The 65,914-nt window shown below is 35.3% G+C and overlaps 2 protein-coding genes and 1 long non-coding RNA gene across 6 annotated transcripts in view; 2 read left to right on the top strand and 1 right to left on the bottom strand.

Annotated features, from left to right (window-relative positions):
• Nucleotides 1–10,830: 10,830 nt before the first annotated feature.
• LOC128244823 (uncharacterized) lies at nt 10,831–25,876 on the bottom strand. 3 transcript variants are annotated; one of them, XR_008262995.1, is made up of 6 exons: nt 25,382–25,876; nt 16,741–16,876; nt 16,391–16,494; nt 15,262–15,339; nt 14,258–14,364; nt 10,831–12,937 (listed from the first exon to the last, which is right to left on the bottom strand). It is a non-coding gene; the product is annotated as an uncharacterized LOC128244823 (long non-coding RNA). The 3 variants fall into 3 exon arrangements; XR_008262996.1 differs by having other exon boundaries at nt 25,621–25,876; XR_008262997.1 differs by lacking the exon at nt 25,382–25,876 and adding an exon at nt 17,623–17,717.
• Nucleotides 25,877–48,122: 22,246 nt separating this feature from the next.
• On the top strand, nt 48,123–58,824 carry LOC128245098 (uncharacterized). Of its 2 annotated transcripts, none has more exons than XM_052963316.1 (2): nt 48,123–48,225; nt 52,696–58,824. In XM_052963316.1, the coding sequence occupies exon 2, from the start codon at nt 52,700–52,702 to the stop codon at nt 53,606–53,608; it is 909 nt and encodes a 302-aa protein (XP_052819276.1). In that variant the 5' UTR covers nt 48,123–48,225; nt 52,696–52,699; the 3' UTR covers nt 53,609–58,824. The 2 variants fall into 2 exon arrangements, with proteins under 2 accessions (XP_052819276.1, XP_052819277.1); XM_052963317.1 differs by lacking the exon at nt 48,123–48,225 and adding an exon at nt 49,913–50,691.
• Nucleotides 58,825–65,066: 6,242 nt separating this feature from the next.
• The window catches only part of LOC128245097 (oxidative stress-induced growth inhibitor 2-like), a 20,268-nt gene continuing 19,420 nt past the window's right edge, over nt 65,067–65,914 (top strand). The window contains exon 1 of the mRNA XM_052963314.1: nt 65,067–65,146. The gene's annotated coding sequence lies outside the window, so the exon portion shown is untranslated. The remainder of the gene's footprint in view (nt 65,147–65,914) is intronic.

Genomic DNA, 65,914 nt, shown 5'->3' with positions numbered 1-65,914 from the left:
AAGGCGAGGAAAGGGTGAAAGGCACTTTTAATGTCATGAAAGGAATAGGAATTGTACTGATTGCCTTAGTATGTGTCATACCGGGTATTGTGATGATAAGTGTGTCTGTCTCACATCACCCCCTAGACTATGAAATCAAACCCATAGATCTCAACCATACATCGTGTCTGTATGTAAAACAATACCACCTTCAGGAGAATGTGTACGGAACCCTATGTAACCAAAACGGACTGATATTTCTGGACATTCGACGCTTTTTGAACGGAACTGCCACACCTATAGGAATTCAATTGGAATTACAACAATGGCTCGCACTAAAACAGTTGACTCCACTCATCGACGAAGCCATATCCGAAGCGCGTACCTATTGGAAAACGCTGAAATCGTATAAGGGGCGCTAGGTTGACACTACTGATAATCACCATGGAAAGTCACTACCTGTTTCTGTCTAGTCAAGATTCTAAAGAACAATACCCGGCTAATACTGGTACCGATTTTACTATAGAATTACCTAAAGTGTATAACTTGGAAGGACGCTGGGAATGTGCCTTGGTAGAAATTGACCCTGGCGTCAATGCAAACACATTGTACGTATGTACCGATCTTTGTCAAGAATCTTATGTAGAAAACACAATGGCTCCCATATTGCGACGATTAAGTAATATTAAAAAAGGAAAGAAACAGTTTGAATATTCTGTACCCTTCTATGTAGAGGTTAAGAAAACACAAGTCGATCGAATTCGAATCTTTATAAGGGGAGGAATAGACACGAACAATACTATCACGCGTTGTGTTCTTCATTTACGACGATGGATGTAAACAAGTGGACACAGCATTTCAAAAGTATGGCTGAAGGAAAGCTTAGACCTAATTATAAGGGACAGTACATTGTGGGAAAGGAACAGTCTGGTGGTACTGTAAGAGAACCTACAATACAATTTGTCACACCCATTGCCCAAGCGGTAGAATTAGCCAAGTCGGAACTTAAAGAAGTTTATAAGGGCAGGTCAGAAAAAACTCAAGACACGAATATCAAGACAGGAACTAAACGTCCTGTAAAGTCGAAGATAAAAAATACTAAAAAACGTTCCAAGATACACTTTAAAGATCAACTGTCCTAATGGAAAACATTCACGGTGACAATTTAGCTTTATTTCAAAACCCTGAGGTCCACGTGGGGTCACAAAAAACGGAATGGCTTATCTATAGACCTATAAATCAACTGACTGAAGGTGCCGCTATCGAATTCAATGTGCCGGGGACATCCACGAGCTATATAGATTTGGCTAATACCTTGCTACATGTAAACTTTAACATTGTTAAGGCCAATGGTGAGGTCTTAGAAGTAAACGAGAAAGTGGGCGTGACCAACAACATTTTACATTCTATGTTTTCCCAAATCGATCTTCATATTCAACAACACCCTACCAGCAAAGTGGGTAATAATTATGCTTACAAGGCTTACTTGGATACGTTATTGGGTACGCCGACCAAACACGACTTAGATTGTATAGGATTCATCAAAGACGATAATGATTGGCCCGATGACACTGATCCTTCGGGAGGAAATACAGGATTGTATATGAGGTCGGTTTGGACGGTACAAAGTAAAACGGTTGATGTCATAGGTCATCTACAGGTAGACATGTGTCAACAAGACCGTCTTCTCTTAAATGGAGCACCAGTCAACGTCAAATTATGGCAGAGTAAGGACCCCTTTCGTTTAGCCGCTGCCTCGGACACCGAAGCTTACAAATTAGTAATTCGTGACGCTGCTTTAAAAGTGGCAATGGTAAAAGTTGACCCTGAATTGATTATCGGGCAAGCCAAAACACTTAAGAACTCAGAGGCTCTATATCCCTATACCAGATCCATCGTCAAGACCTTTGCGGTGCCGAGTGGACAATACTCCTTTATTACCGATGACCTATTTCAGGGTGAGGTTCCAAAACAATTGATTGTAGGATTAGTGTCTTCCACGGCCATACACGGAAAGTACACAAAGAATCCATTTAACTTTCAACACTTTAACTGTAACTATGTGGGGTTCTTTGTTGATGGACAGTCAACCCCTTCTTCGCCGTTACAACCCAATTATAACAGCGATACCTACGTAGACGCTTTTAAGAGACTGTATAGCGATAGGATTCAACGTGTTACTCACTTGACTAGAAGAGATTTCAAGTCAGGAAGCTGCTTATATGTGTTTAACCCCGAGGGGGATTTGAATGATCGATCGTCTCAGAGAGCTCATACACGTTTAGAACTTAAATTTTCCGAAGGTCTACCTGAAACGTGTACAGTCATTGTCTACGCCAAGTTTCCAGCACTCTTGAAAATTGATGCCAGTCGAAACGTTACGTTGGAATCATGAACTCGTCAGAGATAAATTATCGCTTAAGACACGTGAACCAGTTTGGCGGTGTGAGACCGGCTGACAAACTTCCAAGTAAGATCAAGAGGAGACCAAGAGCGTATATTGTGAACACGGACAAAAGTCATCAACCAGGTCGACATTGGGTCGCCTTCTACTTTCCCTCGAGAGGACCTGCTGAGTTTTTTGATTCCATGGGACGCCCTCCTGATTTTTATCACAAACGTTTTAAAAACGTATTACTAAACAATTATATCTACAATGATAAACGTCTTCAACAGTACGGAACAAGGACCTGTGGACATTTTTGTTTGTATTATGTCATTCTTAGATGTCGTGGATGGAGTATGAGACGGATTGTTAATACGTTTGACTTTGTGAACTTGAACTATAATGAACGAATTGTAAATAATATATGCTAATGTGTTTTAAAATAAAATTGTAAAACTTTTATTGGTTTGTTTTCTTTTTCACAACAAGAAGAATAGGTTTTATATTTTATTGACCCCGCTCAACACAGTACGCCAGGGATTAGGGTAGTCCCCCGAACGCACTTTACAATAATGGTAGTTCAATAAGAACAGGTATACAAACATTGTACATTTGTTTCTCAGTTTTAATCCCCGTCATCAAGACGGAACCACTATGGAAGCATGTAAAATGTACAGAGTCTTTGACAAACATGACAGCTGGAAACCGTTCAGGTTCGTAACTTCCACTATAGTAGTTCACAATCTGTGTTAAATTTAACGAGCCTTCCAGTTTGAACGAGGCAGATATGGTGGTGACTTTAATATGTGTTAACTTAACACACCAGCCCGCCTTTTGTAAAAGTCGAGCATAACGTCTAAGACGCCGCTTAGCTTCTTGAAGTGTTGAGACTTTTCCATTGACTATCATTTTTCCGTTGGGGAATAACATACAATGGCCACCGACTTTCTTGTGTTTCCACTGAACTCCGGAAAATAATCTTGGATTGTAGACCATATTACAATTACGTAATGTAAGGTCTTTTAAATCGATGTTACACTGTAAGTCGGCACATACAACAACGTTGTTAATCATCCTCCTTCAGATCTCGTTTTATCGCAAAAATAATGATCAAAGAGGAGTACAAATTGTTCCGCTGCTTCTCTAGCTTCCCGTCGTCTTTCATGTAATGTTAGCCACCAGCCCACTTCATCTACTAAACGGCATACCATCCACAAGAGTCCGAACATAATGAGCGTGTGGTCGTCCAAATCAGTGTTTATATCCAGTGTGTTACAATTGTTCAACAGCATACGTCTTCCGCACTACTACTCGGGCTTGTGTTTGTCTGTCTCACAAACATATTTGGTGTTATTTTACTTTTAAAGCGAAAACCACACTGACCAAGCAAACTCCGTTTCGGAACACCCACCATCTTCAAATATTGACAGTCTGGAGACCATTTTTCATGTTCGTTTAAAGCGTTGTCGCTTTTATCCCAGTCTTTCAATTTAATGCCACATCGAAAACAAATCACCCGATCCGAAAGTCCGGTATAATAAAACCCGGCTTTAGCCAATTCGTACTTGTCAGGAACCATCTGTGGCGGATAGGTGTCAAAGGTTCGTAATCTATTCTCGTAATATTCCATTCCAAAAACTCCGGCTAGCGATGAATCTGATGAGTTCATGTTTTCAAAGTGAAGATCGACTCCAAAATGAGACTGTTAAGCGAGACACACTCCTATATACAAGGAATTTTAAGTCACGTGATGTCTATTAATAGAGTATGAAAGTAAATTCTGTTTTTAGACAGACATGTTCTAACGTGTCCATTTATCTGTCACGTGATGTCTATTTTTGGTGAATGAGTTTATTTCTATTTATAGACAGACACGTTCAAACCTGTCCATGTATCTGTTACTCAGGACTAATGGTTGTGAAAATCACAAGGATTACACTCGGAACATTTCAAAGCCCCCAACTGGTTCATGTGGTCACTCTGTAGGTAACAGGGGACCACCCCGTCTAGTTCTGGTAGCGTCCGGCCTACTTCAGGAATCAGTTCCTTTAAACGCTGGTACTCTCCAGGTCTCAAACAAAGACCTTTCTTGGTAGGGACCACTTCGTTCTCGGGTTTCCAAAACTGTCTGATGTCCACACATACGCTTCCCGCTCCTATACATATGTACACATTTCCTCCTAGATGAGTTTTATAGCCGTCGTTGTTTCGAAGTCCCTGATCCACATACTCTATAGCATCGACCAAATTCTTCCATCGCATCAAGGTGAGACTGATCCCCTTCTTTGTCGGTTGGCCATTCTCCCACTCTCGAAGATCAACCCTGAGCTCCCCTTTCCACTCTTTTACTTCAATGTATCGACAGTTTCCCAATTGAAATTTCATTTTGTCGTACAAGAGGCAACACTTTTGTGACTGTTGAAACATTGTGTTTTATACACAGCAACCCACTCCCATTGGTCTAATATTTTATTTCTGATTGGTTGTCTGTATATAGAATTAAGTCATCTTCTATTTATAGTTTGTTCAAACTTGTACTCCACCACCGTCACAGGTAAAAATATATTTGATAGTTATGGATCCCTATAGAGGGACCTTATCCCTAAAAAGGGTAAATGCCTGCGAGAGGCTTGCTTTGTCTACTTTATTGGATACGCTGAAACAACAAAATCCTTTTTCTTATTGCAAATCACCCTGACTTTGTTTGTAAGGGTTTTGGCATACCCTAAAACGCCAATGTTAGACTTCATGTCTTTTTCTAAAACGAATTTATTTGATGTTAGTTTTACTCTATCTGGATCATTGAAACATTGTCGAATACAAAACATCATGATGTCCTTATTCAAAAAGACAGAGGCGTCGGTATTCTTCACCAAATGTTTTTGAGTAACGTGAGCTGATATGCACCCTTTCATGATGAAGAGCAGCAAAAATAATATAGCAAACTATTTAATGAAAAGACTAACTGACCATTGCATTTTCATTGGTTCCCGCCAAATATGAGGATGTTATCAAGATCACCGTCGTGTTACAACTCACATGATTAACATTAATACTTGGGCGACCCCTACTTTATTGATACATTAAATCAGTCCCCGTAAAGATTCTTCATTCATTGCTGCTATTCAATATCATCCGCTCAAAAGAGTTGGACTGGCGTGACCCCTACTTTATTGTGGACTGGCGTGACCCCTACTATTGACTACGCAGGGCTATTTATAACTGATGATGTCATTATGCAAATTTGACTACGGAGGACCATCTATACTACTATTAAGATAAAAATGCACTATTTCGGACTATAAATTGGGGGAGTCTAACCCCCACCCCGGTCCAACATTTTAAGCCATTCAATTTCTGTTCTGAGGGAGGGACGGATGTGGAAAGATTAAGCCCATGAGTTTCACGTACCCCTTCTTAAGTCAATTCCAGGATCTGCCACTGATATCTGTAATCAGATTTGTTGTTTCATAATGTTATTGTTCCTTTAAACAGTTTAAACCTTTTATGTCATCAACATAAACAGACGCATGTTCAGTAAAAAATGCTCTGTATACAACGTTCTCGTACTCCAGAGCGATGATGCTATGCATTATATTTATCACCATCTGACTGACTGAGTAACTGCCAAAACTTTTCCGTTAAAGAGACTCTCTCATGTTTTGGCACCAAACATATTTTTTCTCGTAATGCATCTGAAAACACTTACATGTATATTTATTTTACTCCTTGGTACTGAAATTGCAGAAATAATAGTAACCAGGTTGATTTTCTTACTTCAATTGCATTTTTAAAAAACGATTGAAGTATTAAAAATTAATCTTGTTCAAGTTGGGAGCAAGCACATAGGGGTGCAGATAACACATAGAATAAAAAACGGATCTCTTATCCACTCGCCCACAGGGACTCATACTAAGGTGTTGAATATTTTAACCTTAATGGAAGTTATTGGTTTATCACGTGATTATGTCAATCAACTGATTGTGCAACAGCCTTTTGTTGAATCGGGTTAGTAACGCATTTCCAAATATTGGACTTCAAAGACTATATGTTAGCACATATCAACATTTATTGAAGGGTTTCAGCCATCAATAGCTTAGCTTTAACACTTCGTTTGATACGCCATACTTTATTTCGTAATAACAATCTATAAAATCCAAGTAAAAGATGCATTTTTTAAAACCCTTAACGCTTCGCTTATATTCACTCAAAAACTCATGTTCGAAAGATTAAAAAAAGTATGTCATAATCATATCCTCTTTAGCGGCTGAGGAAGCCGGTCCAAACCATTCACATACTTTCCGAGTTTCTTAATACGAGGGTATAGCCAGAAGTTCGTGGAATTCCTTAATACAATCAACACATTTTAATATTTTTCAACGAACGTCAGTTCGCTATAAAATCTATTTCAGCTGTAAATGACATAGAAAACTTCAAACTGATACATAAAATATAAAGGAAACTACAGCTTTTTCATTAACATGAGATCAGTATAGCCCGCGCAGTTCGAACGTCAGAATCTGACGTCAACGTCATAACTTATCAAAGTAAGAGCCGTTCGCCGCAATACAACGTCGAAGTCTCTCTACCCACTGCCGCTAAATGTCACTGAACCACTCTGACTTGTAAAAATACAGGCGTGTCTGAGCTTCACTCTGTAGTGCCTGAAAGTCATTGAAGCGTTTACCTTTAGTTCACATTTAAGTTTCGGAAATAGGGCAAAATCGCATGGTGGTAGGTCTGGCGAAAAAGGGGGTGGGGGGGGGGAAGGATCTCCGCTTCAAGCTGGATTGTCGCGGTAGTCGGTGCCTCCTCCGATCTATGCGCTGATGCATTTTCCTGGTGAAGAATCCACCCATCATGCAACGCCAGTGGTCTCTTAAATGCCATCGCCCTCTACAAGTCACGCCTCAAAACCTTAAAACATTTGTCGCGTTTTGCGTACTTCATCAAATATAATTAAAACTAACACTTATTCAATCCCATATTTTTAATCATAAACTTTTTAAAACATTGTTTTATGCAGATTTTATCAAGTCCTAAATATTGATAAAAATGAATTTTGTTATATAAATCTTTACCTTTTAGTAGGAAGCACCCGTCACAGATTGGCTCTGCGGAACTGCATGGAGTAGGATAACACCGTGCACATCAAAGAAGAAAATGAACATATACTTTCCTATCGAGCAGGATGGTCGTGCCTTCTTCGGAGGCGGGGAACTGGTAGTCTTCCATTGACTGCTTTGCTGTTTTGTCTCAGGGTCGAAATAAAACAGTCAGGTTTCATCGCAAGTGACTATTTTCTCAAGAAAACGGTTTCCTTCCTTTTAGTACCGAGCTAAGGATCGGCGTGATTCCCGTACTCTTTTGCTCATCTCATCTTCTGTCAGCAGCCGTGGAACCCAACGCGCACTCACTCGACTCATTTTCAAACTGTCTTTCATTATCCTCCGTACCGACCCATAACTCATGTCCAACATCTTGCATATTTCATAAAGAGTGACTCGACGATCAGCGTCAACGATGTTTTTCACGTCACGTCAAATGTGCAAACCTTCGCGCCGTTTTATTGGTTGAGTGGTCAACAAAACAAGATATTGTCATGGGTTATTTTAGCAACTGCGGAGGGATGCGCGACCACCTGTTTCCATAGTGATCACTACGTTGTCGTTATAACATGCTTTACGATGAATCTCGCATTCTTAATTTCAAATTACCTGATTATTATTGTATGAAAGTTTAAAAGATATGCTGCATATTGTTTTCATTTTATCAAGCTTTTCCACGAACTTCTGGCTATGCCCTTGTATATAAATCTCTTATAAATTTGCCAAATAAAATTCAACATGGGTAAACAATTATAAAAAAATAACGTATTTTATGTATTGTAACATATTTATAAAAAATAGTCACTTGAATCAAATGAACATTTTCAATGTACTTTCTTTCTCGCGGAAAGTGGACATTTCATCTTACTCCAACAAGTGTGGGGTATGGTTGATTCTCTTCGTGACTGAAATCAACTTTTTTAAACACTTGGTGCATTTCAAATGTAGTCCGTATAAACATCCCCTTCAGATTCTTTGACGATTGCATTTCCATGGGAGATCACTGCGTAGGATAAACATACAAGTGTTGTTTAGCCACACTGTGGTTTCAATTATGTCAGGGGCGTAGCTACCCCTCTATTCATGAGGATTCATAAATGTGCTGGGGGTTCGGGGCAAACTTGAAAATTTTGAAAACCATGGTGCAATCTAGTGCATTCTGGGCGTTCCGATATGCATTATTTAGTACTGGAAAATAACCAGTTTTAGATTCATGTAGTCAAGTTCGCATACTGCAACTTTGGTTGATTTTTTTGTCAGAATCATGTGGATTCAGCCGCGTATTCACGTATAGGCGGCTACACGCCTGTATGTTGTGCATATGAATGTGTCACCATGTGACTTTCTCTTTCAAATTCTGTTAAAAAAATTATTGTTCTTTTTTTTGGTTACATATTATTTTTCTATGATATTTACTTTCATAATTTCCTAAAGAGACTTTTGTCAGTCATTCTAATTGCAATTGAGTGTTTTGACATTTCTGATAAGATTTTCCTGCTTCCTCTTCTTAATTATTATCAGTTAATTATCTCAGATCATAATCACAAACTTTACTCTTTGAGACTTTGACACTTCTCAATTAGCTCAGACTTAATATAATTGTAAATTTTATTTTTGACAATAATTATTTTTGAGTGACACTTTCTAAAATCTTCGATCATTATCTTTTTATCACTTAATTCTGATTGGTAACTTCTACTCTTTAAGTTAGTATATAAGTATGTACATTTTTCATTTAAGGAGAAGGAGAAATATATACATTAGATATTTATATTATTATTGATATTATATTTAGATATTAGATATTATATACTTTTTAACGGATCAAATGAGACATTTGTTTTATAAATCGTATATACTTCCTATGTTTGACTATTGTTGTAGTGTTTGGGGGAAAAGCAAGCAAACGCATACGAAACGAATAACCATGCTTCAAAAAAGAGCTGCTAAAATTATTCTCTTTAAGCCTATTAGAACGCCATCGCATGAATTATTTAAACAATTAGAATGGCTTCAATTTGAATACCGTTGCAAATATCAAACGGCTGTTATGGTATATAAATCTATTAACAATCTTACACCGAGTTATATAAGAGACATTATAAAGTTATCAAACAATACAAGATATGGATTACGATCTTCTACGCGACAAGACATTGCCCACATTCGACATAAAACTCAATACAAGAAACACTCGTTTGCATGCTACAGCGGGACAGTTTGGAACTCTTTACCAGAACGAATACGTAAATCGAACACGGAAAATACATTTAAAGCCTGCTGCAAGAAGTTCTTTTTACATCATCAATTGCAAAAACCGTTGTAAGAATTGTACGCATAATTCCATGACTATTGTTTTTTTACATTATATATATCTCGATTAAGGTGTTAAATACATGTGTGACTGTCCTACTTACTCAGTTAATAAATTTTAATGATACGATTTGTTAACCTTTAGGTACAAATTGATGTATTGTTCGGCATTGATCTTATAATTAATGTATTATATTCATGTTTCTTTATGTTTTCGTATAACATTTTAATACGTACCCTTTTGAAATAACATAAATTTATGCTTACGTTTTCATACTAAGCATTTATGTGTGTGTGCGTGTGTATGTTCTTTCAGAAGGCCACATTGTAAATAAGTCGTGTGTTATGTTTGTTTATAATATGATGCCTATGTCTTAATGTGTTACCTTCTTTAAATAAAGTTATTATTATTATTATTATTATTATTATTATTATAGATATACATATAGACTAGGAACTTTGTACTTCTTCTTTTACTAAGGAAATATCTTTGAACTACTTTTTTTGTGACTATATAATTAATTCACTTACTTTCATAACTTAATATATCACATGGACTATTGAATGTTTCTTGTTAAATAAGTCTTTGGATTTATCTTTGTTAACTATTCAACTCAAATGTGGAATTAATAAAGAACCAACTTTTAAACATCTTAATTGGACTTGAGTTGTTAATCAAAGTGAACCATTAAACGTGATCTGAACTTAAACGGTAACTCGCAGTTGTGCCAGCTAATTCCCCAAATTAATGGCCAATTGCACGTGACCCTTAGACAGTGTGGCTCGGGCTCGGTGACCACCCCTACTATACCGGAGTGTATATACTGGCCCGTTCCCGACGCTGCACGACTTAACTGGGGTGCACGGTGCCAAATGTATAATTTGGTTTAAATGATGCATCCTTAATATAACACCTCCTTGCTGCTACATCAATAGAAACTTCATGGGATGTTAATAGTAAAAGAACTAGCACTGACGTTCCCATTTTTGTCTGGGTCATTTAAATAATAGAAAACAATTTACAAGATAAACAAATTTGTTTTGACTTCTTTAATGAATTATATAAAAACATTGTACAAAGATATCATGACACTTTTAAACAATAAGTATGGTTGTTAATTAAACAGTATGCAAGCTTTAAAGATTTAGGCAAACCATTGGAATTTTACAGCGGTCTTAAAAGGTGTATTTAAAGCTGCAATCTCACCGATTGATCGTTTTGACTACCGGTACTCTTTTATTGTTTGTCTATAAATGGACAATTTTTTTGCATAAATGTCTAGACCCAATTTTAAGTGATATAAGAATGCTGAAAAAAGATCAGATAGCAGTTTATCATATTTATGTTAAAAAAATGATGTTTTATGGCTAAAAGCATTACGAACAATTTAATGTAAATGAAATTTTCAGCACTTTTACATTTCTGATGGGTTCTATTGTGAATTATCTAATATGACTAAATTAAAGGAATGATAACCAAATCAGCAGATTTTGAGACAATTTTGTGTCTTAACTGACAATCTGTAAGAGTGCAGCTTTAAGTGTTGATCTAAAGCTTCATATACACATTGTTATATTGTCAATAACTGTTTAAAAGGTCTCATGTACTAAATAAGATAATAATTTTCATACAATATCTAAAATTGATCAAAATAAATAAAGTACCATTATACCTATTTCTTAAAAGTGCCTTTTCTCATCTGACAATACCATTCAAAGCCATCATTTCAACTATGAATTTATTTTTAACTTTCAACTTTTCTATAGCATATGCAACAAAATATACCAAAAATACAAGCCATGAACAATATGATTGTTCAACTTGCATTATCTTTGGCCTTTTGAAACGACCATTTTCCAGTTTTGTCTATTTGTAAGTTATGCCCTGAGGAATAAAGTATGACTGTATGAATCATAAAAAGCAATAAAAACACTAAAAATATGCCCCAACCCCTGTAATTTCTAATACAGTAGTAAAATCAAGAAATTAAACATTTAGAGCTGCACTCCCACAGATATACCGTTTTCACAACTTTTTTTGTTTTTGAATGAGCAATTTTTTGCGTAATTATCTGCAAACCAATGATAAAAGATTGCTGACAAAAGATCAGATCACAGATTTCATATTTCCGTTCAAAAATTAATGTTACTAACGGTTTAAGAAAAGTGCATAAAACATCAATGTTTTAACTTAAATAGAAAAATCTGCCATTTAATTTTTCGCAAAAATTGGATGGTTCCAATCCAAGACATAAAATGAGAAAAGTTGTCAAAACGTCCAAAATGTGAGAGTGCAGCTTTATCGTTTGAAAGTAACTCTGTTTGCCTCGTGCCCCTGAACAGGGTTTAATTATATTATATGCCCAGTGGGTTTGTCCCTGTATATTTGATTGTATGATTGCAGTAATGGATAATGGTCTAATTATCTTCTGACAATTTTTCACCAATTTTAAAGAAACAGAAAACACATATTAAGCTCATATAACGCTGTACAATTTAATCTCATTCATTAGGATGAGAAAAATTCCCTAAAAATATTAATTGTGGAAACATATCTCATTTAAATACATACAGGAAATGGCGACATCATTTACCCTTTAGTATGAAAAATGCAGTTTCCTGATATTTGAATAGCGGTTCTTTATTTAAGCATCTCAATTCATTCAACATACACATAGTATGTATTAAGTTTCAAAGGAAACCAAATCATCGTAACGATGGTTTTCAAAGCAAATATTCACACTCTTGACAAACTTCTTTTCCTAGTTTCAACTTTTGAGACTTTTTGATGAGCCTGCACCTTCCCCCTCTTATGCTGTGGCTTCAAGCAATAAAGCTACCAGCTCAAGTTGCACAACTGGTGAACAAGACTGCTGATAGTCGACAAACTGCACACCTGATGCCATGATAAATCATGTCCATCGACTTCCAGAATGAAGAAATGACGCAGCACAGAATTGATTTCAATTGGACCTCTCTGTACTTTCATCCCCTTGTTGTAGTCAAAGACTATATCTAAGTGTGCAGTGCGGGATCTTGAGAAGCTTTCTGCTCCTCTGATGAAGTAAGTTTGGCAGAGTGTGAAACTCCTGTCTACTCATATGCCTGGACACATGTGATCTATGTCTTCTTGTGTGTGCCCAACCATCACCTGAAATTGTTTTAGAGGAAGTTAGTGCTTGATTACAAGTCAATGTGACAAAACAAGGTCTTTCATTTATGCCACCAAGAACTAGTATTCCAAGTTTCATAACTCGTATGTTAACTCAAAGCAATTGAGCAGAAACTGTTTGGTAATTAATTTTAAGTCACTGCTTCCACTTATACTATCAGTAATATTGAACGTGAACCGACTGACCCAAATGCTATTCTAAATAATTTTTATGTGCAGAAACCTTAATCCTATTGACACAAAAGTAATCCAATATTATGTCTTCACAAACCATTCTACAACAATATTTTGTCAATTTAACTCAAAGATTGATTATTGTTTTTTTGTCAGACAAACACAGAGATGGCCCTATATCGCTCACCTGATTTGAGAAAGGATTCTAACTTAGTTATTGTTTGGACACTAACTGGACACTTTTGGTCTGACTTTATAATGCTGCTGGTGAAAATATTAAAAGTCCCTAAATAATGGGCTTACAAAAACATGAAATAAAATGTATTTGTTTAAAAATTACAAAGGGCCATAACTCTTACAATATTTAAGTTTGTATTGAGCAGAATAAAAGGCTTTGCCTAAAATACAAACTTAAAACTATATTTACAAGTAAAACAAAACGAGAGCACCGCGAAACGGAGCATTATACGCCCGAAGAAGATTCGGCTCGAGGTCCTTTTAATGTAGTGATGATTTGTATAAAGTTATTTGAAAATCGCTTTATTAGTTACCAAGTTATGGCCCGGACACGGTATTGCTAACGGACGAGTAACAAAGATGTGGCCCGGACACAGAATTGCTAACGCCCCCCCATGGTGATTCTAGTCTTTCAGGTATGGACCTGGAAATTGCGCGCGACACATCCTTTTAATGTAGTGATGATTTGTATAAAGTTATTTGAAAATTGCTTTATTAGTTACCAAGTTATGGCCCGGACACGGAATTGCTAACGGACGGACAGACGGACGGACAGACAGACAGACGGACAGACGATGGAGGCCATAACATAATACGACCCTTCGGGCGTATAAAAATCTACAAATATGTTTTTTGTATCTGGTTTTTGAGAGAGAATGATCGGAAGAAAACATCACACATTTACAATCATATTAAAAAATAATTTAGTTTTTTTTTAAAATTATATTCTATTTCAAAAACACTGCAAAAGACAAGACACTTACGTTTCAATTTCTTGATTTCAATTTCTTGATTTAATACATTGATGATTATCAATTCTTATGAAGCGAGATGGATCTTACACTCTGACCAGTGCAACGTGCATGTTCTTAGTTGCTCAGTTATTACCTTTCTTAAAATTCTCCTCTTGATCTGAGCCACGCCAAAATGATGGGAGATGCTTTTGTTGTATTTTCCATCGGAATGTATAGCACCTCTGTGTTTCTGTTTGTCTCCTGAAATAGTAAAAGTTTATTAATAATAATCACAATAATAATAATCAGTGACTTTTACTGAAATTATTTTCACCGATTGTGCCTTGCACATTGGGGAACAAAGTTGACTTCTGAGGAGAAGATTTTTCCATATAGACATATATCAAAAAGTAACTCCGCACCCTGGAGCAATGATTTTTATGAATCAATATCCGGTGAAGAAAATTCATACAGGGTATTGAAACATTTTTTTGCTTCAAATGAAGACTTTTAAAAAAGATAACTTAACTAGCTCTTCATCATATTAAATAAAAATTAGCAGTCTATGCCGCACACGGAGCCCCGCATTTGATCTTTTACCATAGTTTGATTGAGAGTTAAGTTTCACATCGACAAGTCTTTACAGGTCTATTAAAGCTGCACTCTCACAGATTGAACGTTTTGAAAAAGGTTATAATTTTTATCTTGGAATGAACCAATGTATGCAAAATGCATGGAAACCTGTGATATAAGACGGCTGACAAAAAATGTCTTTGAATTCCCGTCAAACATGTCCGAACCAAATTCAAACTTTGGATAATCACTGTGATTCACGATGAAATTCAGCACTTCTTGCCCAGTATATATACGTTTACTTTAAGCGGAAGGCAAATTAAAACAAACACATTTGTCCGAAAATTAATCAAGCTTTAAATGGTAGTAGAATTGTCATTTGTTCATGTAATTTACAAAAATCAGGAAAGGAAATAAATGTTCTCATGTTGCCAATTTAGTCTCGATCATCTAGACGCTTGTATCCAGATCTATATCGTTCATTGACTCTAATTAGAGCGGCTTCATGATTGAGACTAGCCGGTTCTTTGATAATTGTTACGATCGAACAGTGGTTGAAAATGTAAAGTGAGACCAGTTTTTTACCTGTTATTGAACAAACTGTTATGTTGGCAGGACTGTCCTCCTCAGCAATGCAAAGAACAGCAATGACTGGCTGGCACTCTGTAAAATGGCGATTAAAACATTATGTCCAATTAAAACTGTCCCATTCTAAACAATCCATCAGCAATATATATAAATGAGCTGCGCCATGTGGAAATGTGTCTTGGGAAGTTGACATCATTCCATGTAATGATGTCATAAAGATGAGCAGAAGACATTACTTACTATGCAGTAAAAGTTCTTACTTTAACAGTAAAGATATCTTTTTTTGAGGAAATTAATCAAAGTGAGCTCTTTTATGTCATGTTTCTACAGTACCGTAGGTCTTGTACACATCTATGTTACATATATAAATAATAAACAGGAATAAAATAAGGAGTTGTGTACACACTAATTCCTCCTTATGTACTGTGTAACTCAAGAAAAACAATTCATAATTCTAGTAAAAACAATCCATAATTCTAGTAAATCTCTAGAATTCCCTTACTTTTCTCGCTGTACAAAAATGAATGAGGAGTTGCAAACAAGCAGGGCCATAAAACTTTTGCCATTTAAACTGTACCACAACAGCAATTTAAAGACAGTGATACTCATTGATGGAATAGGCACTTAGACAGCTACATTTTCTGAGAAATGGAGATCAGACTAAATTCTCCAGAGATAATTTATAGCTTTATTTGAAATAAAGAACATGTTACAGTGTTTATGTTAAACTTGTTACTTATCCCTGATATAACAATCATTACCTTCAAAATGGTGATAAAATAAAAACAAATATACCTTATTAAACACTGTTTACTATCACATCTGTACCCCCCCCCCCCCTCCCCCCTTCTTACATACCTAAGCGGCTCTTACCAAAGTAAAGAATGAAAGGTCCACAAGGCCAATTATAAACCATGAACCATGAGAATCCTGTTTACTAATTTGATTTTAAATCACCCAAAAGGCTTTCTACACATAATGGTTCCTTAATTTAAATCTAGCCTCCAAAGTTGTGATTTCATTGAAAGACTTGAGATACCTTATTTAAAAAAATGACGAAAGGAAAGCTTAAACACAGAAGTCTGGACGGGTATACGAGCCTGGAAATAAATACACAAAAGCTCACCATGCTGCTAAGGATTCTTATATAATTCCCGGCCCAAGTTCAGCTGGAGATGTTGATTCCACACGGCTGGATAACCGGCCCAGTGCACCCAAGCTTGGCAGTATCTGCAAGAGGAGGGTGTATATCTGGGAAAACGCATTTATAATCAATTTGCGAAAGTTCTTATCCGCCATAAGTAGTGAACATGTATGTGGCTTATAGATTATCTGAAATGAAGTTTAATAAAGGAGACAAGGTTCGGTCTGGGATCTAAACCTGGATTTTGATGCTGAAATTGTAAGTTTTGTTCAAATGAAGTATAAACTTAAAGTGAGTACAGAGATATCTTGAAGCCCAGATTTATCACTTACCTGAAGTTTGTAGGGCTACAATTTGCTGTAAACTGCAGGAACTGTCCCCATGAGCCTTTTGTCTGTTAGGGGAATGGTTACTTAGGTAATTGGTGGTACCACTCTGCATTTCTTATCCACACACAACACAGTGTATCTGAAAATGACAGAGAATGGCCATGCACTTATGAAAGCTATGCTAGAAATACGCCGTTATGAGTGTATCAGATGACATTTCCACACAGAAATTGTGAGGCCACCAATACAGCAGTACTGACATCAATGACGAAAACATATATATTTGTCATGGAGCTGTGCTGGTTCTGTGGCGTCAAAACCACTGCAACTTGGCAATTCACTAGAAACATCTTTTCAGAAAAAAGAAACAACCAATACTGGGTAGCCTTTGTCACCCAGTGAACACCCAGAGCATCTTGTTACTTTGAGCATCTATTTACTTAGAAGTACAATGTAGCGTCATTAAGATCTCAAATTAACAAAAAAGTGTATCCGAAAGCTTTAAATACTGAACGAAGTGTAACTTTGAGGCGGGCTGCGAGCAAATACTTTCAAGGGCAGAAATCTCCCAGAAGTTTGAAAAAGATTATGCAAAGCTCTAGCTTGATGATTTTGGCCCAATTTCAAATTGTTACTCAGTAACACGACGGCGTAAATTTAATCAAACATCAATATAGTTACACAGGAAAATAAGAAATAGCTTTAAACTCTCTCACATTCATGGCAGAGTGTCTGGTGACGGTTAAACATTCAGCCTGGTGGCTGGGGTAACATATCTAAATCCCTAAATGGATATTCTGATCCCAGCCAACAGATCAGCGAAACACGAATTGTATTGCGTGTCCAGGGGGGGGGGGGTCCCAAGGATATCTTGACGCAACTTACCATAGCCGCCTTGCGTTTTTGTTCACAAAGCCGGCACACACAGTTCATTCTCAGTTTGCATGTTGTGTACTGAAAAGTTCCAGCTTTTCATGACACTGCAATAAACCTATCCATGAATTAAAACAAATTAACAAATAACTACCAGGTAATTATGGAAACATAAATGTCATTTTTTACTTAAATTACTGATAAATACAACTTATATTGCAGTCAAACTGGATAAAATATCAGGAAAATGTGTCCTGTTCCAAAAAGTGTGTTTTGAAGTTGCAGACAATAGACCAAAGACCAAGAATTTAAGTGTTCAGACAGGGGCAGGCAAATCTTAAAAAAAATATCAAAATTTTAAAACTTAAATAAAACTAAAATTATACAAACCTTATATAAATCATGTGTTAACTTGAAAATACATACAAGAATACAATGTACACATAATCAAATGCTACCTCAGAGAATCATTTTTTTCAAGAACTACTTAAAGGGGTACTGTAACCCGCAAGCCTTTCGTTGTGGGCCGACACCTTTAAACCTCTTTCCCGCACATTAATTAAACACGTCTTATGTTTTGTCAGTGCCGGTTTTGATGACCAGTATAAATCCAAAAGCAGTTTTTCTGCCAAAATTTACCCAAATGATTTGGATGAATGCTTAACAAGAAAGTGCAGTGTACACAATCAAATAAAGTATTTAGTGTTCCAGCAATAATGAGCAATCTGAAATCTGACCCCTTACATTCCTTAAATATTCACAAAGTGTTAAGTTCATGTGTTTGTTATCTTTTTATGATTCAAATGGTAAAAAAATGGTGCAAATGTGAGAAGCCCTGAAGAGGAAAACTGATATTTTAATAGAAATAGTGATGAAATCACTGACATTATGTTTACTTAGCAACTAAAGCAACAGACCAACCAGACCTACCAGTATGCTAATCTATATTTAACTGCTAAATTTTAAAAACCCAAAACATACAGATAAGATCTGTGGCGCAGTTGTTTACATTGTGTGATTTAAATGCATATATTTTTGTTGGTGATTAGTTTAAATCCAACTGAAGCAATCTCTTATCAATGTAAACCTTAGTTCATCCAACAAATTAAATATTTGAATGTTAGAGGATTTGTTTTCAGAAGATCAGCAATAATGTTTTTTCTTTAATTGTCTCAATGAAAAATGTAATGTTCAAGTTTATAGGCGCTGTTTTATCTGAGAATTTCCCTGGGTGTGAACCGCTTACTGTGTCCAAGTTATCCAAGCTGGATCTAAGACATTACTACAATATGGGCAATTTGCTCTGCCATTTTTATAGATAATACCCGGTAGTGTATTCCAAAGGTATTCTTTTGGTACATTGAACTCACAACAATATTTGAACTCCTGACGTCCAGCACCGCTGTCAGATTATCTAATCCAACCACTATGCCATTGCATGCTCTTTACTGAACGAAAGATAAATGAATACTCACAATTTTGAACAGTATTTTTTTGGTCACAGATAGCAACCTTTTAATCCCACTTAATCCTGTCTTCCCTATTTGGCAAACGGAGAATTTTTAGAAAATTTGTTATCTGATGATCCTGTAAATTTTGTGTGGATTGACTAAATACTGTTCGAATTTAGCAAATCAAAACTAACATTTTGGGTTTATTCAGTGTAGACCCTAAAATATCAATTTTGATTTATAAGTATGTAGGTTTGTTTAAAAGCTCAGTACAGTTTACTTTACTTGTTAAGTTATCCAATTTCTGTAAAAAAATATTACTAAACTTGACTATAAAATACTGTAGGGGGGCGTGTCGTAAAGTTAAGAAAAAATCCAAATAATGCAACAGTCAATTGCAGCATGGGCCCCCAAGGTCCTGCTAATAGCGGGGACTTTGACTTTCGGTCCAGCCAATCCCAGGTAAAATTCCCGCTCTGCACAGACAAACAGCTGGTAAAAGCCCTGTCAAATGAATTATGATCATTTCGTAACCGCTCATTGTTGGTCATTTCGTAACCATTGTGTTAGTCAATTCGTAACCGTTAAGAAATCGAATGGTCATATCTTAACCGTTGACTCCTATAATTATGAGGAATTAATTTAATACCATTTGAATTTACAAAATAAGTTTACTGTAAGTATAAAACATAAAAATAACAACATAAACAAAGTTAAATCTAGTAGTTGTATTCCTTCTTTATTCCTAATAGTGTAGTGCGATTTGCCAATAAACTCTGAAACTATGACAAATAGAAACATTCACACTAGCTATTTTTTTATGTTGCGAAGGAAATATTATAAGCAGGCTGAATATTAAATGTAATAATTTTTTAATTCATAGATGTTCTACCATTGAGAGGAATTGTGACCTTAAGCCAATATTTTTTAAATATATAGACCATATTACTTTAGAATTTCTTTTTCATTAAATTGCATAGAAGTATTGTAAAATGTAGTGAGTTTGCCGAATGAGATTATGCGCTTTTTATATGCTTATTGTATTAAGAATGTGCCGATATGTTTAATTTTGTATCTTGTTATTGGAAATTAATACCATAAGGCCAAATAAAAAATAGGTGTGTTTCAGGTAACACTGCTAAAAAAAATAGGGTAGGTAGGTCGGAATATTTTTTTTATTTTTTTATTTATTTTTTTTGATATTATATTGATTTCAGTAACTGTTGACTCAGAAAGTAACAAAAATAAAAGTCATCAATTTTCAGGTTTATCAGTAGTTTTTAAACATGTTACATGCTTCAAAGGAAACATTCTTTATTTGTCTGGTTAAATACTTTTGACAATGATGGTTGGATTTCAACTAAGTTATGGTACACCACTCTGCTATTATTTGAGACTTTCCAGGAACGGTTTTACTTTTCTTTATGCACCCGTTTGCTTTCAATCACCCTCTGTAGAATACTAACCTCCTTGAAACATAATTACATGAAGAGTGGGACGGCAAATTTACCATATAAGCCATTAGCCAAGGAAACCTCAATGCTGTCAAGAGGACCTGGGGGTTCAGGTTTGAAGAACAAGTAACATGCAGGTTTTATTGCCAAAATTGCACACTTAAGTCTGACATATCAATCCGAAAGTCAGTATCTGACACATTTGTATCTGACAAGAAAATATAGTTCAAGAATTGAAACATACCTGCCACACAAGCACAAACGTAATTCACCTTAAGAGTTCGGACATTCTATAAATTCGGACATCCATTATTATTTTCAAAAATAATTTATTTTAGGTACCTAATTTTCGGACACCCAAAGGACATCGACTGAACTTTTACAGTTACTAAGTCTCACAGACAAAAATTATTGATCTTTATCGTTACAATGCCTGGCTAGATTACCTAACCGTATACATCACTGTGATAAGTTAGTTGGTTACTACCCATCCTAAACGATTTATTGCCTGGTGAAAAGGATGTGTGATATATTCAATGGAGGATTAAAGAAACAACAAGGGCAATGCAGAGATTAAGAAAACACAGACATGACATGTTTGTAAAACGATCCGCCAATTAACTTTGAAACTTGTATCACACTTTTAATATAGACTTTATGAAGCAATAATCGTACAGTAATACTCATTGAAACATCAATCATGCCAAGAAATACCAGCCAATTTTTCCACTTTTCATTTCTACACAAGAGCCAATTTCAGCTACACATTAACCCCTAATTGACCGAGAATCTGACCATGTGTTTAATCATGTTTTCATATCTAGGGAGTTGCTGTAGTTTGGGTCAAGATTTGGAAGAATGTATTTAATTTTGCCCAGAAAGACGTGAAGAAGTATCAAGTGTTAACTACAATTAATTAAAATTACAGAGTACTTAATTTAGTAAAACTTATTATTTACTTATTCTTAAACAAAAATATGATGTTTTTAATGAGTAACATTATCGTTTTAGACATACATGTGTATGACAGATGTTAATGAAAATGGTATGCTTAACCAACCGTTTTATTTGGAATGAAAATGTAATCTATATTACATTATATATGAATCTGGCCGTCTCGTAGGTCAAATTATATTTAAGGGTATGCTTTACTAAGCGTATGGATATTGATTTTAAAATGTCAGATTTATTGGGTTCACATTTTTTAACAAAAACACACACTCTTATTGTTCATTTTTAAAGCTTTGTTGTTTTTATTTCACTGTATAAAATATTGAGTTCGTAAGTATACGTATACACCATGGAAAATGGGAAATATAAACGAAACTTGAAAAAATATATCACATTGGCGAAACTGAATCTCCGAATGTTAAATTTACTCCAATTTTGTTCATATTATCATGAACACATGAGGCGGTTTAAAATGCATTTTCGTATAACTGATTGGGATTTGTTTTTGCAATGTTTCAATCTAAAAAAATTGCTTAGTTTTGTGTTCATCTGGCAGTGTCTTCATACCGTGACCTGTGAAAGAACATGTTTTGACCGACATAAACTCACAACAATGGTCGCTGTCCTTGAGTGACTCCTTTTCTGTAAAATATTGACCCACCCCCACCCCAAATAATAACATGACTCAGAACGTTACTGTAAACAGGTATTTAACCCCACCGAACAGAACCGACTATGTTGGTCATTTAATATGTGTGCTCTTAAGTCTTAGTAATACAGGTGGTAATGCTGCAGCTATTGTTGTTGATACTGCCACTACTGCTTCTGCTATTGCCAATGTCAACACCACCGTCAGCACCACCACAACCACCACCACCACCACCACCACCACCGATGATGATGATGATGATGATGATGATGATGATAATGATGATGATAATGATGATGATGATACCCCTAAACTACTGCCGCTCCTGCTGAATTGTTGTTGTTGTTGTTGCCACTTCTACAACAACAGCTACTACTATTCCTTCTACTAACTATCATATAACTTCTACTGATGCTGCTAATCTTGCGTTAATCAATTATATGTTGCTGTGAATGAAGGAACTAAGCTTTTTGTATCAATGCGAAGACCCTTCATTTATCTATTTATAATGAGCGCAAAGTACAATGAACCCTTAAAGGGACTGTACACCAGATTCGCACCAAAAAAGTTTTCTTCTGTAACGAATCTCAGGACAATTATCTAATGGACTGTGTTACGCTTTATCATAATTGTAAAAAAAAGTACCAAAATGTAAAAAAAAAACTGTGTCGGAGACCGGGTTCTTCAGTTAGTAAGTTTCAATGCATTGTACTCATCGATGCCAAGTTTATGTCAGTTTTCGAAAATTTTCTCTTTTTTTCCGCTATTTTATCATACGGAGTATAGCCCCTTTAAGCAGATTTTCGACATCCACAGATAAACAACTCCCCGGTATCATTTTATTAAATATACATGAGTCATAACATTTTGAGCCGGAAGTTGATAAGTTTGACTGAAAGTGAAAGTTTGTGATTCTATTTGTTTCAAAAAACTTCCTCACGCCGGCCAAATCCTAAGAGCCTCTTATAGAACAATACCGTACTCAAGTTGTTAAATTAAACGACTTGATTACGGTATTGTTCTATAAGAGGCTATTAGGATTTGGCCGGCGTGAGGAAAATATTTAGCTGTCGGGGAACTAAGAAATATAGTTAGTACATTTGTACTTGATGTTTTCAATCTTTTAAACATAATTAAACATAATAACAAGAGTGTGGTTTAGATAGTTAAATATTGTTATCAAGGAGATTGTTCATAAACAATATCAAAGATGTAATGCTTAGCTTAGTTAATTAATAATTATACTTTTTATAGTTAAGAAAATCATGTCCATACTTAATAATAAACTATTATTGAATTTTTATTTTTATTTTTGACAAGTGTCGTAATCAACAAAATGAGATGAAGCGTTAAATCTAAGAACCATGCACTATAGAAAGATTTTTCCGAAAAATGACCAAAATTATTGCTCCCCTGAATTTCATGCTGGTCTTAATGGCCATTAAATGAAATGAATTAGCTGTACAGCAGATAACTGATAAAAAATTCATGGAGAACCAAGTCAGTCCTTTAACCCTTAGCACAAAACCACTGAATGGAACATAAAGCATATGCTGCTAAAATCCAGGTATATGCTGGCATACAGGGGTTTCCTTCTTAATTGAAAATTGGATAGGATTTCTTGGCATGAAAACAATAAAGTCAACACATTCAATGATACAGGTAACTATTAAATGTGATGAATTAAAGTTATAAATGCAATACTCAAGTTACAATAAAAAAACACCAGACACATTAATCCTGCATAACAATATCCATGCTCTCCATGAGATCCTCGTGGGTATAACTGAGTTATGTGACGTCACACAATGGGACTGTTTGATCTGAAGCCGATAAAAGGTGTTTATTCATTTCAATGCATGTATAAAATGGTGTTGAATGGGATTTTAACCATCTTGATGAAGGAGCTACAGTGACTTATAGGCGTAATAACCATTGATAACTACGGATAAAAAAATAAGTGGTAAAATGCAGACATGAAGAAAAAAGGCAGGTTTACCATACATGTAAATAAAATGTAAAAATGGTTATTTTCTATGAATTCGTAGAGCGAAAAATTAATTATTTTAAGGTGTCCGAACTCTAAGGTGAAGTACGGTAAATACATTAAAAAAATCCAACTCTAATATTGTCAACCTTACGTACATACATTTCGTAACAAATGCTTTTCGTACCCAAATCACATTTTTTTCAGGGAAAAATAGGTTAGGGTCGGCGGGAAAAAATAGGGTCGGTCGGGTAACCTGAAACAGACCTATTTTTTTATTTGGCCTAACAAATAATTTAAGGTTGTTTTTTGTCGGTTTCGGATATAAAGTATGCAGAATATGAATCAATTGAGAAAAAAACAGAACAAAATTTTGTTCATTTTAAACAATTCAAACAAATATAGTCAATGAAATAGGTCAAGAATGATCATTTATGTAAACGTAATTTTACTCAAAAATACATCGCGATCAGTCTTTAATTATTGTTTATAAGTAAGCAAAATGTAAGAAAATAATTAACATATTTTGGTAGTATAACAAATCATTTCTACTTTAGCATGATATATATATATCTAATAACTATTGAGTAACATAAATTATTGGCTTGTTACTAGTGAGAATTCGAGTAATGTCTCCCAATTGGTGTCTTGGTTGCTGTGCCATATACATCCAGGTTCGAACAATACACTTAACGAGGTGCTAAGTGTACTATTTATCACCTTGTTAAATGGTGGTTATTATATGAGCAATTGATTACTTGACGGTTACGAATTGACTAACAGAATGGTTACGAAATAACCAAGATCAGCAGTTACGAAATGGTAAGGTTACGAAATGACCAGATCCCCGTCAAATGCCCCTGGGGACATCCTAGGTTAGGCCCAATCCCTGTTATCAGCGCAAAAACAATAACACCGCATTCACTCAGCACTGCCGGTCCACCTGGAAGGTAAAAACATGGCCCATTTCCCCTGCTATCCCCGGTATAAACAAGACCTGGGCGCCATTGTTACAATTGACTGGTGCATAACTGTGGCAGAATAAGGGAAATATTTTATTGTTGCATTTATTATCAAATATGAGAATTTAAGACACATGCAAAAAGCCACAATACGAATTGGTGATAGTGTTCGTTCTGTTCTGCTATTCAAAGGTGATGAGAATGACTAATGACATGACATTGACAAACAAAATGTAAGGCATTTGTATCCTTTCGTCTTTTATTTATTAAAATCTGAGATGTTATGGGAGCAAATCACTTTTTAGATTGGAACATACCAAATAATAATAAGCGACGATGTACAGTAGTGGTAAACCAAGTTTGCTAGAAATCAATCGAGTTTCTCCAAAATACAAGCAAAAATTACACCGGATGTTGATACTAGTGATTTAGTTTCGGATGAACAAAATCCGGATAAATCATTTGCTTTTCATCCAAAGGGTGGACGATTTATACAACTGTACAAAAGTCATAAAAATAAACGAAAAAACGTTGAATATGTATTTTAAACACTTACCAAGTTACCATTCTCTTTCTGTAAGAGATGAACGCCATACTGCATAATTGCACGGAGATGGTACCACGGAGATACCCGAAAATTTCCGTTATATTCCGGAAAGTTAAATTTCTGTATACTTGAAAATTTGGATGCTGATGGTACACGAAATATCGAATTTCCTCATTTCTGTTTTTTATGGAATGAAACTTCGGGATAATATACAATAAGCTTTAAATAAAGTAAAACAAATAAAAAATGCTTAGTATATAGCTATTTTTGACCAAAATTATGATTTTTTCCCTGGTCGCCTTAATAGCTATTTTTATGGATACACAAATATACTAACACAAAAGTTTAAGAATATTTTTTTAATATTAAAAGAGAATAATATTTAAAACAATGAAATGATCTCGTAAATAAACATTCAAGCTTATCAACTTACTGTCAATAGACATTTTTATTGACATTTGATACATCAAATCTGGACTGAAAATATTAAGGAGACCAATTTTTGTCGCCTTAACCCAGCGGTCCCCATAATGCCTAGATTAATATATATATGGTCACCTTAATATCTGTAGTAGATATATATATATATATATATATATATATATATATATATATATATATATATATATATATATATATATTATATATATATATATATATAAATATATGCCTTTTTACTCAACGCTGTAGCTATAGTTCGTTTATTAAGAATTGTCATTAGTACAAAGAGTGACAGGTGTGTTCTTTCTTGGTTCTTGTTCCCTTTACAGCCCCTAGTCGCCATATGGGAATGACGCCATGTTTGGACCGGAAGTCGTGTGAACGGTCATGTGACGGCAAGCATGATTGCCCGGATTTGAGTGACGAAATTTTCTGTCGTAAGAAAAGTTCTTAAGATAAAACCAGTTTGATTTTGCTAGTCGATCGAGAGCGCTGCTCATCATTTATCGAAGCTAGAGTTGTTTGCCTTTATACAATTTACTCATTGCCTATGGTAAAGTGTGTAGGAGAGAGTAAGGAAATATGTGAAACCTTTAGCATTAATTGCCAAGGAAAGTCTTTGCAAAGAAATTGTCCTTAACTCAATGAAGCCAGTAGGGAGACGGATAAAACATCACATGGACAAAACCCCCACGTTATAAAAAGATGCTCTCAAAATGGCAGTGAAAAAAACTACATCAGATATCGTATGTTCATTCTTACGGTATATTTCTTGGAATACATCCTAAAAACAGTCGACCGTTTTTCTTATATTAGATTCAAAGCTACATGCCCTTTGTGGTGGTGGTGGGAGCATTCATCACTTCCAGTGAACAGTTTTAATATTCTAGCACACCGGATAGGCATTTCCGGTGAATTCAGCCGTGCTGGAAAACTCCATCTGGCATCCCCCATGCCAGATGAGTCACGCGCTGTGGCGTAATATTTTCCTTTTATAATACACTTTATGTAATCATATTTATGAGATTTAAATAGATGAGTTTCATTAACATTAACTTTACAAAAATGTACTTTCAAAAACAAAACAAATAACCCTTAAAAGACGTGATATTAAAGGAACTTATTGACGTATGCAGTGAATACAAATTACTGCGCGTCATGACGTCAGTAAACATCATCGCACGCGCGTTTTGATTATATGTACAAAAATGCGCTTTTTATGTATTTCTTCACAAAAATGTAATTTAATTTGTGCTAGAAAAAATATCTATCATGTGTGTCCGTTCCGGATAGAAAAATCCGACCCTCGGGCAAGCCTCGTTACCTGGCAACGCAGGTGCCCTCGGGTCGGATTTTTCTATCCGGAACGGGAACACATGACAGATATTATTAATATGTCATTTGCTTTAGGAAAACAGGGTTCAATAATATATCTAAGTCGTAAACCTTGCCTTGCTTAAGGGTGTTCCGGTACACACGTAAAGTTGCGGGCAGAATCTATGGAATACATGTCCCTATGAAATGTTTTATTGAAACACAATTTATGCCCAAACGAAGTTACTGCCTTAAGCTGAAGCTGGACCCAGCTTGTTAACTGTACCTTACGTTCATGAGTTAAACCCTCGACTTCAGCTGACAGCTGCGCATGTGGACCAGGAATGTACCAATGTATGGATGGAAAGAAATGTATCCCTGTCTGTAATGGGGAAAATGACTGCCCTGATTTTGACGACGAAATGGAATGTTGTAAGATAAATATCTCTGATAACTAGTATGTATTATGTTGATGGATTTGTTATCTTGCCTGAAATCAAACCGTTATTGATATAAATTTGTGTTTGTTCCATATATGACGTGTTCAGGTGTTCAGAAATTTAGAACCCTTTTTAAGATTGTTTCAATTTTACCTTGCCTTAATGTGCCTTTATTGTTCGTCTGGTTTTCAGGAGTTGACATATAGTGATATTAACATTCAAGCTCTTCTCATTAAACTTATATTTATCTAAATTTGCATTTAAGTTGAATTTAAACAAACGAGCTCTGAGAAATTAGTGAAAGGTCCTTAAACTTAAACATTGAGTTGTTTACAATTTGACTTGTTCATAGCTGCTGAATGCAGGTGCGGGGAGGGATTCTACATGTGTGAAGAAGAGAAGAAGTGCATCCCTGTCGACAAAGTCTGTAATAATGAATCTGATTGCATGATAGGCGACGACGAGGCCAAGTGCCGTAAGTTGCTCATTTAAAAGGGTGCTGGTGCAGTATTCAAGAATAATCTTCGATTGGTCTTAATTTAAGTAGAAAAATTCGAGTGTTTCAAACACCAAGTGATCTTGATGGTCCAATCAAAACAGCCAGATTTCAGTTTTATCATTAAGTTAAATCTAAGATGTGTTTTGAATATGGCAAATGTATCTCGACCATTTCTGATAGCCAAAGAGTAACCTTGCTGCGACCAATTGCCGGTGTAACGTTGTAAAGTGACCCCCATAGAATAATGACCCCCCGGTCATTATTTTATATAAAATAATGACCATTTTCTATAAAATACTGACTCCCCTTATAAAATAATGACCCCCGATTTTATCTGTAAAATATTGACCCCCCCCACTTAGCCTGTTACTAACATATCTATATCAATTCAAGTCACTGTCGTGTTTCTATGGCTTTTATATTTGTTGTTGTTGTTTTTGTTCTGGAGCCGCTGCATGTTACTGCTGCAGAAGCTGCTGTGTCTACATCTATTGAAATGAAATATAAATTGCTTCCATTTGAATTTCATTTAAATATCATCAATGTAATACAATATACATAAGTCGCTTTAACGTAGCTGTATATGATTCAACTTCAAAGACAACATTGTTCTACTTCATGACGTTAGATAGCCTTTGTTCATACCGTGGAGCATTGCTTAAAAACGAATGTGTTAAAAATGCAGGCTTTGAGGAGCTATTAAGCAGTCACTGTTCGTGCCATGACTTACATCAAAGTCCATGATGTCATGAGCGGTGTTTTTATGTTTTTGCAGACTGCATCATTCTAAAAATAGTTCCTTTGATTTACCTCAGAAAAGCCGCTCGTTCAACATCAAAGAAAACGACAGCGACACCGAAAGCAGTTCTACGTAAAACGCGTGTATATATAAAGGTCTGTGGTAAGCAGTCAGTCCAACCTTGCAGCATGGACGAGAAAGATTACACAGATGTTGTAGAGTTTGTAAAAAATGGGAAGTATCCCGTTTCTGTAAAAGACAAGAACAAAAAGAGGAATTTTCGTAGAAAGTGCAAACCTTTTATTTTTGAGACGGGTTGTATTATAAGAAAACCAGCTCATCAAAACGTTTGCAAGTTGTTAAGAAAGGAAGACAGATGACATCATCAGAGCATGCATGCATCAGATCACGGAGGACATTTGGGAGTTTCAAAAAACGTAAGTTTGATATAATGATTTCATTATCATGACCAAAAAGGAACTTGTGATTCCTGTGAGCCTGTGTAGATATGACATTTAAGATTATTTAAATTAGTACGAAAGCTGAATAACAAAAGCGTCAAAACGTGACTGAACTCGTAATAACGAGATAAATATCTCGTAAAAACGACTAAGTATCTCGTTATAACGAGACAACTATCTTGTTATTAGACTTGACGGATTATGACGGACACGGACATGAGAGCGAACAACCGACAGGCAGGGGATACTCTCAAAGTTATTCATGCTTTAAAACAGTCATGTATGTATAAATAAGGCGTATCAGATGAGTCGTTTTACAAACAACATTAAGCTCTAGATCTTTGTATCAGTTATGATTAATTTTCGATTATAATAACTGTAAATATTGTGAGAACAGTCCGAACGCAATATTTTGGTTTTCGCTGACAAAACCATTATACTGAAAAAGGTAAAGAATATATAACGGTACTTGATTTAAAAGTTATAATATAGGTGAACAGGTCTTTGGATCATTCCATTATTAGATAAAACTGAAATAAAGTGTTTGTCTATATATTGTCCGCTTTTCATGCCAATAGTAAATGATACTGGTTTATTTGATATGCAGTGTGCAATATTAAAGTATAGTCCGTTTAAAAAGCTGATTATGAGATACGAGTTTATTGTCAATAAATAGGGGGTGTAATGATCGGATGACTCCAGGTAAATGTTATTGTTTTGATAAGTATTTTATTACTTGATGCATTAGCATATTCACTTTAATTTAATTGTCTCTAAAATGCTCTGTACTTAATGAAATTACATATTAATTTCTCATATAGAGTCGCTGGCCCCAGTGGTATCGTCAGATCTATGACGATAGCGGTTGTGGGTTCGAACCTCAAGTGAGGAATTTTTTATGCCCCCCCCCCCACAAAGTGGGAGGCATATAGTGATTGCACTGTCTGTCCGTTCGTCCGTTCGTTCGTTCGTCCGTCCGTCCGTCCCGTTTCGTGTCTTCGTCATAACTTAACTGTTGAATGGATTCGAATCAAACTTCACAGAATTGTAAAGCACCATGAGAAGGTGTGTCGCGTCAACTCTCAGTTCCCCAGGTCCAAGGTCAAGGTCACACTAAAGGTCAAGTTCAAATCTTTCGTGTCTTGGCCATAACTTCTTTACTATGAATGGATTTGAATCAAAACTTCACAGAATTGTAAAGCACCATGAGACGGTGTCGCATCCAACTCTCGGGTCCCCCAGGTCCAAGGTCAAGGTCACACTTAAAGGTCAAAGTTCAATTTTTTCGTGTCTCAGCCATAACTTCTTTACTATTGAATGGATTGAATCAAACTTCACAGAATGCAAATTTTGAGTTCAAACATTTCAAGGTCAAGGTCATCCTTCAAGGTCGGTCAATTAAGGTCAATGTGCTAGGGGGGCATTTGTCTCTTACAGTGACAGCTCTTGTTATTTCATTTTTGGAAAGAATTACATAGTTTGTATTTAGTAATGTTATGTAAAAATCTAAATCACGAGAACCTCACTTATCTCGATTTTGCATGTATAATTCAAATAAGGTCCGAGTACACATAATAAGTAGACAGTATCCTCCAAGTAAACTATAAGAATGCCAGGAAAGTATTTGAATTCCGCCGAAAAGGAAAAGGTTGTATCTGTGCACTTATGAGGATCGAACCCATGATCATAACATGTGTAGTGTTCCGCATTCTTCCATTATACCACTACGCCACAGTCATTGAAAGTTGCTTATGTAAACTCAAAACTAATTCTAATAATTCTATCGTCATTTAGAACATTTAGAACAACATGTATTGGATTTCAACTTGTCTCAGGTGCATCCATGGCTAGCTTTATTTTTAGTAATGATACTACAGTGAAACTTGTAATAGGTGACTTTCCGTGAGACCTTAACAAAAAGGTCACGTATGACTGGGAGTCTTTTAATTCAGGTCCACTAACGTCAAGTGTTTCAATTTATTATTTGTTCTTGTAAATCCTGATGCCTGTCTTTTTCTTGGATTATGGTATTTAAATTGATATAAGATATTCCCTATTTAGAATATGTATACGTATTTGCATTATTATTTGTCTAATTCCTTTTTACTTGTTTTGCAAGCCATTTTGTCTGCCGTGATATCATATTACTGCACATCGGTTGAGTTTTCAAATCCCGCGTTTATTCATCGGGTAATGGATAGGTTTATATGAGATTATATTTCCATCATATTTTATTATTGTTTGGTAATACTAAAAGGAGCAGGGATTTTGAAATTTCGAAATTTTAATTAGGTTGGTAGCTCCAATTCGATTTTCTCACAAGAAAAGTTGTTCGTACGGATTATATAAAATGAACTCGTGCATCCACAGATCGTCCAATTTTGGACATATTAGAAGTTATGGTTAAATTGACTTAACTCAGATAATAAAAGAGAAAAATAAACATTTTTGCCATAGCACACAGTAAAGTTAACACGCTGGTAAGAAATCCAAGATCCGAAGCGCTATATGTTAATGACTGAAAAATGCATGAAATTCGTTTAATTAAGCCATATTATCATCACGGGGTGCAAACATTACGGTCGTTTGTGGCGTCAGACAGGGAGTCTTTTAATTCAGTCAGTGACTTTATATAGATTTTTTTACGTCAGGCGGTCGTAAACAGGGTCGTATACGGCAGGAAGTTGTCTAAATCAGTGAGTCGCTAAGGCAAGGTTGACTGTATTTTGGTAACTTATCTGGACTAATAGTTATGTTTGCTTTGTTTCAGATGGGAAAAGATTTCGACTAGGTTTTACTGGAAAGGATGTTTCGAAGATGTACACACGTTTATACAGAACTGCGACAACTGTCAAAGAAAGGTGAACCTGAAGAAAGCAAAGAAGCCACTGCGACCTATCACAGTTCCCGCCGAGGCTTTCAAGCAAGTGGGCATGGACCTTATAGGTCCTCTAGAAACCTCTTATCAGGGTAAGTTTTGTCTGTCGGTTTGTTGGGCTGCTTTGGTAGACCCTGGTGACTTTGACTCGTAGACAATATATGTCGGGGCATTGTGGTGCCGCATAGCGGTGTTGCTGCATAAAGATGGTCAAACAAAATTATGCGGCGATTTTCAACGCATGCAGAGGGCATGTTTAGGCGGCAGAAAGGCCCCCTTTCGCCGCATAAAGAAACCCATTAAAACATAAACGATAATTACTAGTTACTTCTATGAAGTTTCAACCAGACCAGGATCTAGTTTTATGTACTCACTCTCTCTTCCTCTGAAAAAGTCTTAAGTTCCGAAGGTCATTCCATCTTAAGTGGGGGCATATTTTATTCACTATACATTATATAGGGAAAAAAATTGTGAACGCAACTTCTCCTACACCGCTTGGTGGATTTTGTTCAAACTTTCACAGATGATCAACCTTAATGTGTAGATGATCGTAAAGACAGGAATTTTGGCTGTGATTGGTTTTAGCAAAATTATGGCCTTTTGATGTTTTATTCACTATACATTATATATGGAAAAAAAATTGTGAACGCAACTCCTCCTACACCGCTTGGGGGATTTTGTTCAAACTTTCACAGATGATCAACCTTAATATGTTGATGATCGTACAGACAGGAATTTTTGCTGCGTTTAGTCTTAGCAGAATTATGGCCCTTTGTTGTTTTATTCACTATACATTATATAAGGAAATATTTGTGAAGTAATAATTTTGGTATTAATATACTTATTAATTTCATATTTGAACACAACAAAGCTTTGAACTGGACCTTCAAAAAATTAATATGAAGATAACCTTGGCCTCTGAATGACCTTGACCTTCAAATTTAAAGCCTCATAAGGCCTTTGTGTTTGGAGTGGCTGCCACTATTTTTGTGACTAAAGTATACTAAAGAAATTATATATTTTTCAAGTTAAATTATATAAGAAATAACTGTTTTCTTAAAGCTTTTTAACAGATTTGTATATCCAATAAGCATTATAAGGAAAACAAAATATTTTATTACCTCCCTTAATTCTTTTTACTATATGTTTACATGTAGGATAATTAAAAGTGAGTGTTTCTTTACGTTTTATTGTTGACATTCCCTATTTAGACAAATGTTAAACCCATTTTTAACATAAAAATAAAAGCCTTATGGGACTTTAAAGTTTGAAATTTCCCAAAAGTGACTAAAACTTTGCTATTTATTTATTAGTTTTCTTCATGCTTGAGCACAACAACCTTTTTAAGACAAACTTAATATGCGCTAAAGATCAAATGATATAACATGTTACTAAGCATCATGTAGGGGTGCACCAGTGTCCTATGGACACATATCTAGTTGTTTTATGCGTGGCATGTCGCCGCATAAAGGTGGTCACCCTCTATATGCGTTGAAAATCACCGCATAAACGAGTCCGACCACCTTTATGCGGCAACACCGCTATGCGGCACCACAGGGCATAATAATGTTATGACCCCCGTAATAATACTATGACTGGGGGTCATAATACTATGACCGGGGGTCATAATACTATGACCGGGGGTCATAATACTGTGACCGGGGGTCATAATACTATGACCGGGGGGTCATAATACTGTGACCGGGGGTCATAATATTACGACTCCTCCACACATAGGAAAATGAGTCTCACACAAACCACTATATGAGGGTTATTTTCTGTGTGAGGCAGAGTCATAATATTGTGCCCCCGGTCATAAACTGTGACTGGGGGTCATAATTTTACATCTCCCCTACACATAGAAAACGCCCTTCACATAGTACCAACGGTTGCACTGCTCATTTTTAGTCACTATTATGCATAAAAGTAATGATGCGACTCATATTTCTATAAGGATCAGTTTGCTAAGTTACAATATACTTATATTGATAAAATCACCATGTCCAGTCTTCACGTGGTTTGACGGTGAAGTTAATGCTAAATGATGGTGGAAAACAACCTACTGGGTATTTCACCTCTGTACCACCGTACTCATTTGAAACGTTGTAATACATTGTAGTCAGTTTAACTTGAGATTTTTAGTTACTGGAGCGGTAGAGACGTATCGGTAATGCACCTGTTGAGTGGTGGTAAACTGAAATAGATTTTACGCAGTTTACGATTAGTTACAAGCAAAGCGACCGCCCATGTGAAACAGGGCCATGTGCGAAAGCAACTGCATTTCTTTTTAAGCACTGTAAATATATGTCGTATTTTTACGGGAAAACCATAGTTTATTAAATTAAATTTTGATAGTTCTGTATTTTTACGGGAAAACCATAGTTTATTAAATTAAATTTTGATAGTTCTGTAACTTAAACGCCGTCGACGGTTGCCAGCTGATATGTCAATGTACCAGCTGTTTATGACCTGTCAGTCAAATATGATCAGGCTTATTAGTCCCCTACGAGGACTATAGGAATGCCCTCCGTCAGTCTGTCCGTCCGTCCGTCTGTCCGTCCGTCCGTCCGAAAATCTGGATCCCGCGATATCTTCAAAATACTTAAAAAAAATTCATGAAACTTGGAATAGTGATAAAGGGCAATATGGAGATTATGCACGTCTTTTTATTTATTTATTTTTTTCGTTTTTGCGTCCGTCTGTCTGTCTGCTTTAAAAAACATTCAACACATCTTTAACCTAACTGGATTCCACTATATCTCCAAAAGTACATTGAATTTTTTTATGGAACTCCCCTACCGGTGTAACCGAGATAGGATTGCCCTCCGTCCGTCTGTCCCGTCTGTCCGTCCGTCCAAATTTTGTTTCCGGGCTATTTCTTGAAGACTATTGGCCAGATTTCAATTATTTTTTTAAGAGTTATAGCATTTGACTAGCAATTTGCAATTTTCAAGCGAAATGAATGGGGGATTTTTTTCTTAAAGTAGTTTGTATAGAACATATCAACTGTAAACTTGAGAAAGATATTATTAAGAAACAGAGTAGTGCTTTTTTATTTTCCTTCCATTTTTGTCGAGCCCACCTTCGGTGAACTCGACCCTTAGTCGCCAGGTTTTGATGTTCGCTATATGTGCGTGCATGTGTCCGTCCTGATTTTTACGGACCATAACTCCAATTTGAATGAAAATGGAGGAATTTCTGTAAAAACTTCACACAAGTGATCACCTCCATGAGTTCTAGTTCTGCGCGCATGAACTGGGTTTATGGGTCAAAGGTAAAGGTCTTCTTAGAGATCACTGATAAATGCTTGTGCAGGGCATATCTGGTAACTGCATGAAGAGATTTTTTTTACTATAACTTCACACAAATGTTAACTACCATGAGATCTAGTGTCGCACGCATCAACCAGGTCTCCAGTTAAAGGTAAAGATAACAGAGGTCATTAGAAGTGCTTTTCTAGAGGATATCCTATATGCATGAGGGAATTTTTATGCAACATCTTAAAACTGCGATGCTGGCCCGTAGACATGCAGAATGAAATTCTAGTTTCTATGCAAACTCAAACTTGAAAAGAAACATCTATCGGCTGGGGATATACTAGTATTGTCTTTGACAATGCATCGTTGATTAAAATAAGTATTGTAAAATGCTTACATTTATACATTTCAGGAAACAAGTACATTGTCGTTATAACAGAATATTTGACAAAATGGGTAGAGGCAGAAGGGATTCCAGACAAGTCATCTGAAACTGTACTATCAGTATTCACAAAGTTTGTCACGACACATGGTTGCCCCAGCGTATTAATAACGGATCAGGGGAGAGAATTCTGCAACGACTTGAATGAAAAGTTTTGCAAGCAGTTTGGGATAGAACATAGAATTGCATCAGCATATCACCACAAACAGGAGGACATACTGAAAGATTTAACAGGACTTTGTGCGATATGCTTGTGCACAGTGTAGATTTGTCGCAGAAAAATTGGGACATTAAGTTACCATACGTACTGTTTGCCTATAGAACGTCTAAACATGAGTCGACGAAACAAACACCATTCTATCTTGTGTTTGGAAGGCACGCACGCTTACCAATAGAACTAGACTTAGCAATGCAATCGGATGATAACCAAGACTCTGAATTGTCACTAAAGGAAAGAATAGACTCGTTCATTAAACTGTCGTGCAACAGAAAAGAAGCATCGTCCAATATTAAAACGGCACAATCGAAGCAGAAGAAATATTACGATTCTTCACTACCTAAAGACGATACAGCAGGTTTTGAAGTCGGCGACCAAGTCCTTCTTCATAACACCAGAAAATTGACGAGAAAAGGAGGGAAATTGGGTCTAAAATGGAAAGGACCATTCAAAATAACAAAAGTAACTGGAAAAGGCACTTATTTCCTAGAAGGAATGAAAACAAGTGTAAGTGGGAACAGACTGAATCGCTATAGGCAGAGTAATGACGATGCTGCTACAGATAACACAGAAAAGCGACCAACTGAAGGTCCAAAAGATGACCACAGTCTAATAAACAAAGAAACAGGAACCCAAGCAAACGAGAAAGCGTTTGAAAGACCTGCAAAAAGAAACGATAAATCTGACGACTGCAATCTCCCTCCAAAAAAGAGAAGAGTATCGCGAGAAGATGTTGCAACACAACCTACCAATTCTACAGAATCTACTAATCAAGAACCCCAACCATTTCAATTCAGACCATCTAATCAAGAATGGCAGGAACAAATCTCGAGTGTATTTAAGTCGGCAGTCAAAAACACGTATGCATCCGGTCCAGACAAATATATACGACGAGACGCCAAACCTACTAAAACTGTAAACATGCGTGGGGATGGCAATTGTTTGTTTAGAACATTCAGTTATTTAGTTTTTGGCGTACAAACACACCATAGCTTGATAAGGCAAGCGATTGTTGACTTCATGAAAGAAAACGAAACTCTAATGAAAGGCATTACACGTGATTCGGTTTCCAGATATCTAGACACGTCAATGATGGCCTCCGAAAACACTTGGGGAACAGAAGTGGAGATATTTGCTTTTGCAACTCTCACCAGAAGCGTTGTGTATGTTTATTCACAGTATGGCAGTAAGGAACAGTGGCGTTGGTTAGAATACAAACCGTTAGGCCTCATTGGTGGTAATTTAAGGGGTCGAGCAGTGTACATTCAGAATTCCAGCGACCATTTTGTCCCGGTGCTAGAGGTAGATGGCGAAGAGTTCTCAAGAAAGCCATACAAACGAATTCGGAACCACATTCCAGAAAGATACCACGCCCTTATAAGTGATGACATATTAGATGCTGCTTTAGTGAATTGTTACGCAGACGAAGCCTTGCTATTAAAACTTGACAAAAGTGTAAAGACTGTATATGTGAAGGCTTTTACTAACACGCCTTACAATGTAGAAGGGCTGCGTGGGTTATCTGACGAGGTGGATGCAAATATTTTCAATATAGTATGTGACTGGAGCGATGTCGAAAACATACTTAATTGATAAGTGACACGTGCAAGAATAAATCAACAACTCAGTGGAGAACGATACAATTTATGCTAAATTTGGTTTAACATATTGCATCTGATGAGCATAACAATGCGTGCTAAATATACCTTGTGTGATTTACTAACTAAAATAATAGCTTAAGATATAAACATATGTGACATGTAGTTTTACCAAAGCACAGGTCAACACCCTGGGACGTTTTGTTGGATTCGCCTCTATATTCCATACAGTTTTAAATAAAAAGTCCTTTCGTTTATGAAATTGTCCTTATTATATACCGAACAACACTCCCGAACCACGGATATATAGGATCTCACATGAGTTGTCATATGATATAAGATTTTATTAAACGAGCTCAAGAAAATGTTACATAGCGAGCCTCGGGCGAGCTTTATAACATTTTCTTGAACGAGTTTAATAAAATATTATATTTTTTGACAACGAATGTGAGATTCGTTTTATCACATGACTTAAAACATAAAAATAAAACATATAAAATAAACCCTTTTTAACGCTATGAGTACGCACGCTTTTCACGCCTTTTTTCTATATGGAATGTATTGGCGGAAATGAGTCACGTCAAAGTTATATTACACGTGTTAAATATAAAGAAATTCGTAATGATTATATTACATGAAAAACAAGCGATGTCATGTGATAAAATCAGATCTAGCAAATTCAACGATAATGCTACCAAGACCCGTATCTATATTCACACAAAAGTAAAAACACTCTAGAGGCCACATTTTTATATGAATCTTTATAAAATTTGGTCAGAATGCTAGTTAATTCGAGTGAGTTTAAAACTGAGTCATATTAGGTCAAAATTAGAAGTATGTCCGTCCGTCTGTCCGTTTGTCCGTCCGTCCGTCTGTCTGTCTGTCTTCCGGTAATGTCAAACACCCCGGGGACGTAGACATGGTTGCGCGTCAAAATCGCAAGAAGGTTTAAAGAGTAGTTTAAAAAGATTTAAAAGAATGTTTAAAAGGGTTAACTAGAAATACATTCTGCATGCCCACGGGCAGATGTCGAGCCCGCTTTGTAGGTTTAAATTTTCACAGAAAGATTCATAATGGACATTTGTGAAGATGAAAGAATGATAATGACCTTGACCTTTGATATTGTGACCCCAAAAACAATAGGGGTCATTTACTCAATATGGGTGATCATCCTATCAGGTTTGGCAGCTGAAGGTTGAACAATAATTAAGTTATTGAGCGGAAACCGTTTTCAGTTTTAAGGTCTATGTAACCTTGAACTTGTTATTTGACATTTGACCTCTAAGTGTGACCTTGACCTTTGCCACAGAGACATAATTTTTTCGCGCGACACACCGCCTTGCCATGGAGAACATTTATGCCAAATTATATTAAAATCCCTCCATCCATATAGAAGTTATGCTCCGGACACGGATTTTGCGCCGACTCCAAGTGTGACCTTGACCTTTGACGAGCGGATCTGGGTGGTGTGCGCGACACGTCTTCTAATTAAGGTTAAAATATATCTCAAGTTAATGTTAAATTCCTTCAAAAAATGAGCGAGATATTTCGTCACGCAATCTGATTGGCACATACGAAATAAACAAGTCTCCGTGACGTCATATGGGCTGGCCACCGCTCTTCCGAATAACGGACGCGATCGTCGTGTTAATAAGATGCAATCGATTTTCTTAGAAGATAATCCAAAAATCGACTATTATTCTTTTGATATAAGTAGAAATAATATAAATGATAATATAAATATAAGAAATGAACGCCTTCTCGCTATAGTTCAACGGGTATATGAATACAACAAGTAGCGTGCATAGTTAACGTAAACCCCTTCGGGGTTTACGAACTATGCACGAGACTTGTTGTATTCATATAATCGTGAACCGACGCGAGAAGGCGTTCATTTCTTAAATATAGCTGCACTGAACTGCTCAGGGGTAGGGAGGAGGGCAACAGTAAGTGGTAGGTTGTTCCAATGGTACACAGTCCTGGGGAAGAAAGAACATTTATGATAATAAGAGGTTGCTGTAATTAACCTGTAACTCAGATCTTTTGCATGAATTGCTTATCCTTTTTGTGCTAAATGATTTCTAAAACCACTTTTCGAATGGTCATGAAAAGAAAAAAGGGATAATATTTTTAAGTCATTCATCATTGCTAGTTCCATTAATCTGTGTGGGACGTTTAATCACTATACAACTTTGATGACTACGAAAATGATTCAAATCACTAACAAACACTTGTCACTTACAGTGCACTTACAGTGATTCTGCTTGTATAATTAATAATTATTTAATTTCAATCGCAGAGAGGTTTATATAGTTGACTCCTAATCCAGTTGCACAGATTCGATTCTTAGGCGAGGAAGCTATCGAAGTATGTTACATCAGATCAGGATTAGACGAGTTCTGGTAAGAAGTCCAACGATACTAGATTGAAATCCAGCCACCCTCGCCCCCTGAAAACTAGCTAGTTCTGTGATTATAAATATTTTTGATTGTTGATATTCAAACAGGCCGTAAATTACAACAAGTAGTTGCGTATTTTGTTGATGGAACGTTCCTATGCAGTCCATCGCCTATGTTTTAAATGATAAACTGAGCAGCGCACAGTTTGTATGCCTGTCACCCATACACGACCCTGGTAGGCGTCGAACTCACAACGGTGAGGGGCAAGTGATTCTCGGTCGGAGACTTTAACCATTTTTTCTTTCCACACAAATAGGCATCGGTAGTGGTAATCCCTGAAGCTTGGATCAATTCCATCTAACTGCGGTCAAAAAAAAACGTGCAGTATGGACGCATGCACGGACGGGTGCCATCTCTCCTCCGATGTCTATGGATGAAGATAATTATGTTGTGCAAGTGTACCTTAGATAGGTTAGGTCAAGGTTTGGATTGGGGGGGGGTCCTTATTCTATAGGGGGTCACATTTCTACGTGAGGGGTCATTTTTCTACGTGTGAGGAGTCATAATATAATGACCCCCCAGTCATAATATAATGACCCCCGGTCATTATTTTATATAAAATATTGACCGGGGGGTCATTATTTTATATAAAATAATGACCGGGGGGTCATTATTCTATGGGGGTCACTTTACAACGTTACACCGGTATAGATCATGGATATGTTGTCCACCGTTTACCTTTAGCCAGTTTACAAATTAAAGTGTTATTATTGGTTAATAATAACTAATGGCTATTAATATACCAAGCAATCAATAAACAGTGTGCCTACCTTTGACCAAACCAAAACAAATAACAGTTTTGTACAATCGGCTGCAGGTCAACATTCTTTGATGTAAAGCCAGTTACATAATTTCCATGAAAAATAATGCCATGTCAAGTCGATTTTATCAACGGACTGTTTCAGCCATTAGAATAACACGAAAAACATTTACCAAAAATATTGTTTATTTTCTAGACATTAACAACTAAAACAAGAATGATCTGAGCTAAGAAATTAATAATATGCAGAAAGCTATTTTTCAGAACGAATGGTATATCAATTATTGCTGTCTTTATTATTGTCATTAGAGAAATCTGCATTTGTGTTTTTCCATGGCATTTTATTTGGTTTTTCTTCCAGGTAGGCAGGTTTTCAAAATTGGAACTTGGCGCTAAGCAAAAACATCACTGACAAATTCTGCGTTAAGATAAAACGTTGGTTTATGATATAATATAAACACAACATAAGCGATATCACATGTGTTAATTTAAACTATTTGCCGACCAGTCTCGTTTCCTGATCTTTTTCGAGAAATCGGCCCCAGGGTAAATAGAAAATATAATCAATTATAATATGTATGAATATATACAGTATAAGTGATGTAGCTCACCTACACGAAATATAGGGAAGAATGCGGAAAAGGCCTTATAAAAGGTTAATGTAATTTAATTCAAACAATAAGAAATTAACAAGAAAAACTTATCGGATCAGAGTTGTATGCCTTTATAAAGAGTTTTGACATGAAAACACTGAAATCCACAGCCAATTTTGCAACTTACTTCGCAATAGATAGTGTTATTTGTAGCCTTTTTATGCTAAGGTACAAGGTACATTATCTATTTGCTTGTACAATATTGAAATTGTCACTATTTATATATAAGTTGTTTGTACATATTTATAAATATCACCTTCTCTGTGGAAATAAAGATTAATTGAGTTGAGTTGAGTTGGTATGTTACCATATGACCTAAAGGAAGGAACAAAGGAGTAACAATTAACGTTAAACATTTGTTCAGACATTCCAAGATACTAAATAAATGTGTTTTAAATACTTTAAAAAAGTATGCAGCTTACATATCCGCTGCTAGTATGTGTTGGCAGTGTTGCATTTATCATTAGTGACATTTAACAAATCTATTACAACCTTGACTGCCGTTTTCATGATTTGAATGCTTCCGAAGGATCTATCTTTCAAAATGTATAAATAAATGAAAAGGGTTATTAGACTGAACCCTATTTTATACTTTACAGCTTTTGGCTGCAAGTGTAACCCAGGCGATTACCCATGTCTTGGTGGAAGTAAGTGCATCCCTCAAGCGAAGTTTTGTGAAGAGCAAGGGGACTTAGATCCGTCTGATGCAGACTGTGATATGGGGGACGATGAAAACACCGCCTTTTGCGATTATCCACCACAGGACGGATAATAAACAACTATTGTTTCATTCTTCGGTTATACGCTTGGCTGTACTCAATAATTCATTTGATATAAGTTGATTAATAATCGCCTTGGCCAAGATATAATGACAAAAAGTGTTTCACAAAGGGTAAAAAATAAATAAGTATTCAGATAGCCAAATTACATACGTTCCATAATAGAAGAGTCATGGTGTTCAGTTTTGAGCTCCAGTTTTTTATTTCTGGATGGTTTAAGTATCAAGGAATACGGCGATGTTGTTTTTTAAATTGTGTGTTATATATTAAAATGCTTTTGATATTGTGACAGAATTCTTCTATAATGCTTTTTGTAGCCAGGCTTTTTGCACAGTGCCATATAAACAGTTATGGGCCAAAGAAATGACTACATTTCTTTTTAAAAAATAATGAGTTTTAACGAAATATGTCATGATATTATTTTCAATTTGACTGCTTGTAAATGGCCTACCATTTTTAGAAGCCCAAGGAAGCAAATAAAAGTGTTTTTTTTTTTTCTAACACTAAAATTCACAACCAACAAGGTCATACATATTTTTTTAAATCATCTAGATGAATTTCGAAGTGTCTACCAATGAGACAAACGCACACTATTTACATATGAAGTTCAGTTACAAACCTAGTATAAACAGTGATAAACATCCATGACATCTCTTGCTGCAAAAATGCTTACAGAATACAAAAATGCGGTATAAGATATTTAATATTTCTAAAGACAACAATGTAATTGTAATTTGATAATCAGACCTTTTAAGCACAGTTTTAAGTTGAAACTGTCAAAGGTGAAAATTCATTGAAATAAAATGGTTTCAGTTAGTATATGTTTTAATTCCCCATTGAACACCAAATGTATTATTTTCACTGGTTCAGTTGTTAGAAATAGACACGATGTAAATGTACCATGTATTGTAAGTGTCTACGGATGGGACATAAAACTATTTTATGTGATGAACCAAGCTGCATGCATAAGATATTCTCTGATTGTATTCACAAAAGGTATACTGTATCCAGTGACTAATTTCTTCAATGTTTTAAGGAAATTCCAACTTAGAAACATGTTAAATTAACAATAACCAGGGCTTTTTCTATCGTACCCACGGGTTCGACTATCAGACCCTTCCCAAAGAAAAATATATGATATTTTTTCCAATCGTCATAAAATCCCAATTAAAAGTAAACAACAATAATAAAAAATATGTATTTTATTTTTACATGTCCTGGTTCATTCAACATAAAATTATGTGATGAAAAACATTGGGATAACTGAATTCAGAAACTTCATCACATTCAGAGATCAGTATGAAAATTAGTATCTGTCATGATTTATTGCAAAAGATATGTAAACCCCAAAAATTATATTTTAGCTGTTTTAGGTCTTTTGAAAGGGAAAATAAACTAATATCCTCATCCGCAGGAGACTAAAAAACTTGTTCTTTTAACTGTAAAATTTCCTAATTTAGGCGTAATTGCAACACAAATTTTCCCAAAATGGCTTTTGTCAATGACCTTTTCTGAACTACTTAAGAACTCCAGAAAATAAATAATTCATATGCCTTGGCCAAAGTCATTATCATAACTTGAGATTTGATGTTCTCTCCATCAACTAACTTTACATCTTTTTTATTCGGTACTTATCTGCACACATCTACTGACAAATAAAATGTCTAAACTTTCTGAACTGTTTATCAGGCAGTCTATCTTTACTTGTCTATCTTTGTTCTGGTTTCCACCTCTTTTCATTGGTGTGGTCTATTTTCCCTGTTGGTTGCCTTACTTGTAGGAGAGAAGCAATCCAACTACCAAAGCTATGGTTTTGGTTATATTCCTATCAAGCACATATTGCAACACATTGTTGTATGCTGTCTTCTTTTCTTGTGAAGTACCACCACGACTCAATTTCACATCCTGTATTCTTCTTTTAATATTGTTCAAAATAGTTTCGCTCAGCTTTAATTTTCTTCTAGCACTCTTTGGTAAAATAACACCCTTTTTCTCCAAAAACCTCTAAATTGCCTTTTATCCACGGTTTAGATAACGTCAAAGTAATTCATTGAGTCTATCTGCCCAACTACCTGCTGGAAACATTATAATTTTACGAATTTTCTTTAAAACATCACCATAGAAATCGGGATGAACAATACAATTAGCAATCAGCGATTGAAGACTACTATTGTACTTTGATATAAGATTATAATGACCATTAACAAATTTTGAGAAAGTTTCCCTTAATTTATAATATCTGAAACCCTGTTTTAGAAGTTATTCCAAATAACAATGATTTTGTGTAAATTAAACGTTAATAACTTCTGCATCGTTTGTTCATTAAGGTATAGGCCTTGACCTTGAGACTCTAAACTAAACCTTCGTTATCATTAATCATTGCTTTTTGCGTTCGTTCCTGTAGTTCCAAATGATTATTAGTAACCCTTTTAAGCATTTACTGATTAAAATATATACTCTTCATTGCTTGCAGGAACGTCCATAAACGGTATGCCTTTAATCGAATCGGCTTAAAAACTACATTTACATTTGATGAAGACCGTCCTAAAATAGTCCAAGTTAACTTTTTATTTCAATATAGGTGAAGAAATGTGATAAAATACGCCCAAAATGCACTATTGCAGACTAAAATTGAGACTACCCCTTCCCACCGGTTCTGAGGGAGGGGCGCAATAACTCAAAAAGTTACGCCCCTAAGTTACGTCCCCTAACACGTCAAATCCTGGATCCGCTCCTGAATTCATGCCGACTTCGTTCCCTCTTATTACCTGAAGAATTGAATTACGCATAATATACTAATTTCACAAATAAATTAAACAATATAAGCCAGTACCTATACCCTGCTCTAAAGGGAATCGCTCATAGCAGTTTGTGAAATGTTTTTATTACGAAATAAAATGTGCCAAATTATTAGGAGTGTTAAAACTAAGATACTGACAGCTGGAAGCCTTCAGCGAATGTTGACATTTGCTCGATTTCGTCTTTGAAGACCACATATTTCAATCGCGTTATCAACAGCATTACGTTATTTCATTGTTGCGTGATTGATTGCTTGATATTATCCCGTGATGATATCTATATATTCGTAAAAAGGTCAAACTAACATTCTCTGCTGTTTTAGTCCTTATAGCATAATGGATAAGTGTCAGTATACTGTTTTTTCTTGACCTTACCGGCGTCGGTTTGCATCCAACTTAAACCAAAATATTTTGTTATACTTCAATTGTTTTTTTCTACCATTTCGATATTATAAAGTAAAATAATGATAAAATAAGTGTTTTCAGATGCATAATTAAACGGGAAACATGCATGGGCGGGTAAAGGCAAAACAAACACTACTGAATGTGAGACATTAGGATCAATCAGGCAAACTCTTCTGTAATCAAAGCGCGAAGCGCTGAAAGACCATCTGCGGGCAAATATGTGAGAGTTGCAAATTTGATTTGAACTATGGGAATGGGTGAAGGGCACATAAATAAAGGTGAAAAATATGCCAACGGCCAAGACCGCTTGTGACCACACTGGGCGAGGAAACAAACATATCTTTATCTATTTTAGGGCGTCTTGTGTCATTTTGTTTATGTAAATGTCACTTCAATCGTCGTAATACGTACCCCTTCCGCATGTATTTAATGTTACAATGCACGCCCCTTTCAACCGTGTCTAAAGGGTTTTCGCTGCTTTGATAAGATATCATACAATAGGAAAATATAATACATCATATATATCATTTCCTTTTTTGAACATACACGTTTTGTTTAATGAAAATAATTTCTTAACAAACAACTCCAGCAATAATTCCATTCAAAATGCACAGCGTATCACTTCAGTCGACGTAATGATCCCCATGTATTTAAAATTACAATGCATGCCCCTTTCAATCGCTTCTAAAGGTTTTTCGGTGCTTTGATTAGATATCATACGTAAGGCAAGTTTTATGAACATACACGTTTTAAATGTTTGAGGAAAATGATTTTATTTTTACGAGCAACTTTAGAAATAATTCCTATCAAAATGCAGAGCTTATCAGATGGGTCGTTTTCCCGCGGTGAGGACAAACATGTAGTCAGTTAATGTATGTAGAAACTATTTTTAGAAAATCTTTCAGTTTATGTAGTTGAAACTATTTTTAGATCATCGGAAATTGTCTGTTCTAAGAATGGGAATATGATTGTGCTTTTTCAAGTTTTACTGATAAATAAATGTTATTTATGTGTTACGTAAATATCTGTGTAGAAATACAAATACTGTTATGAAGGCTTCGCACACTTTAGATGTTTTACAGGTTAAATCCGAACTATTTTGCTTCATCAAGCGTATGCATGACTCACTGTCGTATCAGGGCATGTGTGTTGGAATAAATTGAAAACCTTATAAATGTCCAAAACAATGGTAAGAATTCACCGGCACGAAGCTATTACGCAAAAAAATATAAACATCTTATTAGAAAAGTATACGCCTAAAATCATAGAATGAATAGTATTTTGGAATTGTATAGCAGGCAAATGATAGTATTTGAAGCATTAGCAACGCGAAATTGAGATACAACTACTTAGACTATCAGACAATCATTTTTGTTTCTTATCTCATTAAAGTAATATCAAATATACACCATTACAAATAAGCGTGCTTCAGGGTCACTACAGGTTATAATAACAAACCCTGCAGGCGATGGGACACTTGCGGTCGATAATAATTTCTAGAATATCTTGGGCTAAACTCAGAGTGAATATCAGTATGTTACCATTATACCAGAGCCTCCATTATTTTGACCCATTAATCTGATAAATATAACGATCTAAATATAGTTATATCCTGCTAAAAATGAACGCCGGGATACAGAAATACAGCGCGGAAATAGCCGAACAAGAACTCGTACTCGGAACGCAATACAACTAATTTTTTTTTATGATTTCGTCGTCATTATGCTAAACATAGATCGCATTGAGACAAAAAATGGGTTAAAACGACATGCATAAAAGTAGTTCTTTGGAGTTTGCGGTCTTAAGACTACCTGCGCGCATACATTTCGATAAGTTTACATTTCTTAAAGATACTGGGACTGGGACTTTTAACATAAGAATATGTGTGGTTAAATTTAGATAAATAGATGAATGTTACTATTATTTCTATTCTAAAGCAGATTAAATATCTTGAAGTTCTAATATGATTTTGGAATATATCTCTTTTTTTCTTATTAATTGAAAAGATTTATAGATGCTTCTGTAATACGGGCCCTGGCATTCCTCTTTATACAGAACAGTTTATGTGTTTCAACGGGAAAGTGACTGCGACCCCTTAATTGACAGTCACTGAGTGCGTTACCACTAGACTACGTATCTGCCTTAATGTGAACACGCTTGACTGTACTACATTCAGGGATCGCAGGTATACATATTGATATATATATATATATAAATTTTATACAACATTTAACAGCATGAAGGTTCATTCCAGTAGCCGTCCTTGTCGCAGTTGATAACCGCATGGTTTGCTGAAATACAAATATACACTTTATTACGTATTGACCAAATTGGGGACGTTTTGACTATATATGACGTTTTAACCTAGGGACGTTTGACCTGCAAACAATTCCATGCGGAAGTAATTCGGAATGTCGGCAAATTTCATAAATATTTTTTTTCTTTTTCATTAAACGTTTACTTTTAACATAAAGGTGGGTATCATTTTGTTTTATTTCATTTATAAAAGTGTCAGTCATCACACGCATCTCCCTGGCCCTGCGCATACATGTGTGTACCTTTATCTTGTTCTCGATTTCTCTTTGCCTTGAAAGTCTGAGTAGGCTTTAGCTCCAATGGGACCCTTCTTTATTATTTAGACATTTTTACGTTACCTAGAAGGCTACAACTTTCAACTTTCACAAAATTCATTTCAATTTTCACAAAATTTCATTTCAATTTCACAAATAAAATATGTGTTTCATTGTTTACAACATGTCGGTAAGCATCATTAGGATAAGAGGAACTGCCTAACACCTATCCTATCCCAGGTCAGGGGGTATACCGGGGATAGCCGGGGAAATGGGCCGTGTTCTTACCTTTCAGGTGGCCCTGCAGTGCCGGGTGAATGTGTAGGTTTTGTCTTCGCTTTAAATATAGCGGGGAATGGGCCTTATCTAGGGTCCTGGGGTGCAGGAGCATTTGGCGAGGAATTTACCATCTGTTTGTCTTTGCAGGGCGGGGATTTTAGCCGGGGTTGGCAGGACCGAAAGTCAAAGTTCCCGCTCTACCCCTGACCTGGGGGGGCCGTGGTTACAATTGACTGGTGCATAAGTGTTTGATATCAATTACAACTTTTAATTACTTCTGAAAGCCTAAGAATGGGGACCAATGGTGGTGCTTTAAATCACTGCACTGTATTTACTACCAGACATTCCCAGTACTTTCAGTCTGCTGGTCATGAATAGTTTAAATAAGCTGGTCTGGTGAAGTTTCCAAATTTGTCAATCCAACTATCTAGTAGTTTTTGAAACATCTGAAAAATGTTTACCTTTTTCGTAAAATCCATAACATTCTTTTCATTTTACACCTCTGAGTAGGCAAGGTACTTTGGTAATCAATTTGAAATAGGGGATACAGCTAATAACAGATCTTTTCAAATTATGGCATATGAATTTGTGAAATCTTGCAAAAACAATTTGATAACGTAAAACTTCTATTTTATACATAGCAACCACATTTTTTGTTGAAGATGTTGTTTTTATGTTGTACTTTTTTTTGGAAAAGTGACTTATCTGTACATTTATTTACATTGCAAGTATTATGTAAATCATTTCATAAAACTTCTGCTTCGCACAGCAATTCTAACTTTGAAGTATATCGAAATTGTTACAATCGCAAAGAAAATCTTAAATAAGCATTCAGTTTATTTACGTCAGGCTCATAAAACTTTCCATTTTACTTAACCCACTGGCCTGGAAGGTTCTGAGTCTTTTAGCGTAGTCTGCACATGATTATGGACACAATAGTCTGCCAACTTAAAACTTCGTAGAAAGACTGATGGGTTTCTTTTTATGTGGACTAGAGTAGACTAAGACGCCCTAAATTTACATATTGAACAATGTATAATTTTACACATATATTAACTACTTTCTTGGCAGCACCAATGTAAAAAACTTTTGCACATTATGGCATCAAAATGGATAGTTTTTCAAACAAAATAATGACTTCAAAAATTATCAAAACAGTCAAAATTCCAAGTCTTCAAAATTATACAAAATATATTATACTCATGCAATTACCGAATGGAGATTTTATTCTTTTGTAATAAAAACTTTTTCATAAGTGATAGATGTGTAAATTAACAGATCATTCAATCTGTGAATTTACAGATTATTTGTAAATTATGCATTTACTTTGTCCTATTTATGGGAGTGAAAAGTATAGCATTACTGTTGTTTTGTTGTTGTACATGTATGTATATTATGTTGTGTTTCTGTTTTTAAAGTCCTCATTCTTTGGAGATAATAAAGACTCATCATCACTATTGTACTTGTAGATGTTGTCAAGTGCCGTGGACTCTCTTGACTAAATCAGAGCTCAAGATTTTAAGATCTTTAAGAAATTAACACTTGAAATTGCTGCCACTTTTTTACGATTGTATACACCTGCATTGAATTTACTAAAGGTAGCGATGTTCCGATGAGCGATAATAATATAATTGAAAATTGATTGGTTGGGCATGAAAAAGGTGACCATTGATTGTATTTGGTCATAATTTATAATTGATTCAACTGGCGAGTTTTTTACTTCTTTCCTCTTGTTATCTGTGTTTAGTTAATTTCCATCAATTTTCTCCTTTGAGCTCATTTATACATTTGTAAGTGTTCAGATGTTATTGTTTACAGTATGGCTGAAGAAAAAATAACACTTAATAACATAAGCATACATGTAGTTAAGGATAACAAGTTATTGTGCAAGAATAAAACTTCAATTACCTGTATTGTCAAGAAATTATTGTACTATCTATAATCAGTTGAGTGGAACCGATTATTGGCAGTCAAACTGGACCCAATTTCCAACATTAACTTAATGAGACATTGACCCTTACGTCCGGCCCTGAGGCTCCGTGATTTTGAAGCTGTGGAGTTTGTGAGACTCCCCAAAAGCTCAGGAAGACGGTAAATAAAAATGAATGTATTTTTGTATGCTTCATTATTCTTTGACGAAGTTTCTGAAAACTTCCCTGGTACTGAGGACTCCTAATTGATTTGTTAAGCAAATGAGCTTAAATACTTATTTAGTCGTGTTAAAAATGATTTTTTCTTCATGCACTTGACCGCAGGGTTCGAATTTAACTTTGAGGAGCACTCGCAAAATTTTGCGAGTGCATTTTGAGGCAACTCGCAAAATGACAAATCAACTTGCAGTTTTATTATTTGCTTTATTCCCTTATAATATTGTCTAATTAAAGTAGAAATTAACACCTAAGACATATTATGAATATTAAAAAGTATCAATCTTGAGTGACTCGACTACTAGAACTTGTTGATGGCTTATTCTATTTGGGGGGTATGGAAAGACTCGTCTGATGCTGGCAGCTTTTTGATAACAAAGCTGTCCAATAATTTGACATTGTTCACTTTGTATATTTACCCACGCCATCGGGTAATTTAATACCCATTCGACAAGCACGCTACAGATTTTATTAAGTCTCTAAGTATTAAAAACAATAAAATAATAAATTTAAAATAAAAAAGCAACAGTAAATGTAGCGTGGATACTTTGGACCATGAAATATATCGATCAACGAAGTCTATTCCTTTTGACAGTTGGGCGGAAATATATTCAAAGGATGATGGGGTTTACATATAGTGCGCAAAAGCGCTAAATTTAGCCAATGATTGAGCTAGGTGATTACATCATTCGTATTTACTTTGTATTATGCACGCCTCGGAGCATCCCGGAAAGATTCGAGATAAAACTCGGCCTTTTCCGTATTTGTTCTATTTTTGAAAACCTACTAGAGCGTGACTCCGTACTGTCTTCTTTATACCGGCAGTGTAAACATGCCACTTATAGGCTGTTTACACTCGACTACATAGTGGAAGTAAGTTCATGTTTATTCTACTTTCCTTTTAACATTTTGTGGTCTAGAAAAAGCCACTCGCAGAATTTTGCGAGCTTGAATAAAAGTCACTCGCAATTTCCAAATGTCGCTCGCATTTTGCGAGTATGCGAGTCTAAATTCGAACCCTGTGACCCGTTGATTTGATTTTTACTCTTGTCTTCTTAAACATGTAACTTGGTAGTCCAATGGACTCCTGCTCAGATACAGTTAGTTCCAACATTTGCCAGTGGATTTGACTATCTTTTCAACTCTGTCTGTCTATTGGTATTGAATAATCAATTGGCTGCTGTTGGAGTTAATCAAAGTTAATCAATATGCATTTCATCAACATTTTAAATTGATTTATTAACAAAGGTTATATTTATTTTGGTTTTTACTTTTATCATAGAAATGCTTGAAAAGGAGACAATTTTGTTAATCTAAGACAATTCTCTTGGTAGAGAAGTGCTGCTTAATTTATGTTGATAATACCTTCTCTGAAAGTAGTGCAGTGGTTTTGTCAATTTTGTAAACTCCATCCGTCTGTGTACAAAATAATTGTGGGAGTATCCATTGGCAATTGCTCAATATAAACTTGAGCAGCACTGTTGATTTATTGATAGATCATTTATGGTTGACTTTCAATCATTGATCTTTTGGTCTACAGTAACATACTTTACTATGACAAATGAAACTTATTTAATTTATGGTTTTAGCATGGTTAGTTTGCAAACAAACTAGTTAATTTGACAGGATTATTGATTGAAATCCTATCCAAGAAAAATAATGCTATTAAAAGGGTCTTATTCGTAGTTGTGGGTACCAGTAATCTTTTATTCTGCACTCTCTCTTCTAGAAATCCTGGCTCAATCTATTTCCATAATCAAATTACATCATTCATTCATTGTAGTTGACACTTAAGTTTTTTCAGAAAGTTTTATTGATAAATGTCATCATATTATTTCTTAAAAGTAAGCTGATTTATTTATAGAGCAGCAATGTTTTTCAGAGTTTTGTTGTAAATGATTTAATTCTGGTCTTGAAATGTAATCAGGGGCTCTGAATGTCATTTCAGAGCTATGGGTGACGACATACGAGCAGACAAATCTAACACAATTCCTCGGAATGATTACGAGAGTGATAGTTATGCACTCAGAAAAAAATGCTTGGTAACATTCATAACACAACCATTACCAATGGGTGCAAACGATAATGGGAAAAGAACTAAAATGATTGAGGATGAGGGCTCGAAACTAGATGGAGAAGAAGTTGATGTGGACATATTTGAGCTATACAAATTTATTAACAGTCTACCGGATATGAAGCCTGACTTTAAGTTGATGAGGAATCATACACTAAATGAAATAGACGAAAAACTGCAGAAGTTGGAGACGAAGGGAAATCGGTATGGCTCCTTCATATTTGTCATTCTCACATACGTACATACTGAGAGGGATGAAATTCAGGTTGAAAATAGGGGTGTGATGGTGGATCATTTTTTCGATACGATCAAGTCATTCGAATCCATGGCAGCAAAACCTAAGCTCTTCCTGATTCAAGCTGATGACCTGCGGATGCTGAAGCCTACAACCACAACTAAGGCTGAAGCATTTGATCATAAAGAAAACACCGAAAAGATACCTACTGATGCTGACAGAATAGTCTTGATGTCCACAATTCCCCAGGAGTTGTCCAATCGAGGACAGGTTGCACACCGAACAGAACATGGCCAACTTATCAGACAGACCTCGGATGCCTCAAAGAATCCAAAGATGTCGCTTCTTGTTCAGGCTTTCATTGATGTTCTCACTGAAAACCCTGACACGGATTTTCTGTGCAACACACCTCTTATAGTTGGAAGAGTTGATGCGCTTGCTGAGGACTTGAAGAAGAGGTTGGGGGCTGATTACATTGGCTATGACATTCCGGTCCCAGTGGTAACTTCCACGCTGACAAAGAGACTGTTCCTAGGCCGGAAGATTGTTTAAAGACCAGCATAGAATTGATGTTCAGTTCTTACTGTTGAATGGTTAGGCCATTGTTGAACTGGTAGCTTTAAAAGTACAATCATAACTAATAAACATTTTTGGATGACATTGTGTCATCTAGTTAAGTCAAAATGATTTTATATAAATGTTAACATTTTTTTTCCATTTCAAACTTAAACTGGGGTGATTGTTCAGAACTCTGATAAAGTTAACAACATTTTTAACAAAATCGTTTTTAACTTTTAAACATGAACTATTTGACGATGTGGTTATATTTTTAAATGAAACAAGTACAGCTGAAAAAGTTGTCTGAAATCATTTAAGAAACAGGGCAATTTCTAAGAGTATCCACTTAACTTCCAGTACAGTAACAAAGTTAACAACAATGATTTTAGCCATGTTGTTAACTTTTCCAAAGTCCTAAACAATCAGCTGATTATCATACAGACTTTGCAATATTATTATTCTATATAGTGGAAAGAATAAGCGAAATGTTACACAGCATGCTATTCTAGCAGGAATAACAACATATGCTGCTTAAAGTCTGTCCTGTAGGGCAAAACATTCATAGTTACTTCCCTGCTCATTTGATGAGGTTCCTCCATACTCACTTGTTGAGATACCTCCATACTCACTTGTTGAGTTACCTCCCTGCTCACTTGTTGAGTTACCTCCCTGCTCACCTGCTGAGTTATCTCCCTGCTTGAGTTACCTCCCTGCTCACTTGTTGAATAATTGCTGCTCACTTGTTGAGTTACTGCTCACTTGTTGAGTTACTGCTCACATGTTGAGTAGCTGCTCACTTGTTGAGTTACTGCTTACTTGTCATGTTACCTCCCTGCTCATTTGTTAGTTCTCTCCCTGCTCACTTGTTGAGTTCTCTCCCTGCTTCCTTGTTGAGTTTCCTCCCTGCTCACTTGTTGAGTTATCTCCCTGCTCACTTGTTGAGTTACCTCCCTGTTCACCTGTTGAGTTATCTCCCTGCTTGAGTTACCCCCCTGCTCACTTGTTGAGTATTCTCCCTGCTCACTTGTTGAGTTACGTCCATACTCATTTGTTGAGTTATCTCCATGCTCACTTGTTGAGTTACCTCCCTGCTCACCTGTTGAGTTGCCTCCCTGCTCACTTGTTGAGTTACCTTTCTGTTCACTTGTTGAGTTATCTTCCTGCTCATTTGTTGAGTAACCTCCCTGATCACTTGTCGAGTTACCCAATGCTCACTTGTTGAGTTACCTCCCTGCTCATTTGTTGAGTTACCTCCCTGCTCACTTGTTGAGTTACCCATTGCTCACTTGTTGAGTTATCTCCATGCTCACTTGTTGAGTTACCTCCCTGCTCACCTGTTGAGTTACCTCTCTGTTCACTTGTTGAGTTACCTCCCTGCTCATTTGTTGAGTTACCTCTCTGTTCACTTGTTGAGTTACCTCCCTGCTCACCTGTTGAGTTACCTTCCTGCTCACTTGTTGAGTTACCTCCCTGCTCACTTGTTGAGTTACCTCCCTGTTCACTTGTTGAGTTACCTCCATGCTCACTTGTTGAGTTACCTCCCTGCTCACTTGTTGAGTAACCTCCCAGATCACTTGTTCAGTTACCAAATGCTCACTTGTTGAGTTACCTACTGCTCACTTGTTGAGTTACCTCCCTGCTTCTGTCTTGTATATTATCGTTTCTGGTTTCTGTTTTTGGTGCCCTTATTAACTTTCATACAGAAAAGTGTACAATGCTGTATGTTGTAAAAAGCAAAGCTTTAAGTTTCAAACATATAAAATAAATCCTTAAATATACATGTCTCAATTTTAATAAAACCATTTATTGTAAAGGTCTTAATTCTTACAAAAAAAGTAATGAAACAATCGTGGATATTATGTGTAACTAGCGATTGAAAGGAAAATTATTCTAAAATAACACTTAAAAAAAATAAAATTACTACTACATGTAAGCTTGAAATTAAAAAAAAATTTGTTTATGACAGTATTTTGCATACATATCTTACCTAGAACATGCTACTATATATACCGGTGTGAAAGAACTTCTATAAAACAACATAATTCTAAGTATAGTTATTGTTAATATTGTTTGCTCTTTGGTTTTAGTCCTTAACTAAGGTACTTGGTAAAGTTAAGTGTATTGTTAAGTTTGTTACATTTTGTTTTTTATATGTTGTGTATATTTTTTCTGATGTTGTTATTGTTTTTAAAAAAAATTAAAGATCTCATTATTTCTTTTACAAAAGTTCAAATCAACTCGTATACAAGTCATTGTTTAGTAGAGCACAAAAACAATTTTGTTACTTTGAGCGTTAACATACACATCTACACACTTACATATACACACTCTCAAACATTCACACTCTCAAACATTCACACTGTCACACATACACACTGTCACACATACACACTGTCACACATACACACTGTCAAACATTCACACAGTCAAACATTCACACTGTCACACATACACACTCTCAAACATTCACACTGTCAAACATTCACACTGTCAAACATACACACTGTCACACATACACACTGTCAAACATTCACACTGTCACACATACACACTCTCAAACATTCACACAGTCACACATACACACTCTCAAACATTCACACTGTCAAACATACACACTGTCACACATACACACTGTCACACATACACACTCTCACATAAATACACTCACACACATAAACACACTTGCAGACACCTCACACATGTTCAAACATACTTGTTTTTTTTAATTGCTACAAAAAATGTTGGATAAGACTATTTTTTTATAAGATTATTTTAATATGTATTATAGTTTATGTGCCATGCATTGGATAATTATATTAAAGGTTTTAAGGTTTTAGTTTCAAGATGTTCCATTTCATAATGTGGGATTCATATTTATCTTTATGTAGTGCCATTTGTTTAATTGTTTTATTTTTTGATATGTATCATTTTTAAAAGTATTAAAGAGTTTGTACACCTGATTGGCACCAAAAAAAACAAATCTCAGGACAATTAGAATGTGTAACGCTTTGTTATCATAATTGTTAAAAAAGTACCAAAATGTAAGAAAGAATTGTGTCGGAGACCGGGTTCAAACCTGTGTCGCCAAAATTGCAATCTAGCGTCGTATCCAGCGATACGACAGCTTACCCTAATTGGGTGACATAATTAAGCTATACACCTACCTCGGTAATATCACGTGATAACACGGACTAGCCAATCACGCATAAGGAATGAATTCTACCTGGTAGACATACCGAGTAATCTTTTTTAATGGAAAAATATGAAATAACTGCTAAACCTAAGTTAATTGTAAACTATGTGTTACTTCAATTAGTGAGTTTCAATGCATTGAACACATCGATACCAAGTTTATGTCAGTTTTCAACAATTTTCTTTTTTCGCTATTTTGTCATACGGAGTACAGCCCCTTTAATTTGGACATCAGTTATAAATTTGAATGATTAGTTAATTATTGTTTAAGTATTATGTTTAAGTGACAGTGATAAGTGTAGCAAGAAGCAAGTTGTAGACCACAGAGATGGGTCCGGGATTAGTAGTAAGGGGTGGCGGGGGTTGGGTATGTAAAAGGTGGACATCTCCCAAATTAGGCTGCAACAAGAGGTGGATCCTGGTTTTGATGTTAGAGAGGGCATACTTTTGAGGTGCACTTTTTGGTACCCTCCCAAATGAGGCTCTTAACTGAGGTTGTTCCAGGAATTGACATTATTCTGGAGGTGCACTTTTTGGGGAAAGGTCATTATCATATTAGACTGTAAATAGCCCCCAGCCCCCCAAAAAACAACCAGCTTGGTTCATTTTTGTACTATTAATGCATAATTAATCCTACATATTTACACGAAATGTTCACAGGACAATTTCAGGGGGAGACTGGGCTGGGTGCTCCCCCTTTTGAATGCACTGGTGTATTTTATAACATCAGAAAAACTGATGGAACAAGTCGTTTAAATGCTAAGTACAATCATTTTCAGCATTAAAATGTTTGTTTGTTTTTATGAATTGTTATTTTTATTAAGATGTGTAACTGTTGATTGATGTGTTTCATCAAGGTTTTTAGGGAAGTACATCATAAATTTGTTAAGTGCATAATATATTTTTAAGTACATCAAAAAAATAGTTTGGTTTGAGTTTTTCTTCATTAAATGTAAATAGGAAATCAGTGTGCTGTTATAATACTGTCTATCTAAAGTCTGCTTTGAGTACACAATTTATCTTAAGACATTTAATAAAACATGGATATATTTATTAAAAGTGTAATGGTATGGCAACATTTATCTATTAAATATCACATGAAATCCTTTGTTACTGAAATGATAAAAAAATAAAAATAATGATATTTTACGTAAAACTTTGTGATATTTTTTTTATTTTAATATCACATTAAATGCAGTGCCATTCTTTGTTGACATTCAGTAAAAAGATGTTTGCATCATCATACTTTATTTACAGTAATTTAAAATTTACTTGTGTCATAAATATTCACATGGAAAGTTGCATGTAGATGTGTATGTTATTATCTTTGCATTGTTGATCTGTATGTTATAATACATAGAAAGATTGACAGCGAAGAATTTCACAGTTAAATTTAAAACTTATTTTCTTGTTAAGTACATGTAGTTTAAAATAAAATATTTAAGGGACTCACTCATGTTTTAGCACCAAACTTTATTTCATGGTAATTTATTTGAAAACACTCCTATAATAATTATTTAACTCTTGAATATTGAAAATGAAGAACAATCAATAAAATTCAGTGTGAAAAAACCCTGGTTTTGTGGGGAGTGAGCCCAAGCCGGTGCAGTCAAGAATATTTAAAACTGCTTGTCCAGGAGAACTCTTACATAAATTGAGGGATAGTTTAACCTTTTGTAACACCTTTTTTGTAAAGGCGTTACTAATGCATTAAAAATCATGGACCTCAAAGAAATATCTGAGTGAATATCAACATTTGTTGAAGGGTTCCAGCAAGTCAGTATCTTAGTTTTAACAATCCTAATTATTTGCTACACTTTATTTCGTCATAAAAGTGCATTTTACAAAACATGAGCAAGTCCCCTTAAATGCCTGATCTTCATGCATGTTACTGTACTAATTTTCAGTCATCATTTTGATTTCATCTTATATAATGTTACATAAAATGTGCATTTGATGTATTATTTCATGTACTATAATTTGTCAAACTAAAATGGTGATTAAATATCTTAACATACTGTTGGTATTTTTTGTCATGCCACCGAAGGGAGGCATATATCGTGGCTCTGTTGGATCGTATGACTGTCTATCAGTCTGTCCTTTAACATCTTGTCCCAGCTTTAACTTGATAGTCACATTTCAATCAAACAATATAGAATTGTATGTAAAGGTGTGTCTAACATAACATTCATGCTCTGACCAAAAAGGTCAAGGTCATGCTAGGTAGTCAATAGAGACCAATAGGAATTGCATAGTCACAGCTGTAACACTATCACTTCTAATCAGATTTTAATCAAACTTTACATAATTGATAAGACTCTTACCTTGTAATCTGCGAACAATACCCTTGATACCGTAATTAAATACTCACTGTTTTACAAAGTAATATGTTAAAAGCCATGTCTTTGTTCATTTGTTTGACCCGGATTATCATGTGGCTAGTACCGTAAATATCTGCATATAAATGGTTTAATTTTAACAGTTAAGAATGTTTATATCAGGTTGGTTCGGCATCATGTCAGTTGCACAGAAGTATGGAAAGGTGTGTCATGATGGAATTTTATGATCTTCAGACACAAAGGTCAAGATAACACACTATGTTCAATGAAGTCCAATAAGGATTTTATAGCAATTATTTGTATCCAGGCTGTAACTCTGTCACGGTTCGATTTCAACCAAACTTAAAAAAACTGTAGAATGTGAATGTGTTATGCATAGCTTTTAGGCACTCATCTCAAAAGACAGTCACACTTTTTTTTTGACAGGCACATTTTCATGTCTTTAACAAAGAGAAACCTGGTTTTTAGAATGACGAGCATCGCACTGGCGGGAGGGCGGCATCAATCCCACCTGTTGTATCAAATAATTTTAGCTAGGTTTGACATATAGTGACCAAACTTGGTCTATAGGAAGATTTCATGGAAAGCGTTCATGGGATTGCGTTTGGGGCCCATTGGATCAAGGTCAAGGTCACTGTTATTATAAATATAGGTTACACACCACCATTGTTATTCCCTATATAATTCAATGTAAAATTATAATTTTTAGACAACATTTAAAGGTATTTAGAGCGAATGCAGGCTATGATAACCACATATATTCTTAAAGTACAAGCTTTAAATTACCTTTTAAGCCAATAAAAAAGGGGGGTCAAGTTATTCCTAAGAAAAATCACTCCACTTGAAAAACAAACTCTAAAAATTGCACCGTCCGCCATGACAGTTCTTCCAAAATGACCTTTCAACTATAGGGCAGCGGTTTATGCTTTAATCTCTACTCTAAATGATAAATCAAGCAAGAATAGATACTTAAGGTATAAACGTTTCAGGAATAATGAAATTTTTGATTGACAGTGTATTGAGCATGTAAAAACATGTCTGCCAATCATAAGAACATTTTTTTTTATTGAGAATTTTCCACACAACGGAAGTACATATGACGTAATGGTGACATCATTCCTATAAAAATGGTTGGTACTGAATAACTTTTGTTAGGGTTGACATATTGTGACTAAACTTTGTATATAGAAAGAGATTATACAGATCTTTCATGGGATTGTGTTTGGTGCCCCAAGAATCATGGTTAGGGTCAATGTTGCTAAAAATAGAAAAATGGTTAGTACTGAATAAGTTAAGTTACAGTTGACATGCTGTGAACAAACTTGGTGTATAGGAAGAGTTTATGGAGACCTATCATGGGATTGCGTTTGTGACCTCTAGGGTAAGGGTCACTAAAAATAGATAACCATTTGGTACTGAATAACTTCAGTCAGGAATGACATATATGTACATGTATGTAGGAAGAGTTTATGGAGGACTTCCATGAGATTGTGTTTGGGGCTCCTAGGGTCAAGGTCATTGTTACTGTAAATAGAAAAGAAATTGAGACTGAATTTCACAACAAAGGCAATGTTCTTTTGTCAATCATTCAAAAACCCGATTTTGTCGCATCACTGCATTTCCTTTTTACTTTTTAATTAGACTTTTCTCTCGCTTTTGATAGGCACAAAGCTGCACATATTACATCATTATTGTATTCATTTCTAAGACAAAGCAGCATATAGTCCTACGACAGCTCTTGTTCAAATAAATAATTCTGAGGAAATAGATTATCTATTTTGAAACCAAGAGCTTTTGTTCAGTTGGGGGACTAAGATTATTGGATTATTTGAGTCGATATAATTAATTTAAACTTAAAATTGTATTTGTATTACTAAGAATATATTCAACCAATATTGTTGATCTGAAGGTATTTTTATACACTTAATAGTAGATGATAATAATTATATATGGCCCTCTTATTGAACTGAGAAAAACTGAAAAGCTTGGCTTCCATTAATAATTTTGTTTCATTTGCTTTTTCATCATATAATATGAAGTTCAAACTTAATTATCATTAAGTTCCATGTAGAAAATCACTTAAAAGATTTGAAGGAAAAAATAAGACTTATGTAGATAATGTATGGTATGTAATTTTGGTTAAAAGGCATACTGGTATATACGTACATACTAAAACTAATAATCATAGAAAAAGGGCGTTTTTAGTTTCATATTTTACTCAGTTATATTTTATGGTACAATACGTTGATTGCTTTCCTCAAATTGACTGTTGGAATGTCATCATCAAGTAAAAACGCCCCCGTATATTTTTTGCTATTTACAATCTGTGTCTAAATATTTATTGCTTGATGTTTCACACATCGTATTTCATTTAACGCATTCATACTTTAATTGAATGACTTGGCTAAATTCTGATTACTTTTTACAAAGTCATTGTGATACAGCGAAATATTATCAACACAAAAAATATTGCTTTAAATTCTTCAATATTTTGTTTAAAACCATGCAGTTGTTTCATTTTAATCAAAGAAAGTTGGATAATGTTAATGTCATGGCCAGGTTAAGCTACCAATTACGTTATATTTTGGTAGTTTATCATTTGTATTATATTTGGGCCAGACCTATTATAAATGGTTATATGGTTTTATGAAATGAACGAATATTTTGTATTGAATTTATGAGGTTGTTTAAGAACCCAACAGCCCGCTCCTGATCATTGGAACCGCTCCTGACTTATTACGCTCTGCTGTGTCAGAGATTTTTAATAATTCTAAAGTGTTTTCACTTCGATTGTTTTTGTTAGACTTAAGAATTGATAAAAATGTTAAAATCTTTAGAATAACAAAATTCGCACAGGTTACCATTAGCACCACAAAACAGTTACGCTACGCTGTTTGTTAACTTGTTTGTCACCTGTATTATCAGCAGCAGGACACACATATTTAGAGCAACATAGATCTATCATATAGCTGTGATAGCGATCATGTATTACAGGATCAGCATTGATGTAGTATGTGGCGTCACACGTTTTTTTCCACTCTCTAACTTGAGCCTCTCTAATTAAATCATTTATGAGATTGCCAAACTTGGTCACAATGTTAATAGGGCCTAAAAAAAAATATTTCCGTTTCGGGTAACCCGACCCTACCTATAAAAATGCGCCGACCCTAACTATTATTTACCGTTTCTGAGAAAAAAAATATTCGTTAGGAATGGCAGATAAATGCGAATTGGACGCTTGCCGAGATATTGTAAAGCGCTCAGATCGGTATTTTTTTGTTATACGTGTTTTGATTGGTTGTGCAGTATGGACGTACGACAGATTTTGACCAAAAAAAGAGAAATAAAATTTTAAAAAATCCCTACCTACCCTACCTAGAAATTTTGGGAAGGTTACCCTAAACAAACATATTTTTTGGGGGGGCCTAGGCAAAACAGCCAGATAGCATGATACTCTCAGGAGTAATGAGTCTTACATTGTCAAAACTTTACCATTTTCACTTTGTCTTCTATGTTACTTGAGCATTTCTTATCCAATATTTAACAATTGTGAAGACAATGTTAAAGGGCATATAATATATTAATATCTTTACAGCTTTCAGTACACTGCCAAGTTGCATAATTAAATCGGAGTGTGATAATAGCCTATCAATGATGACTCTTGCATTGTTGGAATTTGAACAAAAATCACCTTGTATACACAAACTCCCTTATAACTGAAACATTTCTAATCCAGTCTTTACCAAATTTGTCTGCAATATATGTATAGGCTTAAGTTTGTTAGCCTGCCTGAAATAACCATTAGCTTTGGAGTTATAGCCCTTGATATTTCCAAATTTGATCATTTCTGCATGATATTATTACTTTAAACCACAAGCAGAGAATAAAATTTATAGATATTTTACTGTGCATTGTGTTTTGCACTGGTTTGCGATTTTTCATCCAAATTATTTCAGTTGGAGCAGAGTGATAGCCCTTGACTGAAGTGATAAATGTGGCAAGTTTGTGGCATACCTGAAAGCATTTGTCCTAGTCTCATGAAATATAACAGGAATGTGGTTCTGGGCATGAAGTCAAGCAACTGAAGTTTTATTATCAAACTGTATTTAGAATTATTGGTCTGACAGCAAAACTCTTCATAAGTACTGGTAGATTAATTTTATTCATATTTTTAGTAACAAAATACATTAGGAATGTGAATAAAACGTAAATAGCTTTTGTGCACTGGATTAAATACAAGATGATATTAACAATTTCAATAAAATTTGCATGAAAATTCCTATATTATTTATTATCACCGACAATTCTGATTTATAATGCAAACTGAGCGGGGAGAGATTATAAGTATCTTCCATGGCCGAGAGTGTAAGATAGGTTCATTCCGACCCATGCGTAGGGTATTTTGCGGAACGAGGTTTACCGAGTTTCTGCAAAACACCCTGCGCGAGGGTCGGGATGAACCTATCTTACACGAACGGCTATGGTAGATGCTTTTTCTCCCACCTCAGTTAAACAGAATTAAGTAAAAATGTATTTTTAGCTGGAACTCTTTTGTGCTTAGTGAAAAAATTGTGTATGGATATACAATAATACGTGGTTGTCATGGATATGCACGTAGTGATTCAGCTTATGTTAATACTCAGATCGCTCTTTAAATAGTTCTAAGGAAAGTGAAGCATTATTTCTTAAAAGGTGCGTGAACACTGTTTTATGGTGACATTTGAAGCGAGAAATAATTATTTATCGTTCTAAATATTGCCACAAGACATGGTTTCCACGATGCTACAGACGACAGTCTTCAACAAGGGAGGTAATTACAATGTGATGACCATTAAAAAGGAGTTCCATACAGGCATTTTATCTTCGCCCGTGGGCAAGATAAGAATTTCTAGCATGGTTAAATTATTGGATCTACTATCTGGGGTTGGAGAAAAAAAGGTTCTAACTGTGTCTGTATTTAATGACAGTTACAACCATTTCACTCTCATCCATGGGAAACATACAACTGTATGATTGGTAGCTCTATTTAATAGCACATGTTCTAAATAAAAGTCCAGGAGAGCTAAGCGATCAATAAATATATGTACTTTTAGCTTTTAGCTATGAGCCAAGAAACAAACAACAAGATAAGAAAGATAATTGTTCATGGGTGATAATATTTATTAGGTTTATATTATTATAATAAAAAAATTTTATTGGTCATAACATTTCCATTTTCTTTCAGTACAAAATAATGGTTGTATGTATGTCTTAAGGCTTATATGGTTATGTTTAAAGTTGCACTCGCAACAGATTGACGGATTTGACAACTTTTTTAATTTTTGTCTTTGAAAGAGCCATTTTTCTGTGTAAATATCTAGAAACCAGTGATACAAAATTACAGACAAATGATTAGATCGCAGATTTCATATTTATTTTTGCAATGGATGTTTATAGCAAATAGTGTTTTTAACACTTTTAAGTTAAATTGGAATATTCAGCAGTTTTCAAAACAATTATTAAAGGCCTGTCATATTTTGAGTAGTCTTATATGACTGAATTGAAAGCATTAATACCAAAATTAGCTGATTCTGAGACAGGAACAAAACAAATTAAAAAAAAATGTCAATCTGTGAGAGAGCAGCTTTAATGCATGTTGATAGAAGAATGGGTCCGTCCATGATCAAATGATTGTTATAGATGTATGTCCAGAATAGCTTGTATTGATTGATCAGCTCAGTGTTAATTTATTAATTGTCCCCATTGGCTTCTTTGATGTGCTGGATTATGACCTGCAGGATGGATATTCAGAGAATACTTAATCAATAAGATTTTATTTTGGTTCCTGAAATATATATGGATGTGTAAGAGCCATGTGATGAATGCATGTTTTTATTGTACTGACTAAGATCTGCACTTGTGCATTTATCACTGGTTTTTGTGATTCGTGATTGATTGTAATGTTACTGGAAAATGCACGGACATATCTGAATGATTTGCATGTTCAATTGAATTTTAATAGGTAAGAATTTTGTAATAATAGATTGTACATTATAAGGTAACAAATGAATCTTAATCATTTAGATTTTACCCATATATTCTTAGTTTTTACTCTCATATTAATTAAAAGCTGCCAAGAAAAAGTCTGATTACTCTGGCTGGAATACTTATGGAGTTATGCATCTTGAAAATGTGGTATTGTTGGTGTAAAAGATAACCAAATGCCGTATACTTATTTGATGGCAAGAAATGGTGGTTATACACTCTTAAAGGGGCTGTACTCCGTATGATGAAATAGCGAAAAAAAAGAAAATTGTCAAAAACTGATAAAAACTTGGTATCGATGTGTTGAAACTTACTAACTGAAGTACCACATAGTTTACAATTAATTTATTTTTCACAGTTTTTTCGCATTTTTCCATTAACAAAAATACTAGGTATGTCTACCTAGTAGAATTCATTCATTATGTGTGATTGGCTAGTCAATTTTTTCACGTGACATTACCAAGTCAGGAATATAGCTTAAATATTCCAGCTGTTTAGGGTAAGCCTTGATAGGCCAGTGGTTACAACACTGGTCTGCAATTTTGGCGACAACGGTTCAAACCCGGTCTCCGACTCAAATTTATTTTTTAGATTTTGGTATTATTTTTACAATTATGATATCAAAGAGTAAATCATTTTATTAAATACTTGTCTTGAGATTCATTAAAGAAAAAAAAGTTTTTTTGGTGCCAATCTGGTGTACAGTCCCTTTAATATTACAAGTTTTCTTCCTCTCCTGTATGGA

This window comes from Mya arenaria, chromosome 8 (assembly GCF_026914265.1).
Source record: "Mya arenaria isolate MELC-2E11 chromosome 8, ASM2691426v1".
Lineage (NCBI taxonomy): Eukaryota > Metazoa > Mollusca > Bivalvia > Myida > Myidae > Mya > Mya arenaria.
Note: the sequence above shows the minus strand (reverse complement) of the source record. Positions and strands in the feature narration are given on the sequence as shown.

Excerpts from the sequence above, each read along its gene's own strand:
- LOC128245098 (XM_052963316.1), top strand. The coding sequence starts at position 52,700 with ATGGGTGACGACATACGAGCAGACAAATCTAACACAATTCCTCGGAAT.